We start from the raw sequence: 72,089 nt of genomic DNA on the forward strand, positions 1-72,089 counted from the left end.
GCAGGTAACGGCTAGTCGTCAAGTAGTTCCGTGGTCAATCAGAGCCACCTCTCACATGTCAAGTTCAAAAGCTCTCTATACCAAACTTTTTCAAAATAAAATGTGTCTTGCCTTGCAAAATACAAATCTGCAGAATTTTGGCAAACCCGGGTAGACCAAATAATTGCCCATGGACAACAATCATTCCTTTGTTGCAGTTCATACCATTGTATAACACACTTTGTAAAATGGACATCTGTCTCATCTGGTAATCTTTGCTTAATAGCAATTGCAATGTCACTTTGCAAAACATCAGTTGGTACTGATGAGAAACTAGTTACCACCAAAGGTGTCCTATGGTCAGAAGAGTACAAGTCAGAGGCAATCATGAGCTGATGTTTTCTGGCAGGTGTGAGAGGTATGTTTTTAAAACAGTTGGTATGACGAGCAGTCTGTTTAAAGAAACTGTTTCGCCTCAAATCTCATTGTCTATGTATGGACAAGAGGCCCAAAGAGGCGAATCATAACAGGGTAGTGCTCCAAATAATGATGTTTAGGGAGAAGACTGTTGTTTGGGAAAAGCTCTTGGTATCTCTGAGTCGATTTCATATCTTGAGTGCAAAGTCAGTGAACATCGCCAGAGTGGACAAGGGCTACGACAAGCTCCAATATGAGATCCAAAACATGCCATTTAGGTTCATCCTCTGGAACAAGTGGACCAATAATCAGAGGCAACAATCGAAGCAGAGACCAATTTTCATGTGCATTTCCACCAATGTTTTCTTTTTACTGAGAAAGTCTGTGGTATTGCGTGAGGCCGATTTGTTTTATCTCCCCATTTGTACTCAAACTTTTGGATCAAGTTGTTACGTTTTTCTAAGGTTGAAATACTTTTTAGAGTTAAAAAGAAAAACAATGAGCAAGCTCCACCGGTATTATGCCCTCAAATAGATAATGTGCTGCATCTGGAGGGTAGCCTGCAGTGACATGAAAATGGGTAAGAATCTTACTCAAAATACAATCCTGTTTAACTCCACAGCACGCACTTGCTGTTTCCAGTGCACACTTCATATGGGCTTCATGAAGTTCCGCGTTCTACGCTCAAAAACACGTGCAGTCAATGACTGAATTTCTGATTTCTTAGCTGTGTAGAATCTACAGATGTATTCACCAGAAAAACGTTATACATAACCTGCCAGCCCATGGGCTCCTAGGTTGTCAGCTATTACGCAATTCACAGTGCCTTTGATAAACTTATTCAACTGACTGATGAACACACCATGTTGCTACAAAATTACCAGATCTTTCACAAGTGGATCAAACACTTTTTCAAACCCAAATGTCCTCAAATCTTCACTTTAATAACCTCTATGGGCTAGGTGGGACGCTTGCGTCCCACCTACTCAACAGCCAGTGGAAATCCCGTGGCGCGTTATTCAAATACCTTAGAAATGCTATTACTTCAATTTCTCAAACATATGACTATTTTACACCATTTTAAAGACAAGACTCTCGTTAATCTAACCACACTGTCCGATTTCAAAAAGGCTTTACAGCGAAAGCAAAACATTAGATTATGTCAGCAGAGTACCAAGCCAGAAATAATCAGACACCCATTTTTCAAGCTAGCATATAATGTCACAAAAACCCAGAAGACAGATAAATGCAGCACTAACCTTTGATGATCTTCATCAGATGACAACCCTAGGACATTATGTTATACAATACATGCATGTTTTGTTCAATCAAGTTCATATTTATATCAAAAAACAGCTTTTTAAATTAGCATGTGACGTTCAGAACTAGCATACCCCCCGCAAACCTCCGGGGAATTTGCTAACAATTTACTAAATTACTCACGATAAACGTTCACAAAAAGCATAACAATTATTTTAAGAATTATAGATACAGAACTCCTCTATTGTCACGTCCTGGCCAGTATAAGGGTTAATTAGTATTGTAGTTTGGTCAGGACGTGGCAGAGGGTATTCGTTTTATGTGGTTCGGGGTGGTGTGTTTGTTAAAAGCGTGCTTGATTTAGTATTTCCGGGTTTTGGTTTATGTATTTCTATGTTTAGTCCTATGTTGAGTTAATTGGGGTTGGACTTCCAATTGAAGGCAGCTGTTTGGTGTTGCCTTTGATTGGAAGTCCTATATTAGTTGGGTGTGTTTGTCTTGTATTTTGTGGGAGATTGTTCTATGTTTCGCCTTGTGCCTTACCAGACTGTTTTTGTTGATCGTTCGTGTTTTGTTATTTTTGTACGTTCATTTTGAAAGCAAATAAACATCAAGATGAGCCTGCACATACCTGCTGCGTTTTGGTCCTCCTTCACCGACGACAAACGTGACAGAATCTCCCACCAACAATGGACCAAGCAGCAGAGGAAGGAGCAGAGGGACTTCGAGTTGGACTGGCGGGAGAAGTGGACCTGGGAGGAAGTTCTGGACGGGGCCGGACCTTGGCACCAGGCTTGGGATTATCGCCGCCCGCAGTGGGAAATTGAGGCAGCCAAGGCAGAGAGGCGGAGGTACGAGGCCATGGACGCGCTGAGGGAGAAGCACGAGAGGCACCCCCAATAATTTTTTTGGGGGGGGCACACGGGTAGTTTGGCTAGGCGTAGGAAGAGCCGGAAGCCAGCTACCCGTGGTTATATGGAGGAGCGTATGGGGTGGAGAGCGCTATGTTTCGCTGAGGAGCGCACTATCTCACCCATACGCACGCACAGTCCGGTGCGCGTTATTCCAGCCTCTCGCAGGTGCCGTGCTAGAGCGGGCATCCAGCCTGGTAGGAGGATGCCTGCGCAGCGCATCTGGTCGCCGGTACGCCTCCGAGGACCAGGCTACCCAACTCCCGCTCTACGCACGGCTACCATCAGGCCCCTGTACAGCCCAGTCTGCCCTGTACGAGCACCCCGCTCGTACAGGGCTACTAGTTCCATCCAGCCAAGGCGGGATGTGCAGGAGATAAGTTCTAGACCGACTGTGCGCCTCCATAGCCCTGGGTTTCCTGCTCCTGTCTCTCGTGTGAACCCGGAAGTGCGTCAACCCAGTCCGACTCGTCCTGTTCCCGCTCCCCGCACTAGCCTGGAGGTGTGTGTTCAAAATCTGGTAAGCCCAGTACCAGCACCACGCACCAGGCTTCAAGTGCGTAAACCCAGCCTCACCAGTCAACAGTCGTCATCAGAGCTGCCCGCCAGTCAACAGTCGTCATCAGAGCTGCCCGCCAGTCAACAGTCGTCGGAGCTGCCCGCCAGTCAACAGTTGTCGGAGCTGCCCGCCAGTCAACAGTCGTGGGAGCTGCTGCCAGTCAACAGTCGTCAGAGCTGGCCGCCAGTCAACAGTCGTCAGAGCTGCCCGCCAGTCAACAGTCGTCGGAGCTGCCCGCCAGTCAACAGTCGCCGGAGTGGCCAGACTGCGCTGAACTGCCGGAGTGGCCAGACTACGCTGAACTGCCGGAGTGGCCAGACTGCGCTGAACTGCCGGAGTGGCCAGACTGCGCTGAACTGCCGGAGTGGCCAGACTGCGCTGAACTGCCGGAGTGGCCAGACTGCGCTGAACTGCCGGAGTGGCCAGACTGCGCTGAACTGCCGGAGTGGCCAGACTGCCCTGAACTGCCGGAGTGGCCAGACTGCCCTGAACTGCCGGAGTGGCCAGACTGCCCTGAACTGCCGGAGTGGCCAGACTGTCCAGAGTGGCCAGACTGCCCCGAGTTGCCAGACTGCCCAGACTGTCCCGAGTTGCAAACTGCCCAGACTGTCCCGAGTTACCAGACTGCCCAGACTGTCCCGAGTTGCCAGACTGCCCAGACTGTCCCGAACTGCCAGACTGGCCCGACTGCCCCCCGGCGATGCCAGAGTGGCCCGACTGCCCCCCGGCGATGCCAGAGTGGCCCGACAGCCTGGAACGGCCGGAACCAGAGCCACCTCCAGATATTGGTTGGGTTGGGGAGGGGGGGTGTAGCACAGTACCGTCGTTGACGGCAGCCACCCTCCCTTCCCTCCCTTTAGTAGAGGGGAGTTTTGGTTTTGTTGTTTTGGGGTTGTTGTTTTTTTTGTGTTTTTTTTTGTTTGTTTTTAAGGTGCTTCCAGGGTTAGCACCTTTAAGGGGGGGGGGGGGGGGGTACTGTCACGTCCTGGCCAGTATAAGGGTTAATTAGTATTGTAGTTTGGTCAGGATGTGGCAGAGGGTATTCGTTTTATGTGGTTCGGGGTGGTGTGTTTGTTAAAAGGGTGTTTGATTTAGTATTTCCGGGTTTTGGTTTATGTTTAGGTATTTCTATGTTTAGTCTAGTGTGTCTGGTTCTATGTTGAGTTAATTGGGGTTGGACTTCCAATTGAAGGCAGCTGTTTGGTGTTGCCTTTGATTGGAAGTCCTATATTAGTTGGGTGTGTTTGTCTTGTATTTTTTGGGAGATTGTTCTGTGTTTCGCCTTGTGCCTTACCAGACTGTTTTTGTTGATCGTTCGTGTTTTGTTATTTTTGTACGTTCATTTTGAAAGCAAATAAACATCAAGATGAGCATACACATACCTGCTGCGTTTTGGTCCTCCTTCACCGACGACAAACGTGACATCTATGCACTCGATATGTCCGATTTTAAAATAGCTTTTTGGTGAAAGCACATTTTGCAATATTCTAAGTACATAGCCCAGACATCACGGGCTAGCTATTTAGACACCCGGCAAGTTTAGCACTCACCAATATCAGATTTATTATTATAAAAGTTTGATTACCTTTTGTTGTCTTTGTCAGAATGCACTCCCAGGACTGCTACTTCAATAACAAATGTTGGTTTGGTCCAAAATAATCCATCGTTATATCCGAATAGCGGCGTTTTGTTCGTGCGTCCCAGACACTATCCGAATGGTAAAGAAGGGTCGTGCGCATGGCGCAATTCGTGACAAAAAAAATCTAAATATTCCATTACCGTACTTCCAAGCATGTCAACCGCTGTTTAAAATCCATTTTTATGCCATTTTTCTCGTAAAAAAGCGATAATATTCCAACCGGGAATGTCCATTTAGCTAAACAGAGGAAAGAAAACAAAGCTTTTGGTCGACGCGGGCACGAGCCTGAGTCTCACAGTACTGTAACCAGCCACTACCCAAACGCGCTACTTTGTTTCAGCCAGAGCCTGCAAAGCCACGATTCAGCGTTTTGCCGCCTTCTGAGAGCCTATGGCAGCCGTAGGAAGTGTCACGGGACAGCTAAGATCCTCACTCTTCAATAAACAGAGACAAGAAGAACGACACCTTGTCAGACAGGCCACTTCCTGCATGAAATCTTCTCAGGTTTTTGCCTGCCATATGAGTTCTGTTATACTCACAGACACCATTCAAACAGTTTTAGAAACTTTAGGGTGTTTTCTATCCAAAGCCAATAATTATATGCATATTCTAGCTACTGGGCAGGAGTAGTAACCAGATTAAATCGGGTACGTTTTTTATCCAGCCGTGAAAATACTGCCCCTAGCCATAACAGGTTAATTGATAAACATGTCTTCAGTTTAATGGTACCCCAAAGACACGACATGCCCTACTGCCCATTCATAACCCTTGAATTATTCCACATTTTGTTGTGTTACAGCCTGAATTAAACATTTCTTAAATATTTTTCTCACCCATCTTCACACAATACCCCATAATGACAGTGAAAACATGTTTGGACATTTTTCCAAATGTATTGAAAATGAAATACAGATCTCATTTACATAAGTATTCAAACCCTTGAGTGAATGCTTTGTTGAAGCACCGTTGGCTGCAATTACAGCTTTGAGTCGTCTTGGGTATGTCTGTATCAGCTTTGAACATCTAGATATGGGGATTTTCTCCCATTCGTCCTTACAGATTTTCTCAAGCTCTGTTAAGTTAGATATGGAGCGGTGGTGAACAGCCATCTTCAAGTCTTTCCACAGATTTTCAACGGGATTCAAGTCTGGGCTTTGGCTGGTCCACTCAAGGACTTCCACATTCCTGTTCTGAAACCATTCCAGCGCTGCTTTGACTGTATGCTTGGGACAATTGTCCTGTTGGATCATAAATCTTTACCCCCAGCCTCTGAAGCAGGTTATCATCAAGGATTTGCCTGTATTTGGCTCCATTAATTTTTCTTCCATCCTAATCAGTCTCCCTCACTAGCTTTAAGCACCAGCTGTCAGAGCAGCTCACAGATCACTGCACATAGCTCATCTGTAATTAGCCCATCCAATCTACCTCATCCCCATACTGTATCTATTTATTTATCTTGCTCCTTTGCACCCCAGTATCTCTACTTGCACATTCATCTTCTGTACATCCTACCATTCCAGTGTTTAATTGCTATATTGTAATTACTTCGCCACCATGTCCTATTTATTGCCTTACCTCTCTTATCCTACCTCATTTGCACATGCTGTATATAGATTTTTCTACTGTATTTTTGATTGTATGTTTGTTTATTCCATGTGTAACTAGTCCATGTGTAACTGTGTTGTTGTATGTGTCGAACTGCTTTACTTTATCTTGGCCAGGTCGCAGTTGCAAATGAGAACTTGTTCTCAACTAGCCTACCTGTTTAAAACCTGTTAGGGACAGACGTTCCGCTAGCGGAACGCCTCACCAATATCCAATGGTAGAGCGTGGCGCGAAATACAAATACCTCAAAAATGCTATAACTTCAATTTCTCAAACATATGACTATTTTACACCATTTTAAAGACAAGACTCTCGTTAATCTAACCACATTGTCCGATTTCAAAAAGGCTTTACAGCGAAAGCAAAACATTAGATTATGTCAGGAGAGTACCCTGCCAAAAATAATCACACAGCCATTTTCAAAGTAAGCATATATGTCACAAAAACCAAAACCACAGCTAAATGCAGTACTAACCTTTGATGATCTTCATCAGATGACATTCCTAGGACATTATGTTATACAATACATGCATGTTTTGTTCAATCAAGTTCGTATTTATATCAAAAACCAGCTTTTTACATTAGCATGTGATGTTCAGAACTAGCATACCCACCGCAAACGTCCGGTGAATTTACTAAATTACTCACGATAAACATTGACAAAAAAAATAACAATTATTTTAAGAATTATCGATACAGAACTCCTTTATGCAATCGCGGTGTCAGATTTTAAAATAGCTTTTCGGCGAAAGCACATTTTGCAATATTCTGAGTACATAGCCCGGCCATCATGGCTAGCTAATTTGACACCCACCAAGTTTGGCCCTCACCAAACTCAGATTTACTATAAGAAAAATTGGATTACCTTTGCTGTTCTTCTTCAGAATGCACTCCCAGCACTTCTACTTCAACAACAAATGTTGTTTTGGTTCCAAATAATCCATAGTTATATTAAAATACCTCCGTTTTGTTCGTGCGTTCAAGTCACTATCCGAAGGGTGCATTTCGTGACAAAAAATGTCAAAATATTTCATTACCATACTTCGAAGCATGTCAAACGCTGTTTAAAATCTATTTTTATGCTATTTTTCTCGTACAATAGCGATAACATTCCAACCAGGTGACGTTGTATTCATTCAAAGACTCAAAGAAAAAAATGGTGTCATCTCGTGGACGCGGATCTCCAGTGTCATTGTTCCCTGCCTGACCACTCACAAAAACTCCTGCTGTTTTTCGCCCAGAGACTGCAGAGACTGCAGAGACGTTATTCCACTTTCTGGCGCCTTCTGAGAGCCAATGGAAGCCTTAGAAAATGTCACGTTACAGCAGAGATGCTGTATTTTCGATAGAGATGCCACAGAAGGAGAACAAATTGTCAGACAGGGCACTTCCTGTATGGAATCTTCTCAGGTTTTGGCCTGCCATATGAGTTCTGTTATACTCACAGACACCATTCAAACAGTTTTAGAAACTTTAGAGTGTTTTCTATCCAAATCTACTAATTATATGCATATTCTAGTTTCTGAGCAGGAGTAGTAACCAGATTAAATCGGGTACGGTTTTTATCCGGCCGTGAAAATACTGCCCCCTATCCCAAACAGGTTAAATAAAGGTGAAATAAAAATACAAAGTAAAATGGCAGCTGGACTGGTTCTCGCATCTCCACAGAAGAACTCTGGAACTCTGTCAGAGTGACCATCGGGTTCTTGGTCACCTCCTTGACCAAGGCCCTCATCCCCGATTGCCTAGTTTGGCCAGGTGGACAGCTCTTGGATGAGTCTTAGTGGTTCCAAACTTCTTCAATTTAAGAATGATGGATGCCTCTTGGGGACCTTCAATACAGCAGAAATATTTTGCTACCCTTCCCCAGATCTGTGCCTTGACAAAATCCTGTATCAGAGCTCTACGGACAATTCCTTCAACATCAAGGCTTGGTTTTTGCTCTGACATGCACTGTCAACTGTAGGACCTTATATAGACAGGTGTGTGTCTTTCCAAATCATGTCCAATCAGTTGAATTTACCACAGGTGGACTCATTTCAAGTTGTAGAAACATCTCAAGGATGATCAGTGGAAACAGGATGCACCGGAGCTCAAATTCGAGTTTCATAGCAAAGGGTCTGACTACTTATGTAAATAAGGTATTTTTGTTTTACATTTTTTTAAATGTGCAAAAATAAAAAAAATAAAAACGTTTCACTTTGTCATTATGGGTTATTTTGTGTAGATTGATGAGGGGAAAAAACGATTTAATCGATTTTAGAATAAGGCTGAATATTTTCCGAATGCACTGTCTACTGGTATCGATTTTAAATTGAGAACATATAGCTCAACAGTAAGCTATTCTCTGCTTCAGATGCACAATTGTATGGGGTGCATTGCAAATGGCCATAAGGCAAATGCCATCATACTGTAGGTCAGTGCTTCCCAACTCCAGTCCACGTGTGCCCCAACAGTACACATTTGTATTGTATCCCCGGGCAAGCACACCTGATTCAACTTGTCAACTAATCATCAGGCCCTCAATCAGTTGAATCAGGTATGTTTGAAAAAAAATGTGTGCTGTTGGGGGTACTCAAGGACTGGAGTTGGGAACCACTGCTGTAGGCCTATGCCATTATCAGCTGCAAAATGGGTTCACATGGCTGGTATCCTGAAAAAAAGAGTGACAATCAAAATTAATTGGAGAGCTTACAACTGAACAAAAAGGTAGTGTTCATTTGAGAATACAACAAAGAAACAGACAAATTAGAGACATGTTCCCTTCTTCATTGCAGGATTGTGACCTGTGATTAAACAACATTGACACTACTTAGTCTTGAATAATAGTTTACGTTAACAGTTAAAACAAGTTTAAACACTTCACAAAGAATCAACACTTTCATATAATTTCAAAGTGTACATGTAAGCTAACTCATATCTAAAGGTTAGTCATCTTGGTAACAAGTAGGCTATTATTACTAAAGCATCATTTCAGTTGGAAATACAAAAAGTCCATAACAGAGGTGGCCAACCTTGCTCCACTGATCTCTGATCTACTGGGTGAGCAGACTTCTATTCCAGCCCAGCAATAGCACACTTCATTATCAACTAATTTGGTTTGATCAATTTAAATCAGGTGTATTAATGCTGGGCTGGAACAGAAGCTTACACACCCAGCAGGGCTGACCTGCTCCAGTTGTAATAGCTTTACACATTGTGTGTGGCTTTTAAACAAAATTTTTGTGGAAAAAAAAACATAGGTACATATATAACTCATAGTATACAAGGATGCACCCTTAATCTCTTGGGACATCCATTGGGACCTCTTGATCTGCAGATGCAGACAGGGTTTCACAGCTCTCTATATCTGAGGACAGTAAACATCACAAGGACCACTTTATACTCAAATTAGACAGCACTGAGTATTATGTTGCTTTATCTATCTGTCCTCAGTTTTTCTCGTTAGGGAGTGGAACTGGAGAATCTTTTCAGAATGTCCTCTCACAAAGGTACCTGCACTATCCAGAGTAGCCTACCCTCCGTTCTGTGACAGCTGGAACTACTAGATAATCCTTTCATCCTCTTCCATGGCTGTTAGCTAGCTACTGTACCTAGCTGAAAATGCATTTCAAGTTACAACGATAAATATTAACTGGCTAATATGAAGTTAGCTGGTGTTATTTAATTCACTTAGCTAGCTATACGGTATGCAAAGCTAGCTAGGTAGCGAACATTGCTTTAGCATTTGAGTTAGCTTGAACACTAAGTTCTTGTAGCTAGCAAATAATACATTGTTTTTAAAAATCATTCAAATATATATATTTACTTACTTGAATAGGTTCTCCCACTGCCTCCATTTTCTGGGTCCCTAGAAAAATGAAAGGACCCGGGACCAGACTGGATTAGGGACAAACAGCCGGTTAGCCGGGCCCCCTTCAGGTCCAGGCTGGGGGCGTTGTGCCTCACGGACCAGGTTCTCAATCCACAGTGGCAGCAAGGCATGAGGTAGGGACAATGGTTTCAGAGGTTGAGGGTGTGGCAGAGGAACTGTATAGGCAGGAGAGGGCGTCAGGCTTCACATTCTTTGACCCTGGGCGGTAGGAGATGGTGAAGTTAAATCTGGTGAACAGGAGGGCCCACCGGGCCTGCCTGGAGTTGAGGCGCTTGGTTGTACGGAGATATTCCAGGTTTTTATGGTCGGTCCAGACCAGGAATGGCTGTTCTGCTCCTTCCAGCCAGTGCCTCCACTCTTCCAATGCCATCTTCACCGCCAGGAGTTCTCGGTTGCCAACATCGTAGTTCCTCTCTGCAGGATTGAGACGATGGGACAGAAAGGCACAGGGATGAAGCTTCTGGTCCTGGGCAGATCGCTGGGACAGGATGGTCCCCACTCCAACATCCGAAGCATCCACTTCCACCACAAATTGACGCGAAGGGGTCCAGATGGATGAGGATGGGTGCTGTTGTGAACCGATGCATCAGGTCCACAAAGGCTTTGTCGACAGCTGGAGAGTGGGGGCCCGCCAGGGTGCTGTAGTCCCGAATGCAACGGCGGTAGAAGTTTGCAAAACAAAGAAACCATTGCAACTGCACCCTGGACGTTGGTTGAGGCCAATCCACCACTGCTTTCACCTTTTCAGGATCCATCTGAACATTGCCCTCAGCAATGACATTGTAGAGCATTGGAACTCACACTTCTCAGCTTTCACAAACAGTTGGTTCTCCATGAGGGAGAAGAACCTGTCTGACATGAAGAACATGTTCTTGTGCAGATCGGGAAAAAAACAGGATGTTGTCAAGGTACACGAACACAAACCGGTTTAGCATGTCCCGAAGCACATCATTGACCAAAGCCTGGATAACAGCGGGGGTGTTGGTGAGTCCAAATGGCATGACCTGGTACTCATAATGTCCACTGGCTGTGTTGAAGGCTGTCTTCCACTCATCCCCCTCGTGTATCCGAACCATGTGGTAGCTGGCATTTCAAAGGTCCAACTTGGAAAATATGTTGGCCCCCTGGAGAGGTTCAAACGCCGAGGAGAGGTAGGGGGTAACGATTCTTGACAGTAATGTCATTAGGTCCCCGGTAGTGTTACGAGAATTTTGTTCTCAATGTTCATAAACTGAACTTCAATTAAAATTCTCAGTCTACAACCCTGAATTTGTAAGATTCTGGTTGAATAACACAGACAGGGTCCCAGCTTACAATAGTCAAAAATGTTTATTCACGAGGGCGATCTGAAATCCATTGTACAGAGACATCATTATATACCAGGCTCCGTATTTACGCACACACATACACACAAACATTAAGGCCCCAGATCTCTTAACACTGTAGATCATTACCCAGCCGACAGTTTCATTCCTCTGAGATTAGGGAAACCTTGAGGGGGATTCCCTCTCATATCTTAAACCCTCAGAGTTCAAGCTAGGGCAGGTCAACCACAGTTTAACAGTTCTTGGTGTTTACTTAAACACACAGACACACATTCTTCTCTTATCCTAGTCCAACTTCGTTAGACTTAGGCTTAACCCTTTAGTTACTCATTCTACATGCTATATAGACCATATCCCTACTAGTTAAGTTTCAGGGTAGAATTATTTAATCATTACATTCAAACATATAAATCCCTTTAAAGTAGTTAATGCACGGGACGCAGGGTCTTGTCCTTCTTCTCCACAAAGAAAAACCCGGCGCCGGCAGGAGATGCAGACGGACGGCCCCAGTGGCCAGAGACTCCTCTATGTACTCCTCCATAGCTTTGGTCTCTGGTCCAGACAGAGACTACAATCGACCCCGATGTGGTGTAGTGCCTGGGAGAAGATCAATGGCACATGCCTTACTAGACACTTCCAGGAGGTCATGGTATTCTGTGGGGATAGCGGAGACATCCACAGTCTTGCTAACATCCTGAGGAAGATGACTTGAGGAAGGCTGTGCTGCTTGAAGGCAGTGGGAATGGTAAAATGGGCTCCAACCCAGGATGGAGCTTGTGGTCCAATCAATCATCAGATTGTGCTTTTGAAGCCAGGAAAATCCCAAAACAAAAGGAACATGGGGAGATGCAATGAGGAGGAACTGTATGGTCTCACTGTGGTTACCAGAAACCCATAATTGAACGGGCACAGTACTATGGGTGACTTCCCCTATAGAGCAGCCGTCCAGTGGCCTAGCATCCATGAGCACAGAGAGAGGCTGAGTGGGAATGCCAAGCTCCGAAGCTGTCGTGGCATCCATAAGACATTCATCAGCCCCAGAGTCAATGAGCACTCGGAGAGACTTAGATTTGTCTCCCCACAGCACAAGAGCAAAAAGGAGTGTGCGGGTGATGGGAATTAGGGAACTCCCAGTCTGACTCACCATAGTTCATGTACCTACTAGAGACAAGGGTTTCCTAATAGGGAAGGTAGCTATAAAATGTCCTGTCTCTCCACAGTACAGACAACAGTTATTATTCATCCTCCATGAACACTCCCAAGTTGATAGCCTTGTTCTTCCCATCTGCATAGGCTCAGGAGTATCCAACTCACCCGTTGTAGATTCACGAGAACGCTCGGGTGGCTTCTACTCCTCTTGGAAGAGATGCCTTCGGAAACTTCCGGATTCCATAGGAGGAGAACGCGCCATATCGGGTGCACGAGTGTGCCCGAGACCAGACCTCCTCTCACTCGTGCGTTCCCTTAGGCGTCCATCAATTTTAATTGTGAAGGCGATAAGGGAGTCGAGGTCCACCGGCAGTTCCCGAGCAGCTAGCACATCCTTAACCTCCTCAGATAATCCGTGCAGAAAAGTATCGAAAAGAGACTCCGTATTCCAGGCACTCTCGGCGGCCAAAAGTCCACCGCGTAGTCTGCCACACTACGGGAGTTGACGTAAGTCAAGCAGTTTGCTGGCTGCCTTTCTCCCGGATACCGGAGACTCAAAAACTTCACCTCTGTCATGAATTCCTCCAAAATGACGGCAAATGGAAGATCGTTGTTCCCAAACTACCGTAGCCCAGGAGAGCACCCTTCCTGACATTAGCGTAATTATATACGCTATCTTCAATCGGTCTGAAGAAAACGAAGATGGCTGTAACTCAAAAATAAGCGAGCACTGAGAAAGAAAACCCCTGCAGCTACCAGGATTCTCCAAATATCACTCTGGAGGTGGTAAGCGGGGTTCACGGGGTGTCGGTATAGGCTGTACAAACTCACCACAGATAGTGGGAAAAAATTACTGGGTGATTGAGGTTTTTCAGAGGTGGCAGACAGCCTGAGCTAACTCCCTGATTTGCTCCATTATAGCCTTTAACCCATGGTCGTGGCGTTCCGTCAAGGAACTGAGCCCTTCCAAAAGGCCCTGTAGCAACTCCTGATGTCTCTCAATGGTGGCTCCCTGCTGGGAGACAGTGTGGCGGAGCTGGTCCAAGTCTGCTGGGTCTGTCATGGCCAGTTCGTACTATCAAGGCACAAGGCGAGACCCAAATTGGAGTCTTACAATGTTTATTAATCCAAAAGCGGTAGGCAAGAGAATGGTTGTGGACAGGCAAAAAGGTCAAAACCAGGTCAGAGTCCAGGAGGTACAAAGTGGCAGACAGGCTCGTGGTCAAGGCAGGCAGAATGGTCAGCCAGGCGGGTACAAAGTCCAGAAACAGGCAAGTGTCAAAACCGGGAGGACTAGAAAAGGAGAATGCAAAAAGCAGGAGAATGGGAAAAACGCTGGTTGACTTGAAAACATACAAGACGAACTGGCACAGAGAGACAGAAAACACAGCGATACATAAACTGGGGAAAACAAGCAACACCTGAAGGGGTTGGAGACAATAATGAGGACAGGTGTAACTGATCAGGGTGTGACAGTCAATCTGCTTTCAACATTGTGAATTCAAATATAATCAATTCAACTTTACTCTGTCTTCTTAAGAATCTGTGTAAACTGTACTGTCAGCAATTAGCAATCACAGTACCAACGCAAAGTTATCCCAATACATAAAACACTTGAGTCAGTTGTTGTCTTATAATCATTTTTTAATGTCAAGGCCATTGCCACCCAGTCAGCCTTCAGTCAAAGTGAACAGACAGACCATGTGTGCATGTCCTACAAACGAGCAAAAAAGGCAAGAGTGCCCACAGGCATTATGGGTAAATATGTGTGTTGCTATGGTAGTGATGTGCTTTTTAGGACGTTGCCACACTATATCCCTCCACAGTATCACCACTGAGGACGGGGAAAGGAAGTGGGGAGTAAGGGGGGGTAGTTTACATCACATCAGAACTATAATGAGGAAGTGATTTGTGCCATAGTGTACGTATGTAGGGTGATGGGGTGAGGTGGGGATTGGTAGGGCAAGAGGAGTGGTCGTGGCGTGTTGATGTGCTTTCCATGCATCTTCTACCTATGGTAGAATCCCCTGTGGAAAATTGAGAAAATAGACACAGATTACCTTGGGTGGTCTTCAATGTCATGTCTTCAAAAAAATTGTTGTAAGAATAAGTTATTTCTGGTCTGATCCACTGTAGAGTTACTGTATTTGTAGCTACACTATGTATAAGAATGGACATGTTTTTCCTGACCTTGTGACCTGCTCCTCCTTATTGCCCATTATTAGGGCCCAGAGTTGTTCCTGGTCAGGTATGTTATAAGTCATTCATATTACACTGTTGTGTACAGTATATAATGGTGTGCGATATAATTGGGTTGTGTTCATTAGGCACTAAACAGAAGGAAACAGATTGAAACAGAGAGGGACTACCAAGACTTGCCCATTAAGAAACCCTATTTTTTCTGTTGCAATACATTTTAAAACTGTTGCATTCCCTAATGAACATGACCCTGTGTACACCTCTGTGGACTTGTCCTTTACCTGTCCAGGTAAGGGGATGGGTGGATGGGGGGGGGGGGGGTCTACCCTCGGCTGCTAGGTAGACGGCCCACTCCAATCCGGTCAATAGGAACACTCACTCGCCTCCGTGGCAGTTCAACAACTTTCCTGTTGGGGGAGATAAACCGTCACCATTTAACTTTCACTTATCCTATGGGCCTGGTGTTTCCCAGATACAGATGAACTAAACCTAGTCCTAGACTAAAAAGCTCTTTGAATGTAGAATCTCCATTGAGAATGCTTTTCAGTCCTTGAATAAGATTAATCTGTGTTTGGAAAACTGGCTGTATGTGTATCAGCCTAATCCTAGTGGATATTTCTAATATGAATATTCCATTTAGAACATGATTTCAATTTATCGTCAATCTAATTTGAATAAACTTGCAAACTGAAAATGGATTTCAAATCAGTTTTATTTGTATTTACTGAATCAAACTCTTGACAAAGAATTGAATACATTGCATTGCATGACCTGGTAAATCAAAAACAAAATGTTTTTGTTGTGAAACTGAAGCCAAATGTTCACATTGCGTGGACAATGATGCTCTTTTTAATTCTAATTTAATAATTTAATGCATATGAAAGTGTTGTTTCCCTTTGACATTTAGACTACCATGCACTGAAATAGGAAGGTTGCTGTCCATGCTGTCCAGGGGTGTTATATCAGTACAGTCATAATGCAACCTGCTACCTCTGTTACGACAACGGTCGTCATCTGACATGAGCACCTGTTGGTGGTCTTATAACATCGTCATGTTCATGTCATAGTGAAATGTCAAATAAAGTGGAACTCACTAATACAATATGTGCATTTTCAACAAATGTTTTATTTGTAAATGTCCAGTAGGTAAACCTTTCACAGGTCTCAACATTTCTCATCAGTACCACTATGACTAAGGCACCAAGTCCATACAAATCAAATCAAACCTTATTTTAAATGCATGATTGATTTGACGGTGAAGCTCTGATAATTCATCATGACTTGCACTAAATCTCACACAGTTAATTCGCTCAGAAGAAACAGCAAAGCCTTTATTCCACGATGCACTTGCCAATTAAAAGCCTGTTTGGATCTTCAACAAATCAAATCTGCCTGTGTGTAAGCTACAGCCAATTAAAGCGGCCAGTGTTTTGAACCTCGTCCAATCAAAATGGCCAGTGTTTGGGCTACGATAGAAAGATAAGAAATATATAATATATAAGTAATAAGTAAGAGAGAGGTGTATATGTCTTTACTCATTTAGGAAAAGCAGTACATCAGAGAGAGCCAAGACAATTAACTGTTCTTTAATGTTCTATTTATGCATCTTGCTAATGAGATTTTGGGCCATTGGGGACAGGTTGACTTGATGATGTAATTCGCTTAAAGTTGATTCAGATAGGTTGACATTCATATTGTTTTTCTCTGTCTGCGCACTCAGTATGTTACAAGTGGGGTGGCAGGTAGCCTAGTGGTTAGAGCGTTGGGCCAGTAACCAAAATGTTGTTAGATCGAATCCCTGAGCTGACAAGGTAAAAATCTGTTGTTCTGCCCCTGAGCGAGGCGGTTAACCCACTGTTCCCCGGGCGCCGAAGTTGTAGATGTCGATTACGACAGACTCCGCCACCTTTCTGATTCAGACGGGTTGGGTTAAATGCAGAAGACACAATTTAGTTGTACAACTGACTAGGTATTCCCCTTTCCCTACAAAAACTCCACGATAGGATGGCATTATCCCTCATAGCAGTCAAGGGGCAGTTTCCTAGACACAGATTAAGCCTAGCCCTGGACTAAAAAGCAGGTTCAATGAAGAATCTCCATTCAAAATGCTTTCCAGGATTAGCCTATTAGGGGCTTGACATGCTATCAAAGTTATCAGAGGTTTGTAGTTCCGACTGGAAAGTTTCACTTGAACGACCCTCCAAGTCATAATTACAGATGGGAACTGAAAATGTTGTTACCTGAGTTGTGATGTTTCACCATTGATCTTTTCAAACAAAAGATGACAACAAATCAAATCAATATGGATAATGGATCTAGTTTGACTATTGTACATTTTAAGAAAGCTAGCTAAAATGTTATTGGTTGAAGAATTGTTCCGACTTCAAAACCACTTGAACAGAATCATGACAGAACAGAAACTTCAAGAACATACTGAGCGTGGTTCAGTCTGGCTTTAGATCGGGGCACAGTAGCACAACTGCAGCTATGGCAGTGGCAAATAACATCATTAATGGACTTGATAAAAAGCAACGTTGTGCTGCTCTGTTTGTAGATTGATTCAGTTGACCATGAACTGTTGGTAGCTAGACTCAGAAACGTTGGCAGTAAATTGGTTTAGGAACTATATTTCTGACAGAACACAATGTGTATATACTGACAATCACAAGTCTAGCTTTCTTGAGATTAATAGAGGTGTGCGCCAGGGTTCCATTTTAGCACCTGTGTTGCTCTCAATTTGTATTAATGATTTGGGAAATGGGATGCAACGAGCAAAGTTACATCTATATGCAGATGATACAGTTATATATTCATGTGCTCCTTCTCTGATCCAGGCTATTGAAGAGTGCCAGACTGCTTTTCATTCACTGCAGGCCTCCCTTTATGAATCCAAGATGGCGTAGCAGTAAGACGTCTTTTGTCCTCGTCTTGTCGTGGCCCGTGTATATATATTTGTATATATTTTTCTTCGCATATCTTTTAAAAATTTTCTAACCCCTTACTTAAAAATACTCTCCTGCAACCCGCCTCACCCAATGTGGTGTGGACCTACTTTTTATCTAAAGTATTTTTCTCTACCTCTTACTAGAATCTCCAACATAAGCTAGCCAGCTAACTAGCCAGCTAACGGTCCTCAACTAACCTTTAGCTCGGAAAGCTCTCGCCAGTTTGTACAACGCGATTCAACCAGAGCAGACCTATTTTTCTCACCATATCCCCGGATTCCTACCGCAAGCTCTGAACCTTCTCCCCTTCCGACCTTCGCAGCTAACGTCCCCTGAATGCTAGCTGACTAGAGCACAATGGACTGTTAGCTTACAAGGCCCATCGAATACATTCCGAAGCTACTAGCTAGCAGTCAGCTATCCTTTGCTAGCGGTCATCAGCTACCTTTATCCCGGACAACTCTCGTCAGTCTGTACAGCGCGACTCAAACCAGAGCTAGTCGGACTTATTCTTCTCCATATCTCCATATCTCCGGATTCCTACCGCAAGCTCTGAACCTATTTTTTTTTTTTATTATTATATATTTTTTTCCCACCTAGAATTATAGCAGCTAACGTCCCCTGAACGCACAGCCACTAATCCACGGCCTGCTAGCTATCTAAAGCACATTGGACTGCTGGCTTTCTTTGGCCACTATACATATTTTGCCAATTGGCCTGATTTACCACACGGAGCCCTGCTGATCCGTCCGCTGATGTAACTGCACAAGGAGGCCACAACAGACTTTCCTCCATCGCGTCGCCCCTCTAAGGCCTTTCTGTTAGCCTGCTAGCCCGCTGCTAGCTGCCTGAAGCCACGCACTGGACTCTTATGATCACCCGGCTACGCATGCCTCTCCCTAACGTCACCATGCCTTGTCCATTGCTGTTTTGGTTTGTAACTATTGTTTTATTTCACTGTAGAGCCTCTAGCACTGCTCAAAATGCCTCGGCTAACAATTTAGTTCCACCTCCCACACACGCAGTGACATCACCTGGTTTAAATGTTATTTCTAGAGACAAAATCTATTTTATTATCACTATATGCACAGGTTTACCCCCACTGTATTCACATCCTACTATACCTTTGTCTGTACATTAGGCTTTGAATATATTCTACCGTGCCCAGAAATCTGCTCCTTTTACTCTCTGTTCTGAACGTGCTAGACATCCAGTTCTGTTAGCCTTTAGCCGTACCCTTATCCTACTCCTCCCCTGCTCATCTGGTGATGTAGAGGTTAATCCAGGCCCTGCAGTGTCTAGCCCCACTCCCATCCCCCAGGCTCTCTCATTTGTTGACTTCTGCAACCGTAAAAGCCTTGGTTTCATGCATGTTAACATTAGAAGCCTCCTCCCTAAGTTTGTTTTATTCACTGCCCTAGCACACTCCACCAATCCGGATGTCCTAGCCGTGTCTCAATCCTGGCTTAGGAAGACCACCAAAAACCTTGACATTTCCATTCCTAACTATAACATTTTCCGACAAGATAGAACTGCCAAAGGGGGCGGTGTTGCAATCTACTGCAAAGATAACCTGCAGAGTTCTGTCTTACTATCCAGCTCTGTACCCAAACAATTCGAGCTCCTACTTCTAAAAATGAACCTTTCCAGAAACAAGTCTCTCACCGTTGCCGCTTGCTATAGACCACCCTCTGCAAAACCACAGCTAAATGCAGCACTAACCTTTGATGATCTTCATCAGATGACAACCCTAGGACATTATGTTATACAATGCATGCATGTTTTGTTCAATCAAGTTCATATTTATATCAAAAACCAGCTTTTTTACATTAGCATGTGACGTTCAGAACTAGCATACCCCCCTAAATTACTCACGATAAACGTTCACAAAAAACATAACAATTATTTTAAGAATTATAGATACAGAACTCCTCTATGCACTCGATGCTCTATGCTTTTCGTGAACGTTTATCGTGAGTATTTTAGTAAATTCACAGGAAGTATGCTAGTTCTGAACGTCACATGCTAATGTAAAAAGCTGGTTTTTGATATAAATATGAACTTGATTGAACAAAACATGCATGTATTGTATAACATAATGTCCTAGGTGTGTCATCTGATGAAGATCAAAGGTTAGTGCTGCATTTAGCTGTCTTCTGGGTTTTTGTGACATTATATGCTAGCTTGAAAAATGGGTGTCTGATTATTTCTGGCTGGGTACTCTGCTGACATAATCTAATGTTTTGCTTTCGTTGTAAAGCCTTTTTGAAATCGGACAGTGTGGTTAGATTAACGAGAGTCTTTAAAATGGTGTAAAATAGTCATATGTTTGAAAAATTTAAGTAATAGCATTTCTAAGGTATTTGAATAACGCGCCACAGGATTCCACTGGCTGTTACGTAGGTGGGACGATTTCGTCCCGCCGGCCCTAGAGAAGTTAATCGAAGAAAAGGACCATTTGTAATGTAACTGGGACATTTTGGAGTGCTAACAGAAGAAGATCTTCAAAGGTAAGGCATATATTATATCGCTATTTCTGACTTTCATGTCGCAACTCCCTGGTTGAAAATGATTTGTTATGCATTTGTGTGCTGGACGCTATCCTCAGATAATCGCATGGTTTGCTTTCGCCGTAAAGCTTTTTAAAATCTGACACCTTGGCTGGATTAACAACAAGTTAAGCTTTATTTTGATGTATCGCACTTGTGATTTCATTAAAGTTTAATATTTATAGTAATTTAATTTGAATTTGGCACTCTGCCATTTCACCGGATGTTGGCCAGGTGGGACGCTACCGTCCCATGTATCCATAATTAACAGCTTATACCCCCAAGCCATAAAACTGCTGAACAATTAATCAAATGTCCACTGGACTATTTACATTGACACCCCCCTCTCAATTTGTTTTGTACACTGCTGCTACTCGCTGTTTATCATCTATGCATAGTCACTTCACCCCTATCTACATGTACAAATTACCTCAACTAACCTGTACCCCCGCACACTGACTCGGTGCCGGTACCCCCTGTATATAGCTTTGTTATTGTGTTACTTTTATTATTTTTTACTTTAGTTTATTTGGTAAATATTTTCTTAACGCTTCTTGAACTGCAGTGTTGGTTAACCTGTTGGGTCTAGGGGGCAGCATTTGCACGTCTGGATAAAAAAAATGTACCCGATTTAATCTGGTTACTAATCCTACCCAGTAACTAGAATATGCATATACTTATTATATATGGATAGAAAACACTCTAAAGTTTTCAAAACTGTTTGAATGGTGTCTGTGAGTATAACAGAACTCATTTGGCAGGCAAAACCCTGAGACATTTTCTGACAGGAAGTGGATACCTGATGTGTTGTATTGACTTTAAACCTATCCCATTGAAAAACACAGGGGTTTAGGAATATTTTGGCACTTCCTATTGCTTCCACTAGATGTCACCAGCCTTTACAAAGTGTTTTGAGTCTTCTGGAGGGAGATCTGACCGAACAAGAGCCATGGAACGATGATGTCCCATTAGACACCTGGCGCGCGAGTTCATGTTGGGTACCCTCGTTCCAATACGTTATAAAAGAGTATGCATTCGTCCACCTTGAATATTATTCATGTTCTGGTTAAAAAAGGCCCTAATGATTTATGCTATACAACGTTTGACATGTTTGAACGAACGGAAATATATTTTTTCCCCTCGTTCATGACGAGAAGTCCGGCTGGCTTACATCATGTGCTAACGAGACGGAGATTTTTGGACATAAATGATGAGCTTTTTTGAACAAAACTACATTCGTTATGGACCTGTGATACCTGGAAGTGACATCTGATGAAGAGAATCAAAGGTAATGGATTATTTACATAGTATTTTCGATTTTAGATCTCCCCAACATGACGTCTAGTCTGTATCGCAACGCGTATTTTTCTGGGCGCAGTGCTCAGATTATTGCAAAGTGTGATTTCCCAGTAAGGTTATTTTTAAATCTGGCAAGTTGATTGCGTTCAAGAGAAGTAAATCTATAATTCTTTAAATGACAATATAATATTTTACCAATGTTTTCTAATTTTAATTATTTAATTTGTTACGCTGACTTGACCGCCGGTTATTGGAGGGAAACGATTTCCTCAACATCAATGCCATAGTAAAACGCTGTTTTTGGATATAAATATGAACTTGATAGAACTAAAAATGCATGCATTGTCTAACATAATGTCCTAGGAGTGTCATCTGATGGAGATTGTAAAAGGTTAGTGCATCATTTTAGCTGGTTTTATGGTTTTGGTGACCCTGTCTTTGACTTGACAAAACATTACACACAACTCTTGTAAATGTACTGTCCTAACATACTCTAAATTTATGCTTACGCCGTAAAACCTTTTTGAAATCGTAAAACGTGGTTAGATTAAGGAGATGTTTATCTTTCAAATGGTGTAAAATAGTTGTATTTTTGAAAAATTTGAATTTTGACATTTATTTGGATTCAAATTTGCCGCTCTTGAAATGCACCTGCTGTTGATGGAGTGCACCACGGGTGGCACGCTAGCGTCCCACCTAGCCCCAAGAGGTTAAGGGCTTGTAAGTAAGCAATTCACGGTAAGGTCTACACTTGTTGTATACGGCACATGTGACAAATAAAGTTTGATTTCATTTTAATATTCTGTGTCCCGGAAAACTGCCCCAATAACTATATGTGAGTAGGTCTGTTCATGTCAGGGTGGAGTACGGAAGTGCTTTACTGATGTCTTATTAAATAGCATCAAAAGTAAAGTCTCTCTCTAAGTGGTTAGTACCTACCTCTGCTTGGAGCCCTTAGGGTCCATGGTGCTGATGGAGAGGCGGTCCAGTGGAGTGTTGGACCCTGGGAAGCTCCTCTTCATCTTGGTCTCAATGACGTCATTCTCCAGGCGGTCCAGGTGGTCAAGTAGTAGTAACTTGGCCGTCAAAGCCCCTGCTGCCTTTTGCTCACTGGACCGGGCCTGCAGGCCTGACTCCTCCAGAACCACTGGGTCCAGGTACTACAACAACAGCAATAGGAAAACACAGAAAGTCAATAAGAACTTCTAACACTAAGTTGGAAGTAAACAATGGGAAACAAAATGAGGTCTAAAATAACTTTTACCAGAAGGTCAAAGTGGATGGTTAGTCAAGATAATGCGCTCATTAACGTTAGCTGTCACACAAAATGTTTTTGCTTTGTGGTATACTTAAAGTGATACTTAAGGATTTTGGCAATGAGGCCCTTTATTTACTTCCCCAGAGTCAGATGAACTTATGGATACCATTTTTATGTCTCCACGTGCAGTTTGAAGGAAGTTGGTAACTAGCACTAGCGCAATTGCTAAATTGCATTAGCACAATGACTGGAAGTCTATAGTATCTGCTAGCATTTTGACAGACAGATAGCTAAGCAGACAGACATACAGACAGGGAGCCAAGAAGACAGACAGACAGATATATAGACAAACAGAATGTCCCCCGTGTACCCCCTCCCTTGTCCCTCTCTGACGTGGCTGTTGTTTCTGCCTCTCCTGGGAACAGCACTGTGTGGTATTTATAGCTCAGCCCTGTCAGCGCCACAGCAGCGATGACAGACCGTCATCTAGTCATTTCGTTCCACATAATCAGATCAGGGAGAGAAAATGTTCTGACCATCCCGAGGATAGACAGAATAACACAGCCACCACCGCCTGTGACCGTGCAGATACAGTACCTTCCCCAACTCTTCTGCCTGGACATCCCTCACTCTGCGTGTGCGCGTATCCTCAATCACTGACTCACTCATTCACTAACAGCACTTACTTAGCTGGTTGCTCCTTGCACCTTCCACTTGGCCCTAACCCTTCACCCTTCAGTGTTTGTAGATCGGAAGGGTCTGGATAGGTATAAGCAGTGTAATGGAGCTTCCACCATATCACTTCCACCGAACAGATCTGCAAACAACGAAGATCAAGGACTAAGGGGAAGGGGGTGCTCCTCCCCTCAGCCAGTTTACTATCTTGGGGTGGGAACGAGGAGCACACCACAATTGGGATCCAATAGGATTTGCCTTCTTTCAAATACCTTGAGTGTTTATTTAAGCTTGCACGCCAGATGAACTTAGTTTGCACTTTTGAGACTATTCCATACGTTTCATTGCCCCAAGCAAGCTCAATGAAGCACAGCTTGATACTATTTGAACCCAAGTCTAGACCACACAGGCGCGAGGAGATTTCTATAATACGATTATATTATTATGTTCAGGGTCAGGGGTTCTTCCTGGTCAGGTCACTTGGCCCCAGTTATGCAGTAGTTACTGATACATGGAACTCATGTGTGACCAGGTGAATCCATATAACACACACACATTATCCTGATCTCACCTCTGGGCTCTCCTGGGTGAGGCGAAGGCTGTCTACGCTGCAGTGGAATAGAGTCACCGTCAGGAGACACGAGAGAAGCACACAACCGCACCCCAGCATCTGAAACACACACACACACACACACAGATCAGGATCAGACATACCCATCTGCACTTTACAGTGTACAGAACATGAAATCAAAGCTATAACGCTGTAACATCTTCACGAATAACAATAATAGTTGTCACATACAGTGAGGGAAAAAAGTATTTGATCACCTGCTGATTTTGTTCGTTTGCCCACTGACAAAGAAATGATCACTCTATAATTTTAATGGTAGGTTTATTTGAACAGTGAGAGACAGAATAACAACAACAAAATCCAGAAAAACGCATGTCAAAAATGTTATAAAATGATTTGCATTTTAATGAGGGAGATAAGTATTTGGCCCCTCTGCAAAACATGACTGAGTACTTGCTGGCAAAACCCTTGTTTCGCAATCACAGAGGTCAGACGTTTCTTGTAGTTGGCCACCAGGTTTGCACACATCTCAGGAGGGATTTTGTCCCACTCCTCTTTGCAGATCTTTTCCAAGTCATTAAGGTTTCGAGGCTGACGTTTGGCAACTCGAACCTTCAGCTCCCTCCACAGATTTTGTATGGGATTAAGGTCTGGAGACTGGCTAGGCCACTCCAGGACCTTAATGTGCTTCTTCTTGAGCCACTCCTTTGTTGCCTTGGCCGTGTAATTTGGGTCATTGTCATGCTGGAATACCCATCCACGACCCATTTTCAATGCCCTGGCTGAGGGAAGGAGGTTCTCACCCAAGATTTGACGGTACATGGCCCCGTCCATCGTCCCTTTGATGCGGTGAAGTTGTCCTGTCCCCTTAGCAGAAAAACACCCCCAAAGCATAATGTTTCCACCTCCATGTTTGACGGTGGGGATGGTGTTCTTGGGGTCATAGGCAGCATTCCTCCTCCTCCAAACACGGCGAGTTGAGTTGATGCCAAAGAGCTCCATTTTGGTCTCATCTGACCACAACACTTTCACCCAGTTGTCCTCTGAATCATTCAGATGTTCATTGGCAAACTTCAGACAGGCATGTATATGTGCTTTCTTGAGCAGGGGGACCTTGCAGGCGCTGCAGGATTTCAGTCCTTCATGGCGTAGTGTGTTACCAATTGTTTTCTTGGTGACTATGGTCCCAGCTGACTTGAGATCATTGACAAGATCCTCCCGTGTAGTTCTGGGCTGATTCCTCACCGTTCTCATGATCATTGCAACTCCATGAGGTGAGATCTTGCATGGAACTAATTTGTCTACTTTGAGAACTACATATTGAAAATGTAAGTCTGTAAAGTAGAAACCTGAAAAGTATGATATACAGTACCAATCAAGAGTTTGGACACACCTACTCATTCAAGGGTTTTTCTTTATTTTTACTATTTTCTACATTGTAGAATAAAAGTGAAGACATCAAAACTATGAAATAACACATATGAAATCATGTAGTAACCAAAAACTGTTAAACAAATCAAAATATCTTTTAGATTCTTCAAATAGCCTTCTCTCAACCAGCTTCACCTGGAATGCTTTTCTAACAGTCTTGAAGGAGTTCCCACATACAGTATGCTGAGCACTTGTTGGCTGCTTTTCCTTCACTCTGCGGTCCAGCTAATCCAAAACCATCTCAATTGGGTTGAGGTTGTGTGATTGTGAAGGCCAGGTCATCTTATGCAGCACTCCATCACTCTCCTTCTCGGTCAAATAGCCCTTACACAGCCTGGAGCTGTGTTGGGTCATTGTCCTGTTGAAAAACAAATGATAGTCCCACTAAGTGCAAACCAGATGGGATGGCGTATCGCTGCAGAATGCTGTGCTAGCCATGTTGGTTAAGTGTGCCTTGAATTCTAAATAAATCACAGACAGTGTCACCAGTAAAGCACCCCTGTAACGTGTGCGCTGGGAGTCGGGAAGCAAGTTCAGAGAGGGAATAATTTAATAAATGAACGAAACATAATACAAAACAAGAAACACAAACAACGCACAGAGATGAAACTGAAACAGAAACAATAACGCCTGGGGAAGGAACTAAAGGGAGTGACATATATAGGAAAGGTAATCAGGGAGGTGATGGAGTCCAGGTGAGTCTGACACGGTGGCGCGCTTAACGATGGTGACAGGTGTGCTCCATAACGAGCATCCTGGAGACCTAGAGCGCCGGCGAGGGAGTATACGTGAAAACCCCCACATCATCACACATGAAGAGATAATCCGTTCACCTACTCTGCGTCTCACAAAGACACAGCGGATCGAACCAAAAATCTATCATTTGGACTCAGAAATTGCAGCCCAAATGAATGCTTCACAGTTAAAATAACAGACACATCTCAACATCAACTGTTCACAGGAGACTGCGTGACCAAAGGATAGATTTCTACCGGTGTAATGTCTTTTGCTCGTGTTTCTTGGCCCAAGCAAGTCTTTTCTTCTTACTGGTGTCCTTTAGTAGTGGTTTCTTTGCAGCAATTTGACCATGAAGGCCTGATTCATTAAGTCTCCTCTGAGCAGTTGATGTTGAGATGTGTCTGTTATTTTAACTGTGAAGCATTCATTTGGGCTGCAATTTCTGAGTCCAAATTTAAGATTTTTGGTTCGATCCGCTGTGTCGTTGTGAGACGCAGAGTAGGTGCACAGATTATCTTGAACTATGTGAAGCATTTATTTTTGGCTGCAATTTCTGAGGCTGGTAATTCTAATGAACTTATCCTCTACAGCAGAGTTAACTCTGGGTCTTCCATTACTGTGGCGGTCCTCATGAGAGCCAGTTTCATCATAGCGCTTGATGGTTTTTGCAACTGAACTTGAAGAAACATTAAAAGTTCTTGAAATTTTCTGCATTGACTGACCTTCATGACTTAAAGTAATGACTGTCGTTTCTCTTTGCTTATTTGAGCTGTTCTTGCCATAATATGGACTTGGTCTTTTACCAAATAGGGCTATCTTCTGTATACCAACCCTACCTTGTCACAACACAACTGATTGGTTCAAATGCATTAAAAAGGAAAGTAATTTCACAAATTAACTTTTAACAAGGCACACCTGTTAGTTGAATGCATTACAGGTGAATATGTACCTCATGAAGCTGGTTGAGAGAATGCCAAGAGAGTGCAAATCTGTCATCAAGGCACAGGGGTGGTTACTTTGAAGAAACTCAAAAATAACATATATACTGCTCAAAAAATAAAGGGAACACTTAAACAACAGAATGTAACTCCAAGTCAATAACACTTCTGTGAAATCAAACTGTCCACTTAGGAAGCAACACTGATTGACAATACATTTCACATGCTGTTATGCAAATGGAATAGACAACAGGTGGAAATTATAGGCAATTAGCAAGACACCCCCAATAAAGGAGTGGTTCTGCCGGTGGGGACCACAGACCACTTCTCAGTTCCTATGCTTCCTGGCTGATGTTTTGGTCACTTTTGAATGCTGGTGGTGCTTTCACTCTAGTGGTAGCATGAGACAGAGTCTACAACCCACACAAGTGGCTTAGGTAGTGCAGCTCATCCAGGATGGCACATCAATGCGAGCTGTGGCAAGAAGGTTTGCTGTGTCTGTCAGCGTAGTGCCCAGAGCATGGAGGCGCTACCAGGAGACAGGCCAGTACATCAGGAGACGTGGAGGAGGCCGTAGGAGGGCAACAACCCAGCAGCAGGACTGCTACCTCCGCCTTTGTGCAAGGAGGAGCACTGCCAGAGGCCTGCAAAATGACCTCCAGCAGGCCACAAATGTGCATGTCTCTGCTCAAACGGTCAGAAACAGACTCCATGAGGGTGGTATGAGGGCCCGACGTCCACAGGTGGGGGTTGTGCTTACAGCCCAACACCGTGCAGGACGTTTGGCATTTGCCAGAGAACACCAAGATTGGCAAATTCGCCACTGGCGCCCTGTGCTCTTCACAGATGAAAGCAGGTTCACACTGAGCACATGTGACAGACGTGACAGTCTGGAGACGCCATGGAGAACGTTCTGCTGCCTGCAACATCCTCCAGCATGACCGGTTTGGCGGTGGGTCAGTCATGGTGTAGGGTGACATTTCTTTGGGGGGCTGCACAGCCCTCCATGTGCTCGCCAGAGGTAGCCTGACTGCCATTAGGTACCGAGATGAGATCCTCAGACCCCTTGTGAGACCATATGCTTGTGCGGTTGGCCCTGGGTTCCTCCTAATGCAAGACAATGCTAGACCTCATGTGGCTGGAGTGTGTCAGCAGTTCCTGCAAGAGGAAGGCATTGATGCTATGGACTGGCCCGCCCGTTCCCCAGACCTGAATTCAATTGAGCACATCTGGGACATCATGTCTCGCTCCATCCACCAACGCCACGTTGCACCACAGACTGTCCAGGAGTTGGCGGATGCTTTAGTCCAGGTCTGGGAGGAGATCCCTCAGGAGACCATCCGCCACCTCATCAGGAGCATGCCCAGGCGTTGTAGGGAGGTCATACAGGCACGTGGAGGCCACACACACTACTGAGCCCCATTTTGACTTGTTTTAAGGACATTACATCAAAGTTGGATCAACCTGTAGTGTGGTTTTCCACTTTAATTTTGAGTGTGACTCCAAATCCAGACCTCCATGGGTTGCTAAATTGGATTTCCATTGATTATTTTTGTGTGATTTTGTTGTCAGCACATTCAACTATGTAAAGAACAAAGTATTTAATAAGATTATTTCATTCATTCAGATCTAGGATGTGTTATTTTAGTGTTGCCTTAATTTTTTTGAGCAGTGTATTTTGATTTGTTTAACACTTTTTTGTTCACTACATGATTCCAAATGTGTTATTTCATAGTTTTGTAAAAATAAAGAAAAACCCTTGAATGAGTAGGTGTGTCCAAACTTTTCACTGGTACTGTACACACAAATGTACAGTCGTGGCCAAAGGTTTTGAGAATGACACAAATATTCATTTCCACACAGTTTGCTGCTTCGGTGTCTTTAGATATTTTTGTCAGATGTTAGTATGGAATACTGAAGTATAATTACAAGCATTTCATAAGTGTCAAAGGCTTTTATTGACAATTACATTAAGTTGATCCAAAAAGTCAATATTTGCAGTGTTGACCCTTCTTTTTCAAGACCTCTGCAATCCATGCTGTCAATTAACTTCTGGGCCACATCCTGACTGATGGCAGCCCATTCTTGCATAATCAATGCTTGGAGGTTATCAGTTTGTGGATTTTGTTTGTCCACTCGCCTCTTGAGGATTGACCACAAATTCTCAATGGTATTATGGTCTGGTGAGTTTCCTGGCCATGGACCCAAAATATTGATGTTTTGTTCCCCGAGCCACTTAGTTATCACTTTTGCCTTATGGTGCTTAGGTGCTCCATCATGCTGGACAAGGCATTATTTGTCACCAAACTGTTCCTGGATGGTTGGGAGAAGTTGCTCTCGGAGGATGTGTTGGTACCATTCTTTATTCATGGCTGTGTTCTTAGGCAAAATTGTGAGTGAGCCCACTCCCTTGGCTGAGAAGCAACCCCACACATGAATGGTCTCAGGATACTTTACTGTTGGCATGACACAGGACTGATGGTAGCACTCACCTTCTCTTCTCCGGACAAGCTATTTTCCAGATGCCCCAAACAATCAGAAAGGGGATTCATCAGAGAAAATGACTTTACCCCAGTCCTCAGCAGTCCAATCCCTGTACCTTTTGCAGAATATCAGTCTGTCCCTGATGTTTTTCCTGGAGAGAAGTGGCTTCTTTGCTGCCCTTCTTGACACCAGGCCAAGAAGCGAAATGCTTGTGTTTCTAGCTCCTACAGCGCAGTAATACAATATCAGTTCAATACTATACCAATACGCAAATAATTCATAAAGCCCAAAACAAACAAGTAATGCATTCCCTGTACATGTATCCAAAATGGCGTTTTTGTTGGGGGGTTGCTTGTGCTCTTATGAACTGAACCAAATACAGGACCACTACAATACATAAGTGCAATGCAATACAGTACTGTAATATACACCAGGGTTCCCAAAGTGGCGGCCCACGGGCCAAATGGGGTTTAATTTGGCCCCCCAAGTTTAAAAAAAAGTATATGCTTTTTTGTTGGACATGCAGCACTGTAAAAACACCAGGAAATATTTTGATGGGGGGGTTCCTCTCTTGGTTTTTTTCCTAGGTTCTGGCCTTTCTAGGGAGTTTTTCCTAGCCACCGTGCTTCTACACTTGCATTGCTTGCTGTTTGGGGTTTTAGGCTGGGTTTCTGTACAACACTTTGAGATATCAGCTGATGTAAGAAGGGCTTTATAAATAAATTTGATTTGATTTGAAATCAGCTCCAAGTGATTTTAATTTTGGAAATCTGTTCCAAAGTATTCTCACACATAATAGAGAGAAGTGATTATATATAAATGTAAGCACAGTTTGAAATTGTTATGTTTTAGTCAAATGTTATTTCTGTTTGTGCTTCTTGCGATCAATTTGAAGTCCACAAATTATTTGTAATTATGTTCCGGCCCCCCCGACCATCCGTAGTTGATGATCCCTGAAATACACAATTACAATATATTTGGAAAATGAGCTTACCACCCTCCTTCAGGCCATGGATGAGGCATGCAATGATTTAAATCCAGGTGCAAAAACAATGAGGACATTTACTGTGATTTTGATGAGAACCTATGGCCAAATGATCAAGACAGACTTGATGCAAACTAGTGCCTGCTTGTCACGATTCCCACCGACGGTGGCGCCCCCTCCTGCTCTGGTGGCGCTCGGCGGTCGTCGTCCCCGGCTTATTAGCTGCCACCGATTCCCTTTTGCTTTTCCCTTTTTTTATTTTAGACACCTGTGGTCAATTAGCCATTAGAGGGGCTATTTAGTTTAGCTGGCCCACTCCTTGTTGTGCGGGATTAATTGTTGTAATTCGACTGTCTTGTTCGTGTCGGCTTGGCATTGTCGCACATTGTATTTATTCCCCTGTGTTTGGGAACTTTGTTTTTCCTTCTAAGTGTTATTAAAAAACACCACTCCCTGTGCTCGTTGCTTCCTTCGCCTCATTCCTACAAACGCGACTACCAACGCCGTTACACTGCTAAAAGTAGTTTCATTCATTTCTTTAATTTGATTACATTGGAAAGATGTTTTCAATGATCACACCTTTGATCATGGGATAGAAATTATGGACATTTAATGTTCAGTCAATTTTAATCTGTAGTGCAATTGTATTGCCAACGTGAAAACAGTGTAATGCACTGTAATTTACAGTACTGTATCATATCACATTCAAAGGGCAATTTTGAAACATGTATTTTAAATTTTTTGCTATTGGATTAAGTGGTTGTTAAATAACAATTGTATTTTGGTGATTAAACCAATATAGTTATTATATTTCATTGTTAACTTATATTTTGGATCAATGGTTTTGTGGTGAAATATGTCAACAAACAAAATGAATGCACAATGAAAGGTTTTGAATGTAAGACTGACTACATTACAAGTGTTACCAGTTTGGAGATTTGTACTAAGTTTTTAAAAAGTCCCACATACTTGTGAAAATAGTACCAAAGTGATAAAAAAATACTAACACATTCACACGCCAATTATGAAGTCAGTAGTGTTTCTCTCTCTCTCTGTGTGTGTGTGTGTGTGTGTGTGTGTGCGTGCGTGTATGTGTACGTACGTACGTGCGTGCGTGTGTGTGTGTGTGTGTGTAATGTCTGTGTGTACCCCTCTCCAAGATGTCAGATGCAGAAACACTGGCCGTTTTGGGTTACTGCGATATAGAGCCTCCATCTGTGAAAATACTGGGAGCTCGGCATGGCTCGCCACTCTGAATGTGAGAATGGGGTAGATCCCTTCCCTTTACACAAACACATGACCACAGGATGTAACAGCCAACCCCAGTCTCCCCTAACCCTAGCCTGGAGCAGTGACCGGGCTAGTCCCTGAGCTGACTCTCCTGTGGAAAGAAGCACATCTTGTTGGGACTATAGGGGAGAGTGGGGACACAAGAAACAAGGGACCTCTGTAACAGGGTATGTAGAAATAATCCCTGTTCTCCCCTAGTTCCCTATGGGTGACTTAGTTCCATATACACATGCCTACCGTCTGTCTGTGTTTCACCTATCCGGTATCACTGATATCTTAAGCTATTGGATCACACAGGGGTGGTGTCTCCTGGGACTTACATGGAGATAGTTCCATCATCGGCCTGTGTGGTCTATCCTGCCTCCTTCTGATTACTATGTGTAATAACCCCAGAACTGTGATAATGCCACGACAATGCATTTGTGCTCCTCTTGTGAATTTAGTTGTAGTTGTACATACTTACAAGGGTCTGGTGTCAATTTTATCTTAATTAAGTCAATTCAAGAACTGAAATTCCTATTGTAATTATGAAGATCATTTTTAATTAGAATTGGAATTTCAGTTTACTTTGTGAATGGACTGACTTCAGATAGAACTGACCACAAGCCTGATACTTAAGTTGTTTTAATAGTCGCTTATCTGTTATCATTTTATACTTCAAACTCTCACTAGAACACTCATTGGCCATGTCCAATTATCTGTACATGCGTTCAGGGTCATTCCTAGCCTTTTGGGGGCCCAAAGCGAGTTTTTCTTGGTAATTTCCTGCAATTCTACAGGTTAACCTGCAGGGCGCAGAGAAAATGTTGTCCTCCGCTTTCTCTCTGTTTGATGCACTGGTGTGTGACTCGGCTGTGTGTTGCTTGTGTATTTGCCATTTCACTGGCTGTGCTTGTTTCGGGAGGCAATGTGTGGGTTGTATTTGTGAACCCACTCTAGCTAAAAGCAAACTTTTAGAAAATTCCTGTCAAGAAGAGAGACATGTAGGCCCAGCTAGACAAGCTAGCCTAGCTAGCCTGTAGTTTAATATGCAGGTTACTAACTAATGTTTTCAACGCTGCAGGAGCTGTGATTATTTTGCTCTATTCTGGGACTATGTGGACCGTCCGGACATTCAATGTAGCAAATGTTTGCCTGCAGAAGACTACAGGGGAGAAGTGGCTACTCTTAGCAAATAAGTAGCGAACTAACACATGCTACTGGTCAATCCATGCCCACCTACTTTCTCTTTCTCTTCTACTCCAGTAGATGGATGCCGCTCTGGCCAAGTGAGAGTGTATGTGTTTTTATTAGGGATCCCCATTACCTATTGCCAAGGCAGCAGCTACTATTCCTGGGGTCCAAAGACATTAAGGAACTTATATTTCATATAAAACAGAATGTAAAACAGTACATCATATGACGTATGACGCTACAAGCTTGGCACACCTGTATTTGGGAAGTTTCTCCATTCTTCTCTGCAGACCCTCTCAAGCTCTGTCAAGTTGGATGAGGAGCGTTGCTGCACAGCATAGATGTTTAATTGGATCAAAGTCCGGGCTCTGGCTGGGCCGCTCAAGGACATTCAGAGACTTGTCCCGAAGCCACTCCTGCGTTGTCTTGGCTGTGTGCTTAGGGTCATTGTCCTGTTGAAATGTCAACCTTCGCTTCAGTCTGAGGTCCTGAGCACTCTGGAGCAGGCTTTCATCAAAGATCTCTCTGTACTTTGCTCCGTTCATCTTTTCCTCGATCCAGCCTAGTCTCCCAGTCCCTTCCCCGGAAAAACATCCCCACAGCATGATGCTGCCACCAACATGCTTCACCGCAGGGATGGTGCCAGGTTTCCTCCAGACGTGACGCTTGACATTCAGGCCAAAGAGTTCAATCTTGGTTTCATCAGACCAGAGAATCTTGCTTCTCATTGTCTGAGAGTCTTTAGGTGCCTTTTGGCAAACTCCAAGCAGGCTGTCATGTGACTTTTACTGAGAAGTGACTTCCGTCTGGTCACTATACCATAAAGGCCTGATTGGTGGAGTGCTGCAGAGATGGTTGTCCTTCTGGAAGGTTCTCCCATCTAAACAAAAGAACTCTGGAGCTCTGTCAGAGTGACCATCGGGTTCTTGGTCACCTCCCTGACCAAGGCCTTTCTCCCCCGATTGCTCAGTGTGGCCGGGCAGCCAGCTCAAGGGAGAGTCTTGGTGGTTCCAAACTTCTTCCATTTAAGAATGATGGAGGCCACTATGTTCTCGGGGACCTTCAATGCTACACAACATTTTTGTTACCTTTCCCCAGATCTGTGCCTCGACACAATCCTGTCTCGGAGCTCTACGGACAATTCCTTCAACCTCATGGCTTGGTTTTTGCTCTGACGTGCACTGTCAACTGTGGGACCTTATATAGACAGGTGTGTACTTTTCCAAGTCATGTCTAATCAATTGAATTTACCACAGGTGGACTCCAATCAAGTTGTAGAAACATCTCAAGGATGATCAATGGAAACAGGATGCAACTGAGCTCAATTTCGAGTCTCATAGCAAAGGGGCCGAAAACTCTTTTTTTTTCTATACATTTCCCCAAATTCCAAAAACCTGTTTTTCTTTTGTCATTATGGGGAATTGTGTGTAGATTAATGAGGGGAAAAATATATTTAATACATTTTAGAATAAGACTGTAACGTAACAAAATGTGGGAACTGTGAAGAGGTCAGAATACTTTCTGAGTGCCCCATAACATTATTACACCACTACATATCTACAATACAAAGTGTATTTGTATTTAATATGGATCCCCATTAGCTGCTGCCAGGCCAGCAGTTACTCTTCCTGGGGTCAAGCAAAATTAAGGAAGTTATAAAATTTTTTTTTTTAAACATTACAATATATTCACATTAGATTTCACAACATATTAAGTCTGTTTCCTCAGGCCCTTAGTCTACTACCACACATCTACAACACAAAATCCATGTTAGCCTGTCTTTGCATGCATGTGTCGCTGCCTGTGTGTGTCTCTTAACAGTACCCGCTGTTCCATAAGGTGTATTTTTACTTGTTTTTAAAATCTGATTCTACTACTTGCATTAGTTACCTAATGTGGAATAGAGTTCCATGTAGTCATGGCTCTACAGTTGAAGTCGGAAGTTTACATACACTTTAGCCAAATACATTTAAACTCAGTTTTTCACAATTCCTGACATTTAATCCAAGTAAAAATTCCCTGTCTTAGGTCAGTTAGGATCACCACTTTATTTTAAGAATGTGAAATGTCAGAATAACAGTAGAGAGAATGATTAATTTCAGCTTCTATTTCTTTCATCACATTTCCAGTGGGTCAGAAGTTTACATACACTCAATTGGTATTTGGTAGCATTGCCTTTAAAATGTTTAACTTGGGTCAAACGTTTTGAGAAGCCTTCCACAAGCTTCCCACAATAAGTTGGGTGAATTTTGGCCCAGTCATCCTGACAGAGCTGGTGTAACTAAATCAGGTTTGTAGGCCTCCTTGCTTGCACACGCTTTTTCAGTTCTGCCCACACATTTTCTATAGGATTGAGGTCAGGGCTTTGTGATGGCCACTCCAATACCTCAACTTTGTTGTCCTTAAGCCATTTTGCTACAACTTTGGAAGTATGTTTGGGATCATTGTCAATTTGGAAGACCCATTTGCGACCAAGCTTTAACTTCCTGACTGATGTCTTGAGATGTTGCTTCAATATATCCACATAATGTTCCTCCCTCATGATGCCATCTATTTTGTGAAGTGCACCAGTCCCTCCTGCAGCAAAGCACCCCCACAACATGATGTTGAAACCCCCGTGCTTCACGGTTGGGATGGTGTTCTTAGGCTTGCAAAGCTCCCCCTTTTTCCTCCAAACATAACAATGGTCGTTATGGCCATACAGGTCTATTTTTGTTTCATCAGACCAGAGGACATTTCTCCAAAAAGTACAATCTTTATCCCCATATGCAGTTGCAAACCATAGTCTGGCTTTTTTATGGTGGTTTTGGAACAGTGCTGAGCAGTCCTTGCTGAGCGGCCTTTCAGGTTATGTCGATATAGGACTCGTTTTACTGTGGATATAGATACCTATGTACCCGTTTCCTCCAGCATCTTCACAAGGTCCTTTGCTGTTGTTCTGGGATTGATTTGCATTTTTCGCACCAGAGTATGTTCATCTCTAGGAGACAGAACGCATCTCCTTCCTGAGCGGTATGACAGCTGCGTGGTCCCATGGTGTTTATACTTGCGTACTATTGTTTGTACAGATAAACATGGTACCTTTAGGCGTTTGGAAATTGCTTTTCCCATGATGTCAAGCAAAGAGGCACTGAGTTTGAAGGTAAGCCTTGAAATACATCCAAAGGTACACCTCCAATTGACTCAAATGATGTCAATTAGGCTATCAGAAGCTTCTAAAGCCATGACATCATTTTCTGGAATTTTCCAAGCTGTTTAAAGGCACAGTCAACTTAGTGTATGTAAACTTCTGACCCACTGGAATTGTGATACAGTGAAATAATCTGTCCGTAAACAATTGTTGGAATAATTGTCACGGCTGTTGTCGGTAGAAATGGACCAATACGCAGCAGGTACGTGAATGCTCATCTTGATTTTTAATTATCTTTCAAAACGAACATACAAAATAACAAAACCACGAACGATCAACAAAAACAGTCTGGTAAGGCACAAGGCGAAACACAGAACAATCACCCACAAATCACACATACAAACACACCCTAATATATGGAACTCTCAATCAAAGGCAGATAGACAACACCTGCCTTCAACTGAGAGTCCCAACCCCAATCAACCAAACATAGAAACACACAACCTAGACTAACCATAGAATTACTAAACATAAACCAAAACCCGGAATTACTAAATTAAACACCCTTTACACAAACACACCACCCCGAACCACAGAAAACAAATACCCCCTGCCACGCCCTGACCAAACTACAAAACAATTAACCTTATATACTGGCCAGGACGTGACAGTACCCCCCCCTTAAAGGTGCTACCCCAGAAGCACCTTAACAAAAAATAACCCCAAGCAACACCAACAAAAAGTCCCCTTTTCTAAAGGGAGGGAAGGGAGGGTGGCTGCCGTCAACGACGGCACTGTGCTACACCCCCCCTCCCCAACCCACCTATTTCTGGAGGTGGCTCTGGCTCCGGCCGTTCCAGGCTGTCGGGGCAGTCTGGCAATTCGGGAGAGTCGGGGCAGTCTGGCAATTCGGGAGAGTCTGGGCAGTCTGGCAATTCGGGACAGTCTGGCAATTCGGGACAGTCTTGGCAGTCTGGCAATTCGGGACAGTCTGGGCAGTCTGGCAATTCGGGACAGTCTGGGCAGTCTGGCAATTCGGGACAGTCTGGGCAGTCTGGCAATTCGGGACAGTCTGGGCAGTCTGGCAATTCGGGACAGTCTGGGCAGTCTGGCAATTCGGGACAGTCTGGGCAGTCTGGCAATTCGGGACAGTCTGGGCAGTCTGGCAATTCGGGCCACTCCGGCAGTTCAGGGCAGTCTGGCCACTCCGGCAGTTCAGGGCAGTCTGGCCACTCCGGCAGTTCAGGGCAGTCTGGCCACTCCGGCAGTTCAGGGCAGTCTGGCCACTCCGGCAGTTCAGGGCAGTCTGGCCACTCCGGCAGTTCAGGGCAGTCTGGCCACTCCGGCAGTAGTCTGGCCACTCCGGCAGTTCAGGGCAGTCTGGCCACTCCGGCAGTTCAGGGCAGTCTGGCCACTCCGGCAGTTCAGCGCAGTCTGGCCACTCCGGCAGTTCAGCGCAGTCTGGCCACTCCGGCAGTTCAGCGCAGTCTGGCCACTCCGGCAGTTCAGCGCAGTCTGGCCACTCCGGCAGTTCAGCGCAGTCTGGCCACTCCGGCAGTTCAGCGCAGTCTGGCCACTCCGGCAGTTCAGCGCAGTCTGACCTCTCTGGCGACTGTTGACTGGCGGGCAGCTCTGACGACTGTTGACTGGCGGGCAGCTCTGACGATGACTGTTGACTGGCGGGCAGCTCTGACGATGACTGTTGACTGGCGGGCAGCTCTGACGATGACTGTTGACTGGCGGGCAGCTCTGACGATGACTGTTGACTGGCGGGCAGCTCTGACGATGACTGTTGACTGGCGGGCAGCTCTGACGATGACTGTTGACTGGCGGGCAGCTCTGACGATGACTGTTGACTGGCGGGCAGCTCTGACGATGACTGTTGACTGGCGGGCAGCTCTGACGATGACTGTTGACTGGCGGGCAGCTCTGATGATGACTGTTGACTGGCGGGCAGCTCTGATGAAGACTGTTGACTGGCGAGGCTGGGTTGACGCACTTGTAGCCTGGTGCGTGGTGCTGGTACTGGGATTACCAGATTATGTACACGCACCTCCAGGCTAGTGCGGGGAGCGGGAACAGGACGAGTCGGACTGGGTTGACGCACTTCCGGGTCCGCACGAGAGACAGGAGCTGGAAACCCAGGGCTATGGAGGCGCACAGCCGGTCTAGATCTTACCTCCTGCACAACCCGCCTTGGCTGGATGGAACTAGTAGCCCTGTACGAGCGGGGTGCTCGTACAGGGCAGACTGGGCTGTGCAGGGGCCTGATGGTAGCCGTGCGTAGAGCGGGAGTTGGGTAGCCTGGTCCTCGGAGGCGTACCGGCGACCAGATGCGCTGCGCAGGCATCCTCCTACCAGGCTGGATGCCCGCTCTAGCACGGCACCTGCGAGGGGCTGGAATAACGCGCACCGGACTGTGCGTGCGTATGGGTGAGATAGTGCGCTCCTCAGCGAAACATAGCGCTCTCCACCCCATACGCTCCTCCATATAACCACGAGTAGCTGGCTTCCGGCTCTTCTTACGCCTAGCCAAACTACCCGTGTGCCCCCCCCCCAAAATTTTCTTGGGGGTGCCTCTCGTGCTTCTCCTTCAGCGCGTACTTGGCCTCGTACCACCGCCTCTCTGCCTTGGCTGCCTCAATTTCCTCCTGCGGGCGTCGATAATCCCCAGCCTGATGCCAGGGTCCGGCCCCGTCCAGAACTTCCTCCCAAGTCCACTTCTCCCGCCAGTCCAACTCGAACTCCGTCTGCTCCTTCCTCTGCTGCTTGGTCCTTTGGTGGTGGGTGATTCTGTCACGGCTGTTGTCGGTAGAAATGGACCAATACGCAGCAGGTACGTGAATGCTCATCTTGATTTTTAATTATCTTTCAAAACGAACATACAAAATAACAAAACCACGAACGATCAACAAAAACAGTCTGGTAAGGCACAAGGCGAAACACAGAACAATCACCCACAAATCACACATACAAACACACCCTAATATATGGAACTCTCAATCAAAGGCAGATAGACAACACCTGCCTTCAACTGAGAGTCCCAACCCCAATCAACCAAACATAGAAACACACAACCTAGACTAACCATAGAATTACTAAACATAAACCAAAACCCGGAATTACTAAATTAAACACCCTTTACACAAACACACCACCCCGAACCACAGAAAACAAATACCCCCTGCCACGCCCTGACCAAACTACAAAACAATTAACCTTATATACTGGCCAGGACGTGACAATAATTACTTGTGTCATGCACAAAGTAGATGTCCTAACCAACTTGCCAAAACTGTAGTTTGTAACAAGACATTTTTAGAGTGGTTGAAAAACGAGTTTTAATGACTCCAACCTAAGTGTATGTAAACCTCCGACTTCAACTGTATGTTGTACTGTGTTCCTCCGATAGTCTGTTCTGGACTTAGGGATTGTGAAGAGAACTCTGGTGGCATGTCTTGTGGGGTATGCATGGGTGTCCGAGCTGTGTGCTAGTAGTTTAAACAGACATCTCGGTACATTCAGCTTGTCAACACTTCTTACTAAAACAAGTCGTGATGAAGTAAATTTTTCCTCCACTTTGAGCCGTGAGAGATTGGCATGAATATCATTAACTATTTATTATAGCCATTGAAATGCTAGCTATTAAAATTTGATCCAACAAGAACATCAAGAGGTTAGAAATCCAGGGCATAAAAAGTGTCAATGTATGCCGTTGACTCAAGTTTTTTCTGAAGTCTGCAATCTGGATCCCTGCACAGTCTCATTGAAGATCTTGATCACTTTTCTAGCCTCTCTGGACTAAAACCTAATTATGACAAGTGTACCATATTGGGTATTGGATTGTTAAAAAACAGAGTGTTTGCATTACCTTGTAGTTTATCAATAAATGGGCGGATGGTGAAATAGACATACTTGGTATTCACTACTTGGTATTCAAAAAATATAAATGAACTTACCACAATCAATTTCAATAGAAAGTTAGCAAAAACGGATAAGATTCTGCAACTATGGAGAGGTAAATACTTGTCTATTTATGGAAAGATCACAGTTTACTTAGCTACTAATGGCACTGCCTACTCAAGACGCCTAATTTTTTTAATTATATGAGCAAAAAATATTTAATTTTATTTGGAATGCTAAGCCAGACAAGATTAAACATGCCTATTTATATAATGCATATGAGTTGGGGGGGGGGCTAAAATAATTAAATATTAAATATTTAAACCTCTCACTAAAGCTTCACTCATACATAAATTATAATTAAACCCTAAATAGATCTCCAGTAGATTAATAAGAAAGGCTCATCCTTTGTTCAACTTCTAATTTCCGACTAATTGAAAATTAAATTTTGTTTAAAGTATCACCCTTTTTAAACAAGCCATACAAAGCTAGTTACAATTTCAGTTTTATCCTCAGAAAAGATAGAACATATATTACAACAACTGTTATGGTTAAACTCAAATATACTGATTAATAAAAAAACATTCTTTATGGAATTATATATATTTTTTAAATTATATTTATTAATGATATTATGAATAGAAACATATGCAGCTATCAGAAATATATGGGAATATCTGCTCAATCCAAATTTACATCCAGCTGATTGCAGCATTACTACCAAAATGGGGGAGGCAAGTGGAAAAGGGAGAAGGTAGGGAACTTGTTTGCCTGCCATATATTAAAGATACAAATTGGCTGAAAGGAATTGGCATAAATAGAAATATATACCAGTTTCATTTGAGGACAAAAATGTTGACAGCTCTGCCATACAGGTTGCAAAATAAATGGGAAGAGTTTTTTGTTGTTGTACCGATTCCATGGCACATGGTTTATGAACTGGTGCAAAAAACAACACTTGATTCAACACTTAAAGTTTTTAAAATTAGATGATTATATAAAATGCGTGCCACCAACAGAATGCTGTATATATGGGGCATACAACAATCTCAGCTCTGTAGATTTTGCTGCAAAGAGACAGAATCACTAGATAATTTATTCTGGTATTTCCCCTATGTAGCTTGTTTCTGGTCACACCATGCACTTAAAATTAACCTTACAAATAGCAGTGTTGGGCGATTTGGAAAGCCATAGTCAGTCAATAAATAATATAATAATACTCGTAGGAAAGGTTTTCATCTTTAGCTCACAATCTGTGGATACTATAAAAAGTATGTAAAACATCACAGCACAATTGAAAAATATATGGCACATGGAAACCAAACGAGGGTGGTCTATGGTGATAGGTGGGATGGGCTAAGAGTGGCTGAGGGCTGGGATTAAAGAGTTTGTTTGATAATGCTATTATTGTTTGCGATGATTGTTTGTGATTGCTTCGTATAAAAGTACCATGTATGTAAAATGTGAATGCAAAATGTGTACGTAAAATGGATGTATATGTAGCAGAAAAGCTTAAAAAAAATTGTCCTTAGAAGACAGGGGGGTGGTGGATGGGATAATAAGAACATTTTTAATAAACAATAAATAAATAAAAAAGTGTAGTTATTCCCTCCGTAAGGCAATCAAACAAGCAAAACGTCAGTACAGAGACAAAGTGGAGTCGCAATTCAACGGCTCAGGCACAAGACGTATGTGGCAGGGTCTACAGACAATTACGGATTACAAAGGGAAAACCAGCCATGTCGCGGACAACGCCGTCTTGCTCCCGGACAAGCTAAACACCACAGAATGCCCGCTTTGAGGACAACACAATGCCACTGACGCGGCCCGCTCCCAGGGAGTATGGGCTCTCATTCTCCGTGGCCGACATGAGAAAGACATTTAAACGTGTCCTCAGAGCAAATCAAATCAAATCAAATGTTATTTGTCACATGCGCCAAATACAACAGGTGTAGTAGACTTTACAGTGAAATGCTTACTTACAAGCCCTTAACCAACAATGATTTCAGAAGTTAAGATAAAAACAATTTCAAGGTGTTAAGTAAAAAACAGATAAGTAAAACTTTGTATGCGCAGACCAGCTGGCTGAAGTGTGTACAGACATTTTTAATCTCTCCTTATCCCAGCCTGCTGTCCTCACTTTCTTAAAGATGTCCACCATTGTTCCTCTACCCAAGAAAGCATTGGTAACTGAACTAAATGACTATTGCCCCGTAGCACTCACTTCTGTCATCAAGAAGTGCTTTGAGAGGCTAGTTATTAAGGATCATATCACCTCTACCTTACCTGACACCCTAAACCCAATTTGCATACCGCCCCAATAGATCCACAGACGATGCAATCGCACTGCACACTGCCCTATCCCATCTGGACAAGAGGAATACCTATGTAAGAATGCTGTTCATTGACTATAGCTCAGCCTTCAACACCATAGTACCCTCCAAGCCAAAAAGATCATCAAGGACATCAACCACCTGAGCCACGGCCTGTTCACCCCGCTACCATCCAGAAGGCGAGATCAGTACAGGTGCATCAAAGCTGGGACCGAGAGACTGAAACAGCTTCTATCTCAAGGCCATTAGTCTGTTAAATAGCCATCACTAGCCGGCTACCAAACGGTTACTCAACCCTGAACATTAGAGGCTGCTGCCCTATAGACATGGAATCACTGGTCACTTTAATAATGGAACACTAGTCATGTTTTTAATAATGTTTACATACTGCTTTACTCATCTCATATGTATATACTGTATTGTATTCTACTATAATTTGTACTGTAATAACTGCTTGTCCTAATATTGATATATTTCTTAAATCCATTATTTTACTTTAGATTTGTGTGTATTGTTGTGAATTGTTAGATATTACTGCACTGTTGGAGCTAGGACACAAGCATTTCACTACACCGCAATAACATCTGCTAAATATGTGTATGTGACCAATAAAATTTGATTTGATAATTATGCTTTGAAAGTTGATAAACTTGTAACCGCACTTTTGTGAAAATGGCCATTGAATATTTGGTAAACCTACTGGAGAGCTCTTCATTGTCTAAACCCATTCAGCATTGTTCACACCCATCTCTTTAAGGATTAACATGTGAGGTCATGTGCAAAACAACCAAAGATTTCAAGACGAAAGGCTGGTTTATGCTACGTCTATCAACAGTTGTCACAGTGACATGAACATTCTATTGTCGTCCGACATCAGACTTGTCATTGATATTATGAAAAAGTATAAGCACAAAAACTAGAGGCTGCATGATATCAGCAACCTAGTGGTCCAAAATAGCATAACTAGTGAATTTTAACAACAATGAACCCACCCATTTAAAAATGTATTTAGTACATGTCAATCTAGCAAACCAGGCAATTAAAAGCAACTTTCTAAACAATGTTTCAAGTTTTGTTCGTTTCTAGCTAATGTTTAGTAAGCTGGCTAGCCAGTTCAAATAATGACCCTATCATATAGCTGACAATGAATACACTTTGGTTCCTTTGTCTTCATTAGTAAAGGAAAATAAAGTCGCAACAAGATCATTATCTACAAGTTAACCTGTTAGGGCTAGGGGGCAGCATTTGCACGTCTGGATAAAAAAAATGTACCCGATTTAATCTGGTTACTAATCCTACCCAGTAACTAGAATATGCATATACTTATTATATATGGATAGAAAACACTCTAAAGTTTCTAAAACTGTTTGAATGGTGTCTGTGAGTATAACAGAACTCATTTGGCAGGCAAAACCCTGAGACATTTTCTGACAGGAAGTGGATACCTGATGTGTTGTATTACCTTTAAACCTATCCCATTGAAAAACACAGGGGCTGAGGAATATTTTGGCACTTCCTATTGCTTCCACTAGATGTCACCAGCCTTTACAAAGTGTTTTGAGTCTTCTGGAGGGAGATCTGACCGAACAAGAGCCATGGAACGATGATGTCCCATTAGACACCTGGCGCGCGAGTTCATGTTGGGTACCCTCGTTCCAATACGTTATAAAAGAGTATGCATTCGTCCACCTTGAATATTATTCATGTTCTGGTTAAAAAAGGCCCTAATGATTTATGCTATACAACGTTTGACATGTTTGAACGAACGTAAATATATTTTTTCCCCTCGTTCATGACGAGAAGTCCGGCTGGCTTAGATCATGTGCTAACAAGACGGAGATTTTTGGACATAAATGATGAGCTTTTTTGAACAAAACTACATTCGTTATGGACCTGTGATACCTGGAAGTGACATCTGATGAAGAGAATCAAAGGTAATGGATTATTTACATAGTATTTTCGATTTTAGATCTCCCCAACATGATGTCTAGTCTGTATCGCAACGCGTATTTTTCTGGGCGCAGTGCTCAGATTATTGCAAAGTGTGATTTCCCAGTAAGGTTATTTTTAAATCTGGCAAGTTGATTGCGTTCAAGAGATGTAAATCTATAATTCTTTAAATGACAATATAATATTTTACCAATGTTTTCTAATTTTAATTATTTAATTTGTGACGCTGACTTGACTGCCGGTTATTGGAGGGAAACGATTTCCTCAACATCAATGCCATAGTAAAACGCTGTTTTTGGATATAAATATGAACTTGATAGAACTAAAAATGCATGCATTGTCTAACATAATGTCCTAGGAGTGTCATCTGATGGAGATTGTAAAAGGTTAGTGCATCATTTTAGCTGGTTTTATGGTTTTGGTGACCCTGTCTTTGAATCGACAAAACATTACACACAACTCTTGTAAATGTACTGTCCTAACATACTCTAAATTTATGCTTTCGCCGTAAAACCTTTTTGAAATCGTAAAACGTGGTTAGATTAAGGAGATGTTTATCTTTCAAAGGGTGTAAAATAGTTGTATGTTTGAAAAATTTGAATTTTGACATTTATTTGGATTCAAATTTGCCGCTCTTGAAATGCACCTGCTGTTGATGGAGTGCACCACGGGTGGCACGCTAGCGTCCCACCTAGCCCATAGAGGTTAATGGCGACACAATTCCTGAAAATAGCTTAAGTTTGTGAGTGCGACAAAATAAAAGTAGGGCATTCTACCTGAGAATTTTAGAACTTGGACACAGGCTAACGAGACAAACGTTATATCCTAATTTGACATTGGTGCAGGTCATGTTCTTCACAATACCGTCTCTGGTAAACATACACTATATCATATAAGATCAACGTTTATTTGTTACATGCACAGGATAGAGATAGAGTAGTGAAATGGTTACTTGCATAGTGGGGTCTTTTGTTGAGACATGTAGCTATCTATCTAGCTAGCTAGCTAAACAATGAAACATAATCTCAACTCATAATGTTACTACCCTTCATGAATCTGCAGGAAGCTAACCATCCAGGTTCAATGATAGCTAGCTAGCTAACAATAGGCTATAACCAGCAATGCAAATGGCTCTGCGATACGAATAATATTAATACACAGATCATACACGTAACGTTAGCAAGCCAGCTAGCTAATGTTAGCTAGCTAGCTAACAGCACGCTTTATCTTGAATTGAACAGACTTTCTGACAAAATGAAAAATGAATAATAACTTAAAATGGAGCTAGCTAAACTATCTTACCTGTAGACATGGATGGACGTTTCTACCTATCTGTCACGGATGGTATGGTTTCCCTTAGTTTGAAGATGTAATCCATAGACAGGTGTTTTATACAACAGCCTTCTGTGTGTTCTCTTTTCAACTCCCTCTGCATATTTGCAATCAAACGCCAGCATTTTCTCCATCTCCTTAGCTATCAACCTTCTACAGTCGAAACTCAGTGAATGAGACGCATTGGAAATTGGTCACAGGGGATGGGCCATCCCCATTATGACGTCGGCGGCCCAGTCTACCCCCACCTTTGGAAACGTTTTAAAACACTCTGCAACCGTCCCCGTCGAATCTTATTGGCTCTCTTGGTGTTACAGGCCCTGAAGATTAATGTTTTACAACGTTTGACATGTTTGAATGAACCTAGAGGAGGGAAAAAGTACATTTTCCGAAACTACTGTCCCGCGCACGTCGGAGCATTTGGAGACAGCCCTAGGACATGCTACCAACAGCAGGCTAATGGAACATGAAGGATGGACTTTTTCGACCGAAAATACATCTGTTGTGGACCTGGGATTCCTGGAAGTGCTTTCTGATGAAGACAACTAAAGGTAGGCGATTATTGACAATATTATACAAGATCAGATGTGACTTGCGATTGTTCCAAGATGGCGCGGCGCTAGTTTTCCTGGCTCATTTTCTGAGTATCGCATCTCCTTTTATCGCAAAGTGTGATTACCCAGTAAAGTTAATTTAAAATCTGGTATGACAGGTGTTCTCAAGAGATATTCATCTATAAATGTTAGATTGACAATATAAATTTTAAAAATTGTTTTCGAATAGTAATAAAGGGAATTATGCACTGTTTCCCGGGACGCATTTGAGGGGAAAATAGTTAGTCAACGTCAGACGCCGATGTAAAATGCTGTTTTTATATATAAATATGACCTTTATTGAACAAAAGAATGCATGCTGTGTGTAACATGATGTCCTAGGTGTGTCATCTGATGAAGTTTGTAAAAGGTTAGTGCTGCATTTAGCTGTCTTCTGGGTTTTTGTGACATTATATGCTAGCTTGAAAAATGGGTGTCTGATTATTTCTGGCTTGGTACTCTGCTGACATAATCTAATGTTTTGCTTTCGCTGTAAAGCCTTTTTGAAATCGGACAGTGTGGTTAGATAAAGGAGAGTCTTGTCTTTAAAATGCTGTGAAATAGTCATATGTTTGAAAAATTGAAGTTTTCGGATTTTAGAGGAATTTGTATTTCGCGCCACGCCCATCATTGGATATTGGAGCAGGTGTTCCGCTAGCGGAACATCTAGATGTAAGAGGTTTTAAGTGAACCGCACAAAACAATAAATGATCAAACGAAGCGTGACTAAGTGATGCACAAACACAAAACAATATCCCACAAACACAGGTTGGAAAAATGCTACCTAAATATGATCCCCAATTAGAGACAACGATTACCAGCTGCTGCTAATTGGGAATCATACAAATCACCAACATAGAAATAATAAACTAGAACCCCACATAGAAATAATAAACTTGAATACCCCCAGTCACGCCCTGACCTATTACACCATAGAGAAGCAAGGACTCTCTATGGTCAGGGCGTGACAGAAGGTCAGTCAATAAGGAACATTTCAAGAACTTTTAAAGTTTCTTCAAGTGCAGTCGCAAAAAACATAAAGTACTATGATGAAACTGGCTCTCATAGGACCGCCACAGTAATGGAAGACCCCGAGCTACCTCTGCTGCAGAGGATAAGTTCATTAGAGTTACCAGCCTCAGAAATTGCTGCCCAAATAAATGCTTTAGAGTTCAAGTGACAGACACATCTCAACATCAAAGGTTCAGAGGAGACTGTGTGAATCAGGCCTTTCAAGGTTGAATTGCTGCAAAGAAACCACTACTAAAGGACACCAATGATAAGAAGAGACTTGCTTGGGCCAAGGAACACGAGCAATAGACATTAGACTGGTAGAAATGTAACCTTTGGTCTGATGAGTCCACATTGGAGATTTTTGGTTCCAACCGCCATGTCTTTGTAAGACGCAGAGTAGGTGAACTCTGCATGTGTGGTTCCCACCGTAAAGCATGGAAGAGGAGGTGTGATCTGGAGCTTCAAGTTCCTTAGTGTCCATATCACCAAGGACTTAACATGGTCCACTCACACCAGCACAGTCGTGAAGAAGGCATGACAATGCCTCTTACCCCTCAGGAGGTTGAAACGATGCATGTGTGGTTCCCACCGTAAAGCATGGAAGAGGAGGTGTGATGGTGTGGGGGTGCTTTACTGGTGACACTGTCTGTGATTTATTTAGAATTCACGGCACACTTAACCAGCATGGCTACCACAGCATACTGCAGCGATACGCCATCCCATTTGGTTTGGGCTTAGTGGCACTATCATTTGTTTTTCAACAGGACAATGACCCAACACACCTACAGGCTGTGTAAGGGCTATTTTACCAAGAAGGAGAGTGATGGAGTGCTGCATAAGATGACCTGGCCTCCACAATCCCCCGACATCAACCAAATTGAAATGGTTTGGTATGAGTCAGACCGCAGAGTGAAGGAAAAGCAGCTAACAACTGCTCAGCATAAGTGGGAACTCCTTTTAAGACGGTTGGAAAAGCATTCCAAGTGAAGCTGGTTCAGAGAATGCCATGAGTGTGCAAAGCTGTCATCAAGGCAAAGGGTGGTTATTTGAAGAATCTCAAATATAAAATATATTTTGATTTGTTTAGAACTTTTTAGGTTACTAGATGATTCCATATGTGTTATTTCATAGTTTTGATGTCTTCACTGTTATTCTACAATGTGGAAAATAGTAAAAATAAAGAAAACCCCTTGAAATAGTAGGTTTTCAAAATCTTTGGACCGGTAGTGTATGAGCCTAGTGTGTTGTATAAGTTTTTAATAAACAGTGCATTCTAAATGGTATGAAGTACATTTACTACACTTGTAGGTTTAGTAAAATCAAAACAACTTTGATTTCACAGAATGTTAACATCCTGTCATAAAGAGCACGTTTAACTGTAGTAAGTACCTATTAAGTGCAAAATAAAGTAACAGTGTTAACCGTAACAGTGTTGACAATTTCATCTTAAAATCAGCCATTAATCCCCTGAGACAGCTCAGCATTCAACACCATAGTCCTCTCTAAGCTCTTTCCCAAGCTCGGTGGTAGGCCTGATCCCCGATGACGATGAGACAGCCTACAGGGAGGAGGTCAGAGACCTGGCAGTGTGGTGCCAGGACAACAACCTCTCCCTCAATGTCAGCAAGACAAAGTAGCTAATCGTGGACTACAGGAAATGGAGGTACATCAACAGGGCCGCAGTGGAGTGGGTCGAGAGCTTCAAGTTCCTTAGTGTCCATATCACCAAGGACGTAACATGGTCCACTCACACCAGCACAGTCGTGAAGAAGGCATGACAATGCCTCTTACCCCTCAGGAGGTTGAAAAGATTTGGCATGGCCCCTCAGATCACCACTGAGCGCATCTTGACTGGCTGCATCACTGCTTGGTATGGCAACTGCACCTCCCTCGATCACAAGGCGCTACAGAGGGTTACGCGGATGGCCCAGTACATCACTGGGCCCGAGTTCCCTGCCATCCAGGACCTCTATACCAGGCAGTATCAAAGGAAGGACCGTAAAATTATCAAATACCCCAGCCACCCAAGCCATAGACTGTTCACTTTTCTACCAGAGCACAAATTCTGTGACCAAAACCGCTTCTATGCCAGAGCCATAAGAGTGCTGAACAGTTAATCAAATGGCTACCTGGACTATTTGCATTGACCCTTTTTTCCACTGACTTTCTTGCACTGACTATGCCCACTCATTGGACTCTACCCACACACTCACATGTACTTACACTGACACTCCAACACACACATACACAAACACACACCATTACATCTGCTCACACCAGTGGAGGCTCCTCAGAGGAGGAAGGGAAGGACCATTCTTATCAGTGAATTTCAGAAAAATGTAAATAATGAAACATTAAAAAAGTTTTCATTTTTAAATTCAACTATACTAAATATATTCACGTCAACAAATCATTGATTAAAACACAATGAAGTAGCCTCAACAGCACTCTGTAGTGTAGCACCATGGTATAGCTGGAGGACAGCTAGTTTCCTTCCTCCTCTGGGTACATTGGCTTCAATACAAAACCTAGGAGGCTCATGGTTCTCACCCTCTTCCATGGATTTACTGTAATAATGACAATTAATAATCATAGCTCTTGCAGCATGAACTGACTTGTTGTTCACCCAAACAAAGGATCAGAGAAGAAATCTAGTATTGAAAGCATAAGTTACAGCTAGCTAGCACTGCAGTGCATAAAATGTGGCGCGTAGTTGACTCAAAGAGAGGGAAAGACAATAGTTGAACAGTTTTGTTGAACAGTTTTGAAAAATGTAGTTGAACAGTTTTGAACAAATTAATTTCTTCCAAATTGAAGGAAAAGCTAGAGTGAGAGAGAATGAGAACTATATTTCCTTGTCAATTTTTCACTTTTCACAGTGTAACTGCTAAACTGCTTGCTGACTGTACACTTTACTGCATGATTGTAGCTGGTATACGAACACGTTAGTTCTATTAGCTATATTGACTATGACGTTAGCTGATATGGTGACAAAGATGTAGGCTGTGTGATAGAGGTTATGATATGAAGGTTTGGCTTAGAAAGAGTGTTTCGCTTGGTCACAGACAGCTGATGTGGTGTTCACTGAAGTGGCTGCTTGTACTGTTTGCATATGATCAGGGGTGTATTCATTCTGCCGATTCTGTTCAAAAACGTTTTTTAAACGGAAGGAGAAACATACCTGAATTTGTCCAATAAAAACTATGTTGGACTAATGATTACACTCTAGATCAGCTAGATACAGGCAAGAGTGTGCAAGGCTGTATTGAATGTGTCACTGTCCGACATCTTGATTACAAAAAAATGTCTCTCGACCTGTTTACGTTGTAAACTTTCATTCATAGGCTAGGTTGTAGCAATCTCATGTTGGGTATAGGGAAAATGTGAGTATCATGTTGTAGCCTGAACCTATTGATGTTACATTGAGCTGGGTGATTGGAATATGACTGACAGTCATCCAATATGCTGTAATAGAAATAAGGCCATGATCATAAAATAAATAATCATCCTCCCTCATCTTAAACGGCACCGACCGGCAAACACACACTTTCACACTTTCCAACACACTGCTGCTACTCTGTTTATTATCTATACTGATTGCCTTGTCACTTTTACCCCTACCTACATGAACACAGAAATGGCTTCTAGAACATGAACTTTCATAAGCCTTAATGTGTATGCCATCTGTAAATACAAATTAAATTGTTAAATTACAAGCCTAGTTTGTTTGGCCACAAAAAAAGGCAGCAACCTTCCCGCTAGCCATGATTGGCTGAGATAATGAGGGGGCTGGACATGCCGAGAGATCGAGTTTTGAAATCAGTGGAATTAAAGTATGATAGCTAAGGAGATGGAGAAATCGTCTGTCTCCGGATTACATATTCAAACTAGGGGCATCCGTAACAGAGAGGGAGAAGCGTCCATCCATGTACAGTATACCGGTAAGATAGTCTAGCTAGCCACATTTTCAGATATTGCACGTTTCTAATTTTGTCAGAAAGTTTAATTTCAAGTTATAGTGTACTGTTAGTTAGCAAGCTAACGTTAGCTGGCTGGCTCGCTAGCTAACCATATATGTATGATCTGTGTAGTAATATTATTTGTATCTCAGAGCCATTTCCTTTGCTAGTTATAATCTAATGTTTGCATTTGTATGTATTATGGATCTCCATTAGCTTCTGCCAAGACTAAGGCAGTTATACAAATTTAAAAACATTACAATACATTCATTACAGAATTCCCAAAACACTGTGTGCCCTCAGGACCATACTCCACTACCACATATCTACAACGCAAAATCCATGTGTACGTGTGTGTATAGTGCATATGTTATCATGTGTGCGTACGCATGTGTCTGTGCCTATGTTTGTGTTACTTCACAGTCCCCGCTGTTCCATAAGGTGTATTTTTACAATCTGATTCTACTGCTTGCATCAGTTACCTGATGTGGAATAGAGTTCCATGTAGTCATGGCTCTATGTGGTAGAGTGCGCCTCCCATAGTCTGTTCTGGACTTGGGGACTGTGAAGAGACCTCTGGTGGCATGTGTTGTGGGGTATGCATAGGTGTCCGAGCTGTGTGCTAGTATTTTAAACAGACAGCTCAGTACCTTCAGCTTGTCAACACCTCTTACAAAAACAAGTAATGAGGAAGTCAATCTCTCTTCCACTTTGAGCCATAAGAGATTGACATGCATGTCATTAATGTTAGCTCTCCGTGTAATTTTAAGGGCCAGCTGTGCTGCCCTGTTCTTTTATCTTTTTTAATTTTTAATTTCACCTTTATTTAACCAGGTAGGCTAGTTGAGAACAAGTTCTCATTTACAACTGCGACCTGGCCAAGATAAAGCAAAGCAGTGCGACACAAACAACAACACAGAGTTACACATGGAATAAACAAGCGTACAGTCAATAACACAATAGAAAAAAAGAAAGTCTATATACAGTGTGTGCAAATGGCGTGAGGTAAAGCAATTAATAGGCCATAGTAGTGAAGTAATTACAATTTAGCAAATTAACACTGGAGTGATAGATGTGCAGATGATGATGTGCAAGTAGAAATACTGGTGTGCAAAAGAGCAGAAAAGTAAATAAAAACAATATGGGAATGAGGTAGGTAGATTGGATGGGCTATTTACAGATGGGCTACGTACAGCTGCAGCGATCGGTTAGCTGCTCAGATAGCTGATGTTTAAAGTTAGTGAGGGAAATATAAGTCTCCAGCTTCAGCGATTTTTGCAAGTCCCTCTTTGTGGCACCTGACCACACGACTGAACAGTAGTCCAGGTGCAACAAAACCAGGGCCTGTAGGACCTGCCTTGTTGATAGTGTTGTTAAGAAGGCAGAGCAGCGCTTTATTATGGACTGACATCTCACCCTCTTAGCTGCTGTTCTATCAATATGTTTTGATAGCTCCTCGAACCTCAACTTGTTCAATTTCCACATTATTAATTACCAGATGTAGTTGAGGTTTAGAGTTTAGTGAATGATCTGTCCCAAATACAATGCTTTTAGTTTTGGAAATATTTAGGACTAACTTATTCCTTGCTATCCATTCCAAAAATAACCGCAGCTATTTGTTAAGTGTTGCAGTCATTTCAGTCCCTGTAGTAGCTAACGTGTATAATGTTGTGTCATCCGCATACAACGACACACTGGCTTTACTCAAAGTCGGTGGCATGTCGTTAGTAATGATTGAAAAAAGCAATGGGCCTAAACAGCTACCCTGGGGAATTCCTACTTCTACCTGGATTATGTTTGAGAGGCTTCCATTAAAGAACACCCTCTGTGTTCTGTTAGACAAGTAACTCTTTATCCACATTATAGTAGGGGGTGTAAAGCCATAACACATACTTTTTTCCAGAAGCAGACTGTGATCGATAATGTCAAAAGCTGCACTGAAGGCTAGCTAACATTGAACCTGGTTGGTTTGAGACCTGCACAGTCATGCAGGGTAGAAACGTCATGAGTTTGGATTATGGTTTTTTGTTTAGCTAGCTAGCTACATGTCTTAACAAAAGACTTCACTATGCAAGTAACCATTTCAGTCGAATGTTCAAGATGTCAATGCGACAACTGTTGATAGACATAGCTGGTAAATATGTTCTGGCTACCTACTCTGATTTCAGAGCACTCTCGTCTGAGTGTGCTAGAGCGCAGGATAACTGACGAATTTGTGTTTGTTTTATATTATTTTGTGTATTAATGTGTATATTGATGTTTATATTGATGTGTATATTGATGTGTATGCATCAGCATTACTCCCTGTCAGAAGAAAGATTAAATAAAATAATGAATAAAATAAAAACACTGTAGAATTCAAAGGACGATTTCCTATTCTCTAATACCAATAGGTATTAAAACTCCTTCACACCGTTTTTACCATACATGTAGTATTCCTCTACAAGGGTCCAACTAATACCCCAAAACTACCCCAAATTACTCAAAACAGCTACCCAAAACAGTAGGACCCCTCTACAACAAACACTCTGCCGCTGTCCCAACTTTCAACACCCTTCACTCGCTTCCAATAGCCATAACCAACCTTTGGCACTAACGAGAGAAACATTTGATGGTCCAATTTAAAAATGGAATATACCCAGAACACATGATGTGTGGGATTTGAGCAATTAAACACATGATTTGAGCAATAAAACACTCCCATCATTAAATGTACAAAAACATAGTTCCCTCACATGGATATCTCATCTTTATCTAGTCTATATCTATCTATACCAAGTGTATAAGTCTACCCCGAGAGCACTTGCATCCTGGTCCAAATGACCAAGCAGTAAATCAACTGAAAAGCTGGTAAAAATAACTAAATGTCTCTATTGGTCCATAGAATAACTTTTGGAACACCTTTCTCAAACTGTAAAATCATGCGGCCCTGTTTGAAACCATGTCGTGTTCAATTCCCCCAAGGTTTTCACAGTGTATGTTTTAGACTTGTCTGGCAAAGGGTATTGTCTAGCAACATCAGCTAATTTTAGCATTTTCCATTCCCGAAAATAAACACCTCCACCCATCACATGCACTCTCTCCCCAATGTACGTACACCAACATTCTCTCAAAGACACACTCACACTCTCCATATGTCACAGACATTCTTTACGCACACACAAAGACACTCAAATTCTTCCATTCACAAAAATGCAGATACAATTCAAAGATCAAACAAATGTTCTCACTAATTGTGAACTTAGGCAAGGTCATTCACTCATCTTTCTTCTACTGTATTCTATATTGCACACATGAACAACATCTCTCAAGAACACCTGCACACATACACATAGGTGTGATGAACATATACTCTTAGAAAAAAGGGTTCCAATAGGGTTCTGGGGCTGTCCATATAGGGGAACCCTTTTTGGTTCCATTTAGAACCCTTTTTTGTTTCTAGGTAGAACTATTTTGGGTTCCATGCAAACCCTATGTGGAAAAGGTTCTACATGGAACCCAAAATGGTTCTACATGGAACCCAAAATGGTTCTAGTTGGAACCAAAAGGGGTTCTTCGAAGGGTTCTCCTATGGGGACAGCCAAATAAAAAATGTTGGTTCAAGATAGCACCTTGTTTTTCTAAGAGTGTACACACCTGCGCTACATTCATGCATTTATGTATATATATATCCATGCATGTCTGAGCACCAACTTGTGCACAGAGAGCCCCATTCGTTCTATTGTACTCGATCGTTCTATTGTACTCACCTTTGGTTTTAGACAGTCTGGAACACACACATACACACACAGGAGAAGAGAGAGGATGTTGAAAAGTTCCTGGAATTTCTCACGTTCCAACTTTTCCCTCCCTTTGCTTGTTCCTGGTGTTGACTTTCCCCATTTTATAGGCTCTCCTCTGGAATCTGCACTCCAATCGGTGGTCGCGATTCCTCTGACATCATTTCTCCTCGTTTTCCACTGCTCCACTGCTCCTTGCCCTAAACCCTCTCACTCTGACACTTTCATCCTCATCACCCCAGGGCTGGGGCTATTACCTGCTAATGGGAACTCTGGGGAGTAGCTGGGTGGCCGGGGGAGGTGAGGGCTGTTGTCCCCCCCCTCCCTCTACTGGGCAACAGAGTTAATGTCCCAGAAATCAGAGGGAAAGGTCAGGTCCCGTTGCCTGATGAGGTGCATGCTGTCGGAATGACGGTCCTTAAAGCCACAGAGGCGAGCGGGCGATGTAGGTAGAGAGATCAGAGGAGGAGAGGCGACAGGTGTAGGCGACAGGCAAGGTTTATCTTTCCATACCGCCTGCGGTTGATCAGATCGCCTGCAGATGATCAGATCGCTCAGCCCAGGCTTGTATCTCCCCTGTCTGAAATAAAGTCATGATAGCTACTCCTTGTCTAAACTAAAGTCAGATCCTCCTGACCTATACACTAACTGTACACTATGTAGCCTAATATCATGCCCGATGAACCATCTAGGGCTCTGTCTGTCTGTCTGTCTGTCTGTCTGTCTGTCTGTCTGTCTGTCTGTCTGTCTGTCTGTCTGTCTGTCTGTCTGTCTGTCTGTCTGTCTGTCTGTCTGTCTGTCTGTCTGTCTGTCTGTCTGTCTGTCTGTCTGTCTGTCTGTCTGTCTGTCTGTCTGTCTGTCTGTCTGTCTGTCTGTCTGTCTGAGCTAAACCTGTGGATCCTGTGTCCCTCTATGCCCAACTCCTGGACCTCCAACTTAACTTGTCTTCAGTACAAACTCACATCTCATGTCGGCTGATCTCAACAACAAATCCAGGCTTGACCAAACCAAAACCCAACCATTGTAAAACTGGTCCATAAGAGTTCTACCTGTTATACCAAAACTGGTACAAAATTGGTTCAACCTGTTTGAATTCCTTCTGTTTCAATTCTGATTCAATGTTTTCCCAGGTTTGACCTATATAAGACAGAGCTAGTGAGAGACACACTCTGTAGCCCCTCTGGATCTCTCTCCTTAGACTGAGGGCAATCTGCAGCAAATCCAGCTGACTTATCACACACTATAATTAAATACAAACAGACCACCAACCACTTTTTATTGCCAACAAGTTATATCAAGATCCTCAGAGGGAGCAATGCATAGTAAAAAGGCAATGCTGTTTGGCAACCCACAAAAGCTGAGACACATAGGCAAAAGTGTCACAAGAACAGACGGACAAATCACTCATGAACAAGTAAACGCCAAGTACCTGGGGATGAAGTTGGACCCACATCTACACTGGACTAAACACGCCAGCCTGGTCACAGTGAGACTGCTGTCTGGGCTTGGCACTCTAAAAATGGCAAAGGACTTCATCTCCAAGGACATCCTCCTGACAATCTACCACACCATGATAACAACTCACCTGGAGTACTGTGCCACAGTATGGCTTCACACCCTACATCAGTGCAATAAGGTGTGTGTGTGTGTGTGTGTGTGTGTGTGTGTGTGTGTGTGTGTGTGTGTGTGTGTGTGTGTGTGTGTGTGTGTGTGTGTGTGTGTGTGCGTGCTATAAGTGTATATCTGCATGCCATGCATGTATAGTGAGTTTCTGATTTCAGGTATAGGTTCATGTCTAACTGTGAGGAGAGAATGTACATGTGTGTGTGTGTAGGTCTGTGTGTATGGCGTGTGTGAGAGCAAACAATTACCCCAGTCACCCCAGTCATGACCCCAAGGCTGCTCTGAAACTCCATTCAGAGCAAAAACTCAATCCTCTCGTTGATTCTATTAAAAGCCCTGAACTGTGTGTGTGTTTTCATTCGTGCATGTGTGTATGTATGCGCCCGTGTGTAGGTCTGTGTGTGAGGTGTGTATGAGAGCGAAGAATGACCGCAGTGCTGGGTGCGTGGACATCTGTCCATCAGATGCTGAACGCTGTCGGAAACCCCGGACTGCGTCTCCTAGACTATGCTCTTTTAAGCAGAGAACACTGATTCTACCTCAGCCCAAACATCCGCGGCTGGCAGGCTCACGCTCAATGATCGCTCCCACTTCAATTGCACCTAATGGCTTTCACAGCAGACATACTGTAGCTTCATTCACCTCACAAACACACACACACACATCACATGCACATGGTCAGACACACACATGCACATCTACACGGTCAGACACAAGCACACAGGAACACGCACTCACTAACATCACTAACTCCTCTCCCCGTCTGAACCTCACACCCACACATTTTATTTGTTATTCACTGTGTATTTATTCCTTGTCTCACTATTTCAATATTTTATTTTATTTTGATCTTATCTTTAACTTTGCATTGTTGGAAATGGACCCGTAAGTAATCATTTCACTGTTAGTCTACACCTGTTGTCTACAAAGCATGTGACAAATAACATTTTATTTGACTTTACTTCATTTTTCTCTTTTTATGTGTTTTCATATACACACTTGTGCCCTATAAGTATGTACAGTGTATTGTTGTTGCAGTGTTGCATTACTTTTAAGCGTGCCATTGAACCCCAGGGTTGTATTCAGCTGACAGTGTTAGAACCCACTGGTGGGGTGGACGGGGTGGGGAGATGGAGTGTGTGGGGGGTCTTCATCACACCAAGCAGGCCCTGCTCCGGCATAAACACACACACACACACACACACAGCCCACAGCTTTTAATAGAATCAATGAGTGGATAGAGTTTCTGCTCTGAATGGAGTTTGACCTCTCAGCATTTTGCCTGTGCTAATTAAATCATGTAAGCGGCCATATCCTGATCCTCTGCGTGTGTTCGGATTGTGTAAAAATAAAGCATGAAAGGGGGATTCTATGCTATGCTATGCTACGCTATGCTTGACAGGTATCAAGTGTTTGGGATATATGGGTGTTGTGGTTAGCCAAACAGGGACGGCATGTGTTTGTGTGTATGTGTGTATTTTCACGGGAGGATCTTCTGTTGCCGGCAGCAACACCCTTTCACATCTCCCAGCTGGTTTCTGACAGACTCTATTCAGCGAAGCAGAAGAAGAATTTGGTCATTGAAAAAACACACCTGCGTTAATAATGACATGGTTAATACTCAAATAATGTCGGAAAAAATTACCCACGCTCCGGATCACACTCCACTTCACCCCCTCCTCTTTCCCGTTCACTTTCCGCCCCCCGCTCTCCCATCATTAGCGAAGACCTTCTCAGCTCATGATGTCATGCACCTCAACCTGCGGTTGCTATGGAAGGAGGGCTGAGAGAGCTAAGGAGATGAGGTCACAGGGTTATGAGGTCACAGCCACTCAGTGACTAGGGGCGACAAGAAGTCAAGTGAAGGAGCCAACACGGACCATTGACCTATGACCCCCCCACAACAGTCCCAAAGAGAGGGAGACACACACACACACACACACACACACACACACACATGCAGACACACAGAAAGACATACACACACACAATCCCACACACACATAGAATCCCTGCGCTGGAAAAAGTGACACACAGCCCTGAGGATAATTGCGGATACCTGCTGTAAGAGACGTGTGAGGAAGGCAGGTTGGCGGGCGGGGGGGGGGGACAGAGCTCTGCCCCTTGGCTCTTGGCACTGTTGTTTTAGTGGTGCTGATCCTAATCTCCTTTGAAATGTCAATTTTCACGCAATCAAAACACCATCTATATTTAGTTTCCTGATGGCAGGCTATTATGCTTTATGAGTTATGCTCCATATCGCAGCTGAACACACTATCGCAGATATAACCACCCTGCTCACTCTAAACAGACTCTGTCCAAGGCCTATCTAGTGCCATTTCAAACACTAACTCTAACTCATCCCATACAATCTGTGTTAAACAACCTAATTTGGTTGTACATTTTCAACTACAGTGAAATGGATGATTCAACCCAAAAGGCATTGTGAGCAAAAACAACACAGGCAAAATCAACCCTGTCCAACGATCGTTTTCCTATCCAGCTTTGCCGGCCGTCCGGGTGTGTGTTTACCTTGTGTGAGTCGGCCTCGGAGAGTAAGAGGGAAGCCGTGGCCCACAGCTGTGCAAGCGGACACAGAGGGGGAAACCTGATAGGATGAGAAGCCCGGCGAAAGACTGCTCTTTTGTTTAAGTCTCTTCCACAGCAGATAGATCGGGATGGTTTTCTCAGGCTGTTGTTTTAGGGTCTAAGAGCAAAACCATGTGTGTGTTTTTCTCTGGCTCTTTGTTACAGCCCCAGTGCTGTAAGCAGTGTGTGTGTGTGTGTGTGTGTGTGTGTGTGTGTGTGTGTGTGTGTGTGTGTGTGTGTGTGTGTGTGTGTGTGTGTGTGTGTGTGTGTGTGTGTGTGTGTGTGAGCATGTCTCAGAAATGACTCTCTCTCCTCTGCTGACTCCAGATCAGTGCTGAGATCAGAGACAGAGCAAAGTAACAAATAGGCTGGCGTGGTGTGTGGTCAAATAGGATCCTTTCAAAACAGATGGCCTGGTTACAAGATAGCAGACAGTGTTATAATGGAAGTTCAGGTTTACAGTGGGAAAGCCACACATGCTGTAATGTCCATGCAGAAGATATACTGTATATCAGGATAATAATCAGGATATAATAACAGAAGCCTATCATGTTCCAGGGGTAGACAGTACAGTGGACATTTGGCACATGACATCATTTTCTGGTTGAGAAGACGTCACGCAACCAGATTACAACCAATTGGTCTCTGTTGTAACCCTCTAGACTTGAAGCCATTTTTGCATCATCTCCACTAAGCTATCATATGGAATTGTTGAAGATAGTAACCATCTAGGTATTTGAATTTGTATTTTAGGACCCCTGGGGGTATCAGAAACAAACATATTAAACCAAATTGATGAAACAATGATTTTGGCCTTACTGTTATTAGCCGTTATCAATAAAATGTCACAATATGGTGCAGAGCATTCAATTTGGCTCCTGGGGGCAGAGTATGTGAACGGAGTGGAGCTGGAGCAGAGCGATCCCAATCATATCTGACCCTATACCCTCTCTGAATCGTGGCATTGAACGCTTTAGTAGGATGTTTTCTCTTCATAACTGGCTATGTGATTATTGCAGCTCAATGGGTGTAACTTCTTGTTGACAATTTCGATACCTTTTGGAAACAAAACATGTTTTATAACTAGGATGGGATCCACCCAAATCATTTTGGTTCCTGGATCCTTTCACAACATTATAAGGCAGCGCTGAGACAATGACTTATCAATGACCCAAGCCCAGCTCAGTTAATCCCTACCATTGTGTCGCTGAGTCATCATAATGCTTTAGCAAATGTACATTATCCTCTTAAGGATCCGCCCCTTTTTTAAATTTTTGCCTAAAATGACATACACAAATCTAAAATCTGAAGCAAGGATATGCATATTATTGATACCATTTGAAAGGAAACACTTTGAATTTTGCGGAAATGTGAAATGAATTTAGGAGACTATAATATATTAGATCTGGTAAAAGATAATACACACCCTATATGTGTGCTGAAAAAGTCTGTTGCCAATTTGTTTACTGTAAAATAGAATTGTATCTGGTCAAACATAATTTTTTTTCAGAACTTTACTAAGGTTTGGTAACAGGCTGATTGGTCTGCTATTTGAGCCAGTAAATGGGGCTTTACTATTCTTATGTAGCGGAATGACTTTGGCTTCCCTCCAGGCCTGAGTGTCAAGGCTCAGGAGAAGACCCAGACGCAGACAGTTTCGAAGTAACCAAAGTTTATTACAAAAACAGGGGGACAGGCAAACGACAGGTCAAGGGCAGGCAGCGGTCAGTAGTCCAGAGTCCGAAAGTTACAGAACGGCAGGCAGGCTCAGGGTCAGGGCAGACAGAGGTCAGTAATCCAGAGTGGTGTGACAAGGTACAGCACGACAGGCAGGCCCAGGGTCAGGGCTGGTAGACTTGACGAAACAAAACAAACTGACAACAGACAAACAGAGAACACAGGTATAAATACACTGGGGATAATGAGGAAGATGGGCGACACCTGGAGGGGGGTGGAGACAAGCACAAAGACAGGTGAAACAGATCAGGATGTGACACTGAGGGCACACACTTTCTAGTAGGCTTAAATTTAAATAATGGCAAATAGGAGTGGCAATATCGTCCTCTATTATCCTCAGTGATTTTCCATCCAAGTTGTCAGACCCGGGTGGCATGTCATTGTTGATAGACAACTAAAATGTTTTCACCCCTTGCATACTCACTTCACAGAATTCAAAATTGCATTCTTATCTTTCATAAAGTGGCCAGTTATACTTGGATGTGTAGTGTCAGTGTTTGTTGCTGGCATGGCATGCCTAAGTTTGCTAATCTTTCCAATGAAAAAATCATTAAAGTAGTTGGCAACATCAGTCAGTTTTGTAATGAATAAGCCATCTGATTCAATGAATGATGGAGCTGAGTTAGCCTTTTTTCCAAAAATGTAATTGAATGTGTTCCAACGATTTTTACTATCATTCTTCATGTCAGTCATCAAGTCAAATCAAAGTGTATTTGTCGCGTGCGCCTAATACAACAGGTGTAGACCTTACAGTGAAATGCTTACTTACAGGCTCTAACCAATAGTGCAAAAAAGGTATTAGGTGAACAATAGGTAGGTAAAGAAATAAAACAACAGTAAAAAGACAGACTATATACAGTAGCGAGGCTATTAACCTCTTGGGGCTATGTGGGACGCTAGCGTGCCACCTGTGGTGCACCCTATCAACAGCAGGTGCATTTCAAGAGCGGCAAATTTGAAACCAAATAAATGTCAAAATTCAAAATTTTCAAACATACAACTATCTTACACCCTTTGAAAGATAAACATCTCCTTAACCTGTTAGGGCTAGGGGCAGTATTGACACAGCTGGATAAAAAACATACCCGATTTAATCTGGTTACCACTCCTACCCAGTAACTAGAATATGCATATACTTATTACATATGGATAGAAAACACCCTAAATTTTCTAAAACTGTTTGAATGGTGTCTGTGAGTATAACAGAACTCAAATGGCAGGTCAAAACCTGAGAGATTCCTTTACAGGAAGTGGCCTGTCTGACCATTTCTTGAACTTGTTTTCCATCTCTATCATTTACTAAGGATCTCTGCTCTAACGTGACACTTCCCACGTCGTCCATAGGCGCTCAGAGCCCGGGAAAAAACAGAATGTCGTCATTCCAGCCCCAGGCTGAAACACATTATCGCCTTTCTCAAGTGGCCGATCAAGGGACACTGGCTTATGCGCGTGACCCCGACCGCCCCCGCCTTTGGGATTTTTTCCTCTGTTTGCCGAAAAGGAGATTCCCTGTCGGAATATTATCGCTTTTCTACGAGAAAAATGTCGTAAAAATTGATTTTAAACAGCGGTTGACATGCTTCGAAGTACGGTAATGGAATACTTAGAATTTTATTGTCACGAATTGCGCCATGCGCGCGACACTTCTTTACTATTTCGGATAGTGTCTGGAACGCACGAACAAAACGCCGCTATTCGGATATAACGATGGATTATTTTGGACCAAACCAACATTTGTTATTGAAGTAGCAGTCCTGGGTGTGTATTCTGACGAAGACAACAAAAGGTAATCAAACTTTTATAATAGTAAATATGATTATGGTGAGTGCTAAACTTGCCGGGTGTCTAAATAGCGAGCCCGTGATGCCTGGGCTATGTACTTAGAATATTGCAAAATGTGCTTTCACCAAAAAGCTATTTTAAAATCGGACATAACGAGTGCATAGAAAGGTCTGTATCTATAATTCTTAAAATAATTGTTATGCTTTTTGTGAACGTTTATCGTGAGTAATTTAGTAAAATGTTAGCGAATTCCCCGGAAGTTTGCGGGGGGTATGCTAGTTCTGAACGTCACATGCTAATGTAAAAAGCTGGTTTTTGATATAAATATGAACTTGATTGAACAAAACATGCATGTATTGTATAACATAATGTCCTAGGGTTGTCATCTGATGAACATCATCAAAGGTGAGTGCTGCATTTAGCTGTCTTCTGGGTTTTGGTGACATTATATGCTGGCTTGAAAAATGGGTGTCTGATTATTTCTGGCTTGGTACTCTGCTGACATAATCTAATGTTTTGCTTTCGTTGTAAAGCCTTTTTGAAATCGGACAGTGTGGTTAGATTAACGAGAGTCTTGTCTTTAAATGGCTGTAAAATAGTCATATGTTTGACAAATTGAAGTAATAGGATTTTTAAGGTTTTGAAAATCGCGCCACAGGATAGCAGTGGCTGTTACGTAGGTGGGACGAATTCGTCCCGCCTAGCCTAGAGAGGTTAATCTAACCACGTTGTCCGATTTCAAAATGGTTTTACGGCGAAAGCATAAAGTTAGATTATGTTAGGAGAGTACATTGACAATAGCTGTGTGTAATGTTTTGTCAATTCAAAGACAGGCGTCACCAAAACCATAAAACCAGCTAAAATGATGCACTAACCTTTGACAATCTCCATCGGATGACACTCCTAGGACATTATGTTAGACAATGCATGCATTTTTAGTTCTATCAAGTTCATATTTATATCCAAAAACAGCGTTTTACTATGGCGTTGATGTTCAGGAAATAGTTTCCCTTCAATAACCGGCAGTCAAGTCAGCACCACAAATGAAATAATTAAAATTAGAAAACATTGGTAAAATATATTGTCATTTAAAGAATTATAGATTTACATCCCTTGAACGCAATCGACTTGCCAGATTTAAAAATAACCTTACTGGGAAATCACACTTTGCAATAATCTGAGCACTGCGCCCAGAAAAATACGCTTTGCGATACAGACAAACGGCCATGTTGGAGAGATCTAAAATCGAAAATACTATGTAAATAATCCATTACCTTTGATTCTCTTCATCAGATGTCACTTCCAGGAATCCCAGGTCCATAACGAATGTAGTTTTGTTCAAAAAAGCTCATCATTTATGTCCAAAAAGCTCTGTGTTGTTAGCACATGATCTAAGCCCGCCGGACTTCACTTCATGAACGAGGGGAAAAAATATATTTACGTTCGTTCAAACATGTCAAACGTTGTATAGCATAAATCATTAGTGCCTTTTTTAACCAGAACATGAATAATATTCAAGGTGGACGAATGCATTCTCTTTTAAAACGTATTGGAACGAGGGTACCCAACATGACCTCGCGTGCCAGAGTCTAATCGGCCATCACCGTTCCAAGGCTCTTGTTCGGTCAGATCTCATAGTAGAAGATTCAAAACACTTTGTAAAGGCTGGTGACATCTAGTGGAAGCAATAGGAAGTGCCAAAACATTAATCAGCCCCTGTGTGTTTCAATGGCATAGGCTTAAAGGTAATTCAACACATCAGCTATCCACTTCCTGTCAGAAAATGTCTCAGGGTTTTGCCTGCCAAATGAGTTCTGTTATACTCACAGACACCATTCAAACAGTTTTAGAAACTTTAGGGTGTTTTCTATCCATATATAATAAGTATATGCATATTCTAGTTACTGGGTAGGATTAGTAACCAGATTAAATCGGGTACATTTTTTTATCCAGCCGTGAAAATACTGCCCCCTAGCCCCAACAGGTTAAAGTAGCGAGGCTACATACAGACACCGGTAGGTCAGGCTGATTGAGGTAGTATGTACATGTAGATGTGGTTAAAGTGACTATGCATATATGATAAACAGAGAGTAGCAGCAGCATAAAAAGGGGGTTTGGGGGACACACACAATGCAAATAGTCTGGGTAGCCATAAGACTCCTGTTCAGGAGTCTTATGGCTTGGGGGTAAAAACTGTTGAGAAGCTTTTTTGTCCTAGACTTGGCACTCCGGTACCGCTTGCCATGCAGTAGTAGAGAGAACAGTCTATGACTGGGATGGCTGGGGTCTTTCAATTTTTAGGGCCTTCCTCTGAAACCGCCTGGTGTAGAGGTCCTGGATGGCAGGCAGCTTAGCCCCAGTGATGTACTGGGCCGTACGCACTACCCTTTGTAGTGCCTTGCAGTCAGAGGCCGAGCAATTGCCGTACCAGGCAGTGATGCAACCAGTCAGGATACTTTCGATGTTGCAGCTGTAGAACCTTTTGAGGATCTCAGGACCCATGCCAAATCTTTTTAGTTTCCTGAGGGGGAATAGGCTTTGCCGTGCCCTCTTCACGGCTGTCTTGGTGTGTTTGGACCATTCTAGTTTGTTGTTGATGTGGACACCAAGGAACTTGAAGCTCTCAACCTGCTCCACTACAGCCCCATCGATAAGAATGGGGGCATGCTCGGTCCTCTTTTTCCTGTAGTCCACAATCATCTCCTTTGTCTTGGTTACGTTGAGGGATAGGTTGTTATTCTGGCACCACGCGGCCAGGTCTCTGACCTCCTCCCTATAGGCTGTCTCGTCGTTGTCGGTGATCAGGCCTACCACTGTTGTGTCGTCTGCAAACTTAATGATGGTGATGGAGTCGTGCATGGCCATGCAGTCGTGGGTGAACAGGGAGTACAGGAGGGGACTGAGCACGCACCCCTGGGGAGCTCCAGTGTTGAGGATCAGCGTGGCAGATGTGTTGCTACCTACCCTCCCCACCTGGGCGCGGCCCGTCAGGAAGTCCAGGATCCAGTTGCAGAGGGAGGTGTTTAGTCCCAGGATCCTTAGCTTAGTGATGAGCTTTGAGGGTACTATGGTGTTGAACGCTGAGCTGTAGTCAATGAATAGCATTCTCACATGTATTCCTTTTGTCCAGGTGGGAAAGGGCAGTGTGGAGTGCAATAAAGATTGCATCATCTGTGGATCTGTTGGGCGTTATGCAAATTGGAGTGGGTCTAGGGTTTCTGGGATAATGGTGTTGATGTGAGCCATGACCAACCTTTCAAAGCACTTCATGGCTACGGACGTGAGTGCTACAGGTCTGTAGTCATTTAGGCAGGTTGCCTTTGTGTTCTTGGGCACAAGGAATATGGTGGTCTGCTTGAAACATGTTGGTATTACAGACTCAATCAGGGACATGTTGAAAATGTCAGTGAAGACACCTACCAGTTGGTCAGCACATGCCCGGAGCACACGTCCTGGCAATCTGCCTGGCCCCGCAGACTTGTGTGTGTTGCACCTGTTTAAAGGTCTTACTCACGTCGGCTACGGAGAGCGTGATCACACAGTCGTCCAGAACAGCTCATGCATGCCTCAGTGTTGCTTGCCTCGACACGAGCATAGAAGTGATTTAGCTCGTCTGGTAGGCTCGTGTCACTGGGCAGCTCACGGCTGTGCTTCCCTTTGTAGTCTGTAATAGTTTGCAAGCTCTGCCACATAAGACGAGTGTCAGAGCCGGTGTAGTATGATTCAATCTTAGCCCTGTATTGACGCTTTGCCTGTTTGATGGTGTGTCGCAGGGCATAGCAGGATTTCTTGTAAGCTTCAGGGTTAGAGTCCCACACCTTGAAAGCGGCAGTTCTTCCCTTTAGCTCAGTGCGAATGTTGCCTGTAATCCATGGCTTCTGGTTGGGGTATGTATGTACAGTCACTGTGGGGACGACGTCCTCGATGCACTTATTAACCTCTCTGGGCTAGGCGGGACGAATTCGTCCCACTTACGTAACAGCCACTTGCAGCCTGTGGCGCGATTTTCAAAACCTTAAAAATCCTATTACTTCAATTTGTCAAACATATGACTATTTTACAGCTATTTAAAGACAAGACTCTCGTGGGAAGTGTCACGTTAGAGCAGAGATCCTTAGTAAAAGATAGAGATGGAAAAGAAGTTCAAGAAATGGTCAGACAGGCCACTTCCTGTAAAGGAATCTCTCAGGTTTTGACCTGCCATTTGAGTTCTGTTATACTCACAGACACCATTCAAACAGTTTTAGAAACTTTAGGGTGTTTTCTATCCATATGTAATAAGTATATGCATATTCTAGTTACTGGATAGGAGTGGTAACCAGATTAAATCGGGTATGTTTTTTATCCAGCCGTGTCAATACTGCCCCCTAGCCCTAACAGGTTAATAAAGCCAGTGACTGATGTGTACTTCTCAATGCCTCTCGGAAGAATCCCGGAACATGTTCCAGTCTGTGATAGCAAAACAATCCTGTAGTTTAGCATCTGCTTCATCTGACCACTTTTTTATAGACCGAGTCACTGGTGCTTCCTGCTTTAATTTTTGCTTGTAAGCAGGAATCAGGAGGATAGAGTTGTGGTCGGATTTACCAAATGGAGGGCGAGGGAGAGCTTTGTACGCGTCTCTGTGTGTGGAGTACAGGTGATCTAGAATTGTTTTCCCTTTTGTTGCACATTTAACATGGTAGAACTGATTTAATTTTCCTGCAGTCTTCGGCCACTAGGAGCGCTGCCTCTGGGTGAGTGGTTTCCTGTTTGCTTATTTCCTTATAAAGCTGACTGAGTGCGGTCTTAGTGCCAGCATCTGTCTGTGATGGTAAATGAACAGCCACGAAAAGTATAGCTGAAAACTCTCTAGGCAAGCAAGTAGTGTGGCCTGCAATTTATCGCAATATACTCTACTTCAGGCGAGCAAAATCTAGAGACTTCCTTAGATTTCGTGCACCAGCTGTTTTTTACAAATATGTAAATATTTCATCTTTGTTTCATTGTGTAGTTTCTTATTCTTTTTATTCATTTTAGTCACATGATTTCTCAATTTGCAGTATGTTTGCCAATCGGTTGTGCAGCCAGACTTATTTGCCATTCCTTTTGCCTCATCCCTCTCAACCATACAATTTTTTAATTCCTCATCAATCCAAGGGGATTTAACCATTTTTACAGTAATTTTGTTACAGTAAACAAGTTGACAACAGACTTTCAGCACGCTTATAGGGAAGGACATTCAACTAGCACAGCACTTACACAAATGACTAATGATTGGCTGAGAGAAATTGATGATGAAAATATTGTGGGGGCAGTTTTGTTAGACTTCAGTGCAGCTTTTGACATTATCGATCATAGTCTGCTGCTGGAAAAAAACGTATGTGTTATGGCGTTACAGCCCCTGCTATATTGTGGATAAAGAGTTACCTGTCTAACAGAACACAAAGGGTGTTTTTGTAATGAAAACCTATCCAACATAATCCAGGTAGAATTAGGAATTCCCCAGGGCAGCTGTCTAGGCCCTTTACTTTTTAAAATCTTTACTAATGACATGCCACTGGCTTTGAGTAAACTGAAATGACTGCAACACTTAACCAAGAGCTGCAGTTGGTTTCAGAATGGGTGGCAAGGAATGCATTAGTCCTAAATATAAAACTAAAACTAAAAGCATTGTATTTGGGACAAATCATTCACTAAACCTTAAAACTGAACTAAATCTTGTAATAAATAATTGAGCAAGTTGGGGTGACTGTCATGGTCAAAACATATTGACAACAGTAGCTAAGATGGGGAGGAGTCTGTCCATTATAAAGCGCAGCTCTACCTTCTTAACAGCACTATAAACAAGGCAGGTCCTATATGCTCTAGTTTTGTCACACCTGGGCTACTGTTTAATCGTGTGGTCAGATGCCACAAAGACGGACTCAGGAAAATTGCAATTGTCTCAGAACAGGGCAGTGCGGCTGGCCCTTGGATGTACACAGATTTGTTTGTTTTTAGTCCTGGCCTTCCTCCTGGCTCAAAGTAGAGGAGAGATTGACTTCATCACTACTTGTATTTGTGAGAGGTATGGACATGTTGAAAGCACTGAGCCGTCTGTTTAAACAACTAGCAGACAGCAGATGTTCTGAAAGAGCTGCAAAACCTGGACCCGTACAAATCAGCCGAGCTAGACAATCTGGACCCTCTCTTTCTAAAGTTATCCGCCGCCATTGTTGCAACCCCTATTACCAGTCTGTTCAACCTCTCATATCGTCCGAGATCCCTAAAGATTGGAAAGCTGCTGCGGTCATCCCCCTCTTCAAAGGGGGTGACACGCTAGACCCAAGCTGTTATCCTGTTAGGGCTAGGGGGCAGTATTTGCACGGCCGGATAAAAAAACGTACCCGATTTCATCTAGTTATTACTACTGCCCAGAAACTAGAATATGCATATAATTATTGGCTTTGGATAGAAAACACCCTAAAGTTTCTAAAACTGTTTGAATGGTGTCTGTGAGTATAACAGAACTCATATGGCAGTCAAAACCCTGAGACAAATCCTGACAGGAAACTGAAATCTGATGTGTGGATATCACTTCAAACATTTGCCATTGAAACACACAGTGGCTTGCGATTAATTTAGCACTTCCTAAAGCTTCCACTAGATGTCCCCAGTCTTTACAAAGTGTTTTGAGCCTGCTACCATCAAAACTGACTGAAAGAGAGGATGTTTACCTTGGTCACAGGAAATGGGCCATTACCATTGTGACGTCGGCGCCCATGGGTACTCTCCCTTTTCGAAACGTTTTGAAAGACAATGCAACCATCCCAATGGAATATTATTGAAGCCCTGGTTGAAAAAGCCCCTAAAGGTTTATGTTATACAACGTTTGACATGTTTGAACGAATTTAAATATATATTTTTTGCTCATTCCTGACGACAAGTCAGACGCACACGGTACATTTTCACTAGCCTTCGGAGCGCGCTAACGCTATTGGGACATAAATTATTAACTTTTTTGAACAAAACTACATTTGTTATGGACCTGGGATTCCTAGAAGTGCCTTCTGATAAAGATAATCAAAGGTAAGGGATTATTTACAATAGTATTTTTGATGGTTGATCGTTCCAAGATGGCTCAAAACATGTATAGCCTAGACTATTTTTCTGGGCATACCACGTCGTTTATTGCAAAGTGTGATTTCCCAGTAAAGTTATTTTTAAATCTGGCAAAGAGATGGCATTCAAGACATGTTAATCTATAAGTCTTTGACTGACAATATTACATTTGAACAATGTTTTCGAATAGTAATTTTGTAAATTGTAGCGCTAATAAACCGGAAGCATTTGAGGCAAAAGATTTTCTGAACGTCATGCTCCGATGTAAAATGCTGTTTGGTTGTCAAAGGTTAGTGCTGCATTTAGCTGTGTTTTGGGTATTTGTGATGCATGCTAGTTGCTTTGAAAATGGCTGTGTGATTATTTATGGCTGGGTACTCTGCTGACATAATCTAATGTTTTGCTTTTGCTGTAAAGCCTTTTTGAAATCGGACAACGTGGTTCGATTCAGGAGAGGTGTATCTATAAAACGGTGTAAAATAGTCATATGTTTGAGAAATTGAAGTTATAGCATTTATGAGGTTTTGCATTTAGCATGACGCGATTCCACTGGCTGTTGATTAGGGTGGGACGCAAGCGTCCCACTGGCCCAGAGAGGTTATAGACCTATAATCCATCCTGCCCTGCCTTTCTACAGTCTTCGAAAGCCAAGTTAACAAACAGATCACTGACCATTTCGAATCCCACCGTACCTTCTCCGCTGTGCAATCTGGTTTCTGAGCTGGTCACAGATGCACCTGAGCCACGCTCAAGGTACTAAACGATATCATAACCGCCATCGATAAAAGACAGTACTGTGCAGCCGTCTTCATCGACCTGGCCAAGGCTTTCGACTCTGTCAATCATCACATTCTTATCGGCAGACTCAACAGCCTTGGTTTCTCAAATGACTGCCTCGCCTGGTTCACCAACTACTTCTCAGAGTTCAGTGTGTCAAATTGGAGGGCCTGTTGTCCAGACCTCTGGCAGTTTCTATGGGGGTACCACAGAGTTCAATTCTCGGGCTGACTCTTTTCTCTGTATATATATCAACAATGTCGCTCTTGCTGAGGGTGATTCCCTGATCCACCTCTGTATACATCTGGCCCTTTGGACACTGTGTTAGCAAACCTCCAAACGAGCTTCAATGCCATACAACACTCATTATGTGGCCTCCAACTGCTCTTAAACGCTAGTAAAACTAAATGCATGCTTTTCAACCTATCACTGCCCGCATCCGCCTGCCCGACTAGCATCACTATTCTGGACGGTTCTGACTTAAAATATGTGTACAACTACAAATACCTGGGTGTCTGGCTAGACTGTAAACTGTCCTTCCAGACTCATATTAAACATCTCCAATCCAAAATTAAATCTAGAATCAGCTTCCTATTTCATAACAAAGCCTCCTTCACTCACGCTGCCAAACATACCCTCATAAAACTGACTATCCTATTGATCCTCGACTTCGGCGATGTCATTTACAAAATAGCCTCCAACACTCTACTCAGCAAACTGGATACAGTCTATCACAGTGCCATCTGTTTTGTCTCCAAAGCCCCATATACCACCCACCACTGCAACCTGTATGCTCTCGTCGGCTGGTCCTCGCAACATATTCGTCGCCAAACCCACTGGCTCCAGGTCATCTATAAGTCTTTGCTAGGTAATGCTCCGCCTTATCTCAGCTCACTGGTCACCATAACAACACCCACCCGTAGCACGAGCTCCAGCAGGTGTATATATATATTTTTTCTTCTTCTTTTTTTTCACCTTTATTTAACCAGGTAGGCAAGTTGAGAACAATATCTCACTGGTCATCCCCAAAGCCTTTGGCCGCCTTTCCTTCCAGTTCTCTGCTGCCAATGACTGGAACGAATTGCAAAAATCGCTGAAATTGGAGACTTATTTCTCCCTCACTAACTTTAAGCATCAGCTATCTGAGCAGCTTACCGATCTCTGCAGCTGTACACAGCCCATCTGTAAATAGCCCATCAAATCTACCTACCTCATCCCCATATTGTTTTTATTAACTTTTTTGCTCTTTTGC

The 72,089-nt window shown here is 43.0% G+C and overlaps 1 protein-coding gene across 2 annotated transcripts; it reads right to left on the reverse strand.

Annotated features, from left to right (window-relative positions):
• Positions 1 to 14,347: 14,347 nt before the first annotated feature.
• Positions 14,348 to 55,569, reverse strand: ostn (osteocrin). 2 transcript variants are annotated; one of them, XM_045704185.2, is made up of 5 exons: positions 55,217 to 55,569; positions 24,215 to 24,313; positions 22,650 to 22,870; positions 15,199 to 15,324; positions 14,348 to 14,745 (listed from the first exon to the last, which is right to left on the reverse strand). In XM_045704185.2, the coding sequence occupies exons 2-4, from the start codon at positions 24,311 to 24,313 to the stop codon at positions 15,240 to 15,242; spliced, it is 405 nt and encodes a 134-aa protein (XP_045560141.1). In that variant the 5' UTR covers positions 55,217 to 55,569; the 3' UTR covers positions 14,348 to 14,745; positions 15,199 to 15,239. The 2 variants fall into 2 exon arrangements, with proteins under 2 accessions (XP_045560141.1, XP_045560142.1); XM_045704186.2 differs by lacking the exons at positions 24,215 to 24,313; positions 55,217 to 55,569 and adding an exon at positions 23,566 to 23,780.
• Between the last annotated feature and the right edge of the window lie 16,520 nt (positions 55,570 to 72,089).

This window comes from Salmo salar, chromosome 20, assembly GCF_965601325.2.
Source record: "Salmo salar chromosome 20, fSalSal1, whole genome shotgun sequence".
NCBI classification, from domain to species: domain Eukaryota; kingdom Metazoa; phylum Chordata; class Actinopteri; order Salmoniformes; family Salmonidae; genus Salmo; species Salmo salar.

Bases quoted from the DNA above. Each gene is read 5' to 3' on its own strand.
- ostn (XM_045704185.2), bottom strand. From the start codon at position 24,313: ATGCTGGGGTGCGGTTGTGTGCTTCTCTCGTGTCTCCTGACGGTGACT. The intron at 22,871-24,214 runs GTGAGATCAGGA...CTGTTGTTGTAG, and splicing joins TCACCCAGGAGAGCCCAGAG to TACCTGGACCCAGTGGTTCT. The intron at 15,325-22,649 runs GTAGGTACTAAC...CTCCCCCAACAG, and splicing joins CCTAAGGGCTCCAAGCAGAG to GAAAGTTGTTGAACTGCCAC.